This window comes from Alligator mississippiensis, chromosome 13 (genome assembly GCF_030867095.1).
Source record: "Alligator mississippiensis isolate rAllMis1 chromosome 13, rAllMis1, whole genome shotgun sequence".
NCBI lineage: Eukaryota > Metazoa > Chordata > Crocodylia > Alligatoridae > Alligator > Alligator mississippiensis.
This window is the reverse complement of record NC_081836.1, coordinates 11032670-11100216: the sequence shown is the minus strand read 5'-3', so window position 1 is coordinate 11100216 and position 67547 is coordinate 11032670. Positions and strand designations below refer to the sequence as shown.

General features: G+C 43.4%; 2 protein-coding genes across 6 annotated transcripts; one reads left to right on the top strand and one right to left on the bottom strand.

Moving 5' to 3' along the window:
- Positions 1–11183: 11183 nt before the first annotated feature.
- Positions 11184–40136, bottom strand: NMNAT1 (nicotinamide nucleotide adenylyltransferase 1). Of its 3 annotated transcripts, none has more exons than XM_019493963.2 (6): positions 40011–40136; positions 26599–26777; positions 22227–22379; positions 19628–19811; positions 18383–18528; positions 11184–16296 (listed from the first exon to the last, which is right to left on the bottom strand). In XM_019493963.2, the coding sequence occupies exons 3-6, from the start codon at positions 22342–22344 to the stop codon at positions 15899–15901; spliced, it is 846 nt and encodes a 281-aa protein (XP_019349508.1). In that variant the 5' UTR covers positions 22345–22379; positions 26599–26777; positions 40011–40136; the 3' UTR covers positions 11184–15898. The 3 variants fall into 3 exon arrangements, with proteins under 3 accessions (XP_019349508.1, XP_019349509.1, XP_014465869.1); XM_019493964.2 differs by lacking the exon at positions 40011–40136 and adding an exon at positions 39641–39977; XM_014610383.3 differs by lacking the exon at positions 40011–40136 and adding an exon at positions 27012–27296.
- Positions 40137–40172: 36 nt separating this feature from the next.
- LZIC (leucine zipper and CTNNBIP1 domain containing) lies at positions 40173–55776 on the top strand. Of its 3 annotated transcripts, none has more exons than XM_014610415.3 (7): positions 40173–40276; positions 41478–41607; positions 45080–45215; positions 46971–47069; positions 47794–47889; positions 54203–54284; positions 55369–55776. In XM_014610415.3, exons 2-7 carry the CDS (start codon positions 41507–41509, stop codon positions 55425–55427), a joined length of 573 nt encoding a protein of 190 aa, XP_014465901.1. In that variant the 5' UTR covers positions 40173–40276; positions 41478–41506; the 3' UTR covers positions 55428–55776. The 3 variants fall into 3 exon arrangements, with proteins under 3 accessions (XP_014465901.1, XP_006276634.1, XP_019349547.1); XM_006276572.4 differs by lacking the exon at positions 40173–40276 and adding an exon at positions 40285–40392; XM_019494002.2 differs by lacking the exon at positions 40173–40276 and adding an exon at positions 40523–40668.
- The last annotated feature ends 11771 nt before the right edge of the window (positions 55777–67547 follow it).

Sequence of the window (67547 nt, the reverse complement as noted above, 5' to 3'; positions counted from 1 at the left end):
AGTCTATCTATTGTCAGTTTCCAGGTTTTCCATTTGCCTTCAGAACAGACCAAATCGAGGAGTTACACACACTTGGCATCAGTACTATCACTCCCTGACTTAACAAACTATCTATTGTGAGTTATAATCCTACTGCAGCTTCTAATGAATATTTACACTGCCTTTGTGGGGGAGGGTTTGGTCCCTCAGTCAAGACATATGCCTGTATCTTACCACATTTTAACTAATTTTCTGCCAGAATCTTAGGAAATATTGTCATCCACTTATCCTGATTAACCCTATCAATTACAGCAAGAGCCTTAATAGCTGTACACTGAGTTTTCATAAACACTTTTTTTGCCTTAACAAGCTGTTAACACTTTCCTTTCTAGGATAGCCACACTATTCCTGGAGAGAGGGGGAGATAAGCAAAGACATTTCTTACCCCCCATTACCAATGCCAGTGCACACATTTACACTTCCAGCAGCCCCTCTGCTTTGCAACACATGTACATTAGCAATGAACCAAAGCAACCAAAAGAATGAGCAGATGTCTGTTTCACATCCACTGTCCCTGATCTCAGGGTAGGGCTGGATTCTTCCCGCTCTTCCTTTAATTGTGTCCAAGCTCCCTGAAGCTGTGTTGCCTGGATAACATTTTGGCTTGCTATAGCCTGCACCTGTAACTTCCAATTTGCAGTCTCTAGAGCAAACGCACAACACTGTTCCTGACACTGTTTTACACTGTGACGAAGTGGGACTCCCCGACTAGCCATAGTGCTAGTTGCCCCACTTGCCTTTGGGCATGCCCCTCACCTGACTTGCTTGCCACTCCTTGTTCTTAATTAATGAATCGATCTTAATTAGGCGGGAGGCTGCCCATTTACTGCCCTGATGCCAGGGGGCACTACCTGTGGCTCCGTATCTTCCCTGCACTGCAGCCCATGCCTCGCAGATGGCATCCGGATGTTACCGTGCTCCTGGCCTACTGCTGGAGCAAGCTTAGGCCGCGCCATCAGGCCTCAGTCATGTGCACATCCATACCGCCCCCCTCTTACTCAGGCCTCACTCACTCTACCCTCTCTCACAGGGTCTCTTTCATCCGTCGACAACTTATTCTGCCTTGCTCCCTCTTAGGCCATAGGCTTAGCTACTCCATCCGTTGGGTGGCAGACATACTGTCTTTTGGGCCTCTCCTGTGACCCTCACTAGGGTAGTGGCCAGCCAATGACCCGACTGGGTCTAAGTATGCTCGGGCCCCTTCCGCGACAACACTATGTGTATACACACACACACATATATATTTATATATATATGTATGTATGTTCTGGGCCCTCAGTCCTCTGGTTCTTCTCCCCCCTTCACTGGGGCTCCCCATCTCCGCTCCCCTCACTCGGGGCTCCACTCGGGGCCCCCTTCACCTGGGGCTACCCCCTCACTGGGGTCATTACCGCCCCCTTCACCTGGGGCTACCCCCTCACTGGGGTCATTACCGCCCCCTTCACCTGGGGCTACCCCCTCACTGGGGTCATTACCGCCCCTTCACCTGGGGCTACCCCCTCACTGGGGTCATTACCGCCCCCTTCACCTGGGGCTACCCCCTCACTGGGGTCTTAATTTCTGCCCCCCTCACTGGGGCTGTACACCACTTGGGGCCACAGGGCTTCACTCCCCAGTGGGCTCAGGTGGCTGCAGCCATGCCTGGCCCCCACTCTCCCTCCTCAGGGTCTCTTGGGGTCTTGCACCCCACACAGGACTCAGGTGGCCTCAGCCGTGCCTGGCCCTCAACTACCTCTGGTGTTACCTAAACCCACCCGAAGGTGAGGGCTAGGGTTAAGGCGCCCCTATCCGCCTTTCACCAGGGTGATCACTGGCCTGGCATTTCCTGGGGGCTCCCACACCACTGAGAGCCCCACCAGGCCACCCACTCCCAGCAGAGTGCAGTTTTAGGTCATGCTCAGGACCAGGAGCCTCCTGACCATCCCCTACAGCTCCTGCCTTTACCTCCAGATGATACCAGCAGCCTTGCAGCCAGGCGATGTTGCTGCCTGGCCTTCCAGCAGCAAAATGCCCTGTTTATTTGTGCAGCCCTGAATCCAAAATGGCTGCCCTCATCAGGCACCTGCTGGCTGCTGGCTTCAGGCCCTTAAAGTGGCAGGCACAAACAGTGCCCTGCCCCATACACAAACATGTTAACAATCCCTGCAAAGCAGTCGTCTTCTTAGGCTCTGCTCCTACGATAGGCGGTTACCTTACTTAACCCAAACAGAACACAGCACATACCGTTGTCCAAACCATGGACCTCAGACACTTTCCAAGATCAGGTTGCAACTCTGTCTTCCTTGAAGTTGCTGTATCTTTTCCTGCTGTAAAGCAGTCGTTCCTAAAGTTCCATTCTCACTTTCTCCACCTGGTCTATCCTTTCGTATTACATATTTCTCCTGCAACTTTCACTCCCCTATTAACCAATGAGTTCTCTAACTCTCTGTTGTAGGCTTGCAGTTACAAATGATTTAGGGTTCATTATAACTGTCTGGAACCCATCGCTGTTGCAAAAATGCTGAGCAAGGCTCCAGTATTAATCAGCATTAGGGTTTTTTTATATTTCCCTTTTCTCCCACTAAAGCTTGAATGGTTGGGCACCCCTACTAGTAAAAAAGACTTATCCTACTAGCCCCCTGGGTGCTTGGGAGTAAGGCATTCCCCTTCCCTATTGTGAAAGCTGAGTTGACCAATCTTGTAGCCGAATGAGCTCTGTCAATCTCTGCCTTACCTTGCTCTCTAACTTCCTACATTTATTCCTTAACTTATTCCTCTCCTCTGCTCCTGTCTTTTGTATAACAGCTCTAGACTTCCATGGACCAAGCTCCTTACTTCTTACCCACTGAAACAGCAAACTCTCCTGCTCTTTTTTCTTGTCCAGCCATATACTGTGCAAAAGGGTAACCTTCCTTTTTTCTAAAATGAAGCCTCTAGAGATCTGTCCTGCAAAAGGTTGTGATCCTTAACTATAGGAACAAACAATAAATTCCCATTGTCTCACTCTGCAAAAGGTTCCAATCCTTAACTACAGGTGAGACTAAAATCCTGTCTCTCCTCATGAGATTTGAATCAGTGTTTCCTCTTGAGATTGAATATCATATGTATTCCCAACAACAACTCTATGTTCACGAATAGGTTAATAAGTCATGCCTTTGCCCACATTCTTTACCAATCTGGTATGCCTCCTTGGTACTAAGGGATCATTAAAGCATAATTCACCCAGTGTAAACATAGAATATGTCATAAACAGGCACCTAAACTTAACCAAAATCTAGCTGTATTAACACATTAAATGCATTAATAGTTTCTACATAGAGAGAGAGAGAAAACACCCAACTTTTACCCAACTTACCTACTTTCACCCAACCCCAGATGTTATCTTTAGTTCACAGAAAAGATAGCCAATCAGTTCCTGAAGTAGAGGGTGGTCGTCTCTGGGTATTGGCTGTTTTTTCAGTCCAGATGTGGTTGGATGACAACACACACCCAGCTTCCTTGTTGCCCCGCTTTTATACTTTTTCTTTTGATGACTCTTTGCTTCTGGGTACCATTGATTGGTTTCCCTGAAGTCATCACACTGTCTATATTTTATCTTGTCATCCCTCTGTTTTAGCTGGTTAGAGCCAAGTTCAGTTAATCTGAGCTAGTAACAAGGTCTTAATTTCACACACCTATGTTGATAATGTTAAAAGAACATAAACTGCTTCTCACAGTGATAAGAAAAGAAAGAAACAATGTGAAAGCAAGCTCAAGGGATGCTCAGAATACAGAATAAAAGTTCAAAGAATAATAGGGCTATAAAATTATTTAAGCAATTGTTAAATAAGGCTGAATATAAAAGAAAAGATCAAACAATACTATAATTCACCACTCAAGCAGGTGCAACAAAGCTAACTATGACAAGTTACCTTAACAATGGAGATTTGCCAGTATCCTTTTGTCATGTCTGGTGTCATGATATACCATACTTGCTCAATCCTTTCCACTGGTTCTTTGACTTGGGGCATTGGGAAAGCGTTGAACTTCACAACTGCATTGACCTTCCTGAAGTCCATGCAGAATCTTAAAGAACCATGCAGCTTATGAACTATCACCAAAGGGCTCCATCATCGACTCTAGGACTCCCTAATGATTCCATTGGCTAGCATGTGCATAATCTTTTGCTACACTGTTTCTTGGAGCTCCTGTGGAAGATGTCTCCAGTGCTCACAGATCACTACTCTTGGTGGGGTGTACATATTATGTACAACTCCGATTCTTCTTGGAAAAAGTTTCGAAACTTTTCCACCATTTGAGCCATTTGCCCCCTTTGTTCTATAGTCAAGTGCTCTTCCATCTGCAGAATCCCGGTCTTTGGTTCCTTGGGAGTCTCCTCAATTGATGGGCCCGTGAGGTTGGGTTCTGGATCCAACAACCAAATTTCTTATCCCTTCCATTCCTTCAACAGGTTTATGTGGAATATCTGTTTCTCCCAACATTGCCCCGGGTTGAGGACCTCATAGTCTACTGGTTTGACTCTTCAGGAAATCTCATAGGGGCCTTGCAATCTGGCCAACAACTTGGTATTTTGATCCAGTAACAATAGCAATACTTTGTCCCCTACCACGAACTTCCAGGACTTGGACCTCTTATCATAGGCTCCTTTCTTTCTTGCATGTGCTTCCTGTAAATTCTCCCTGTTGTACCACTTGTATAACTGTCTGTTGTACCATTTGTAGTTGGTTCCGCAATTTTTCTAAATGACTGGGGAGCATGGTACTTGAAATATCCTGCTTTTCCCAGCCCTCACAGACTACATATAACAATCCCTGGGGCTGATAACTGTATATGAATTCAAAGGGGAAGAATCAGAATGACACTTATAGAGATTTCTGAATCATGAACAGGAGGAGAAACAGGAGCAGGTTCCAGTCTTTTGGGTTCACTGTATGGCCACCCTCATAATTTTTTTCAGTGTCTTATTGAATTGTTCTACCATCCCATCAGTTTGCGGATGGTAAACCTTAGTTTGTAAGTGTCTAATAAGAAGCATCTTACAAAGGCCTTGCAATACACCAACGTGAAATTTGTCCCTTGGTCAATCACTATGTCTTTGGGTATCCCCACCCTAGCCACCCTTTTCATTAACTTGGTGGCAATCTTGGGTGCCGTAACAGACCGTAGTGGGACAGCTTTTTGCAATCGGGTTACGTAGTCTATAACGACCAAGATGTAGTGATACCCTGAGCCACTGTTAGGGAAAGGCCCTGTCATGTCCATGGCAATTCGATTGAATGGCCATTCAATTATGGGCTTAGGCATTAAGGGGGCTCTTTCAGGGAGGATCTGCAAGAACTTCTGGCACACTGGGCAAGTCCTTCAAAATCTCTCCATTTCCTTATATATACCCAGCCAAAAAAACCTCTTCAATAATTAAGCCTCCATTTTAACCTGACCTAGGTGTCCCCCGTAGGCAAGGCTATCCATAGCAAATCCCCCCCAGTATCCTCTAGAGAATAATAACTGTGTGATTTCTTCACCTTCCCCTGCCCCTTTTATTACCCTATATCATTTTGGGTTTCTGAATCTCATCATTTCAATGGACCACATTGAACACATCACACATTGCCCTTATAGACATGGCAAAAAGCTTCCTTTTTCACTTGATCCTCTCGGAACTGCCCTTGTCCTGTTAGTTGTTCCAAATCTATTTCTTCATCTTCCTCCCCGTCTTCTTTGGAGTGACCAATCATGGCCTCAGTCTTCCCTTTCTCCTCCCTCCAGAAACACAGGTTTCCTGTTCCTCCAAAACCTGTTGGAAGACTGTCTTAAGCTCCAGCCATTCGCACCCTAGGATCATTAGGCATGGCAGTTGGTCAGCCAATCCTATGGCAATCTCAACCAATTTTAATGTCTCTTCTGAGTTCTGGGGCTGGTGCCTCCATACCCATTCTTGGGTCCTCCCCATTAGGTCTCCAATAAATTGCTCTAGCACAATGGTATCTATTACTTCTGCCAATGTCTGGGTCTCTGGTTTAAGGCATCATTGGGCTAACTCTCTCAGACTGCAGCAGAACCCTAGGCTGCTTCTCCTCTTGACTCTTTCTAGCTCAAAACCAGTAGAGACTTCCATCCAGTACAGTATAGCTTCTTTTAGCTTCTTATAGTCCCCAGCCTCTTCACATGTCAGTGCCCTATAAGCTGCCTGGGCTCTACCCATTAACAGAGGTTCTAATTGATAGGCCCAATGCTCAGGGGCCTAACTAGTTGCTAGCGCCAATCTTTCAAAAGTGCCTAAATAGGCCTCTGGATCATCATCACAGTCCATTTTCGGCATTCTAAACCCCTCTACAGGCCCCGTCCTTATGCCTTGTTGCAATTCCAGTTTTTCATTCAGCATCTGTTGATAGATGAACAAGGTGCTGTGGGCTGTAGCTCATAAAGTTCTTCAGCTGTAGCTCATAAGGTTTCCTCTATCTGCCTTTGCTGTCCCTGAAAAAGCTGAATCAGCAGGTCTTGTACACGTGGCATGGCAGCACCTTAAGCCAGAACTGCTTCTTCCTTTTCCATTTTGTTCTAAAGTTTTGGTGGGCCCCTGGGTTCATTGAGAAACCTTCCCAGCCAAAGCACCAAATATGTCACCGAGCTGCTGCGCCAAACTTTGAAAGGTGTAGGCACCTTGGTGTCACAACTAATAGCCACCCAGATAGGGTTAACACTTGTGCAAGTTTCTCCCTGAGGCAAGTGTATCCCTGTCCTCACCCTATCTTTCCTGCCATGACTTAGTTGGAAAGAAAACAACAGGCTAAGAGAAGGCACCATTCTGAGAGATAGCCAACATGGCTTCATTACGGGTAGGTTATAGGCGACCAACCTTATTTCTTTCTATGACTAGGTGACACGTCACCTGGACAGGGGAGGACAAGCTGATGGCATGTACTTGGATTTCAAAAAAGCCTTTGACTTAGTCTCCCATGATGTCCTCATGGTAAAATTGGGGAGCTACAGCCTCGACAACCTTACAGGCTGATGGCTGGAGAACTGGCTCCGTAGTTGGACCCAGAGAGTGACTGTTGATGGAACTGAGTCAACATGGTGCAAGGTGACCAGTGGTGTCCCACAGGGTTCAGTTCTTGGACCAGTACTCTTTAACATATTCAAAAACAATCTGGATTTGGGTGTCAGAAGTGGACTGGCTAAGTTCACAGACGACACCAAATTACAGGGAAATGCAGTCACTCCAGAGGATAGGCTGGGGATTCAGGCCGACCTGGACAGGCTTATAAGGTGGGTGGATCAAAATCTGGTGACATTCAACACAGAGAAATGCAAGGCGCTCCACCTCAGGAGAAAGAACCCACATCATACCTATAGGCTTGGCAGTGCTACACGCACTAGCACCACAACTAAAAGAGACTTGGGGGTCATGACTGATTGCCTGACACATAGCTACATGGCTCTGCACTTTCAACATCCTTGTGCCCCAGCTGGAATAAACTACTGGATTTAAGTCTGTCCCAAAGATTCCCTCTGTTTTATTTATTTTTTAATGTGGAACAGATATTTTTCAATTCCTGTCTTAACTGTTATGTTGCTCTAAGTTACTAGGCAGGTGCCACATTCTACCTTGGTTGAGGCTGGGTCTACACAGGCACTTAACTGTGGAGTTGACTAATTAGCTGCAGAATAAACTGTCACTGTCTACATGTGCGATGCTATTAGGCTGCAGTAAACTAATTAATGCCACTGTAAGATAGTAGTGTTGAGGCCAGTACTATTTTATGGTGGCGTAATTAACTGTGATTAAATGCATGTGTAGATGCTAACTGTGGGCATAAATTGTGTCCAGTGAGCCCAGGGAGCACGGGACCAAACTCCTGCCTGGCACATAGCCACATGGCTCTGTACTTTCAACACCTTTGTGCCCCAGCCAGCCCAATGCCACCACCCAGAGCCTGGGGCTGACCCTGCCATACCCACTGTCAGCCTGGGCTGAGCAGGGCAGGAGCAACCCTGGCATAAACTGCTCTCAAATTGCTGCTGCCCTGGGTGTGACCAGTAGTTTATTCCAGCTCAAACTGCTGCAGAGTTTATTGCTTCAAATTAACTGCATGTGTAGATGCACACTGAGAGTCGGAAACTGTGATGTTTCTTTTGGATTAAATGGATGTTGTCAACATAAAAGAATATAGCTGAGCCCATTGAATAAATAATCTAATGAATATATCTTTTTTTCAGTTGCAGAACATCTGTGAATATAATATAATTTCTGTGAATGTGCTTGTTTTAATTTATTCAGATAACTGATTTTTTTTTGAGAATATGCAATTTTCACTACTTTGGTTTTTCTCCTAAGCCTGGTCTACACTTCAAATATATGCTGAAATAAACAATTTTATTACAGGACAGCCTGAAGTAGCAGGGGACTGGGTTTGTTTTAGGAGGAAGTCCTTATAATCCTATGTTCCTATGATTAGGGCTGTGATTTGTCATATTAATATCAAACCCCTTGTTTGAGGGGAATTATTCCAGTATAGTTATTTTGCCTCCTATGTGGGAATTGCTGTACTGGTATAAAGTACCTTTATGTAGCTATCATGAGATCCATGCAACTGCCTAGTGTAGATGGGGTTACTCTTTTTAAAACTTCCCAAGCATCTTTTAACTTCCATGCAGATAGAAGCCAAAAACAGAACAGCTATCAATTTGGCAACTCTGAAAACAGCTTTTTTAAAGCAAAGGTGTCAATCTCATCCAGTCCCATGTGTCAGATGAGAGGTGTGGAACCAGATGAGGCCCACAGACCACCCTCTGTGCTGAAGCTCTCTCACAGGGCTGGTCAACTGTGGGTGCCACATGTAACGTGCACCCTGGACTAGCTTCATGTGCTGCTTGCACCACACATGCTAGCTCCAGTCCCACACCACATATTGCATGTGCCTGCACTAGCTCTGGGTGCAGCATGTGGTGCTTATGCTGGACCAGCCCAGTGCAGCCCACGGTGCACAGGAACTGTCTGAGGCATGTGCTGTGTGCTAGTTCTGGCATGCAGGGCCAGTCTGTGGGTCTGATCCAGACTGGCCCCAGATCCAACAAGCGGGGCCAATTTAGCATGGGTGCCATATGCAGCCTGTGCCCTAGACCCACCCTGTGTGCTGTGTGGCGGGCCAGTAGGTGCTCCCCTACTGGTGGGCAAATAGGGGGTGCGCTGAGTCACCCACCTCACTGCAGCCAACCACCTTCCAAGCTCTGAGTGCCTCCCTGGGGGCACCTCATGTCCAGCTGACCCCCTCCCTGGAGCACATCTGCGAGCCTGGGACCACTGCTGCCACCACCCAGGGTCTGGACTGTTCTTGGCCCTGTGCCCCCTGGGAAACACAGGCCTAGTAGTCCTAGAGGGGACTTGCAAGAACTTGGGTTGCTTCCGTTAGTCTGAAGCCCAAATAGTGGTCTCTCTTAGTCAGCCAGACCAAGGGGACCCCAAGGCATAATCTGGATCCTCTCCCAATAAGTCTCCCACAGTAGGTACATAGGAGAACTATTGATTACAAGGAGTAGGTTTGGAGTAGGGTACAGAATAGAGCAAGATCAGAGAAATACCTTAGAGCAAACAGGGTGGCTAGGTAGCCTTTGAACATGCATCTGAGTTACTGCAAGCTATATATCTAGTTAGATCTCATGTAGCTTGCTCACAAGTATCATTGAGAGGCTGGTAGAACTTTCCTCTGGAGGCAGGCAGTTCATAGTGTGTCCATGTGTTTCCAGAGAGAGAGAGGGAGAGAGTTGCAGATGTCCAGCTCAGTTCTGTGTCTTCATCATGGCTGCTGCCCCTCCTCCTGGGCAGCCTTTAACTTAGATAGACCTTATGACCTCACTCTGGGGTCCACTGGAGACTAGCTGAAGTTGGCTACAAGCCAATCAATTGGCAATGCATCACTGGTTGCCAGGTAGACTGGCAGGGGCTCCAGCCCCCATCCCAGTTATGAGGTCCTTGCTAAGACAATAGAGGTTTAAGTCCCCTCTCTGATACCTGAGGTCTCACATGTAGGCTAGGGGGTTGCTTATCAACTAGAGTGATAGGTAGGTAAGAGAGCTGGTCATTACCTGGCCAGCAAGAGCGGGAAACTTGAGGCAAAGGGAGCAGGTTCCCTCCCAACTCAGGAATGTCTTCAGTTTAGGTCATGTAGTCAGGTAAAGAGAAAAAAAATGGTGGAGGTACAGGGAGGAGACTGGGATGGAGATCCTCTGCACGCTGCATGAAGCATGTGCTGACTCCTGCCTGCACATTATGTGCAGCACGTGCCAGACAGGCTTCACATGCCACATGCAGCGTGTCACCCCAAGCTCCACAAACGGTATTGTGGGCTGGATGACAGGGATCTGTGGGCTGGACATGTAGCTTTGACACCCCTGTTTTAAAGGTTGGATTTAAGTGTCATTCCATTTTGCCCAGAGGCAAGAATGCTATCTACTGAGCCATGCTAACTAACTTCACACCTGTTATTATGGAGAAGGTAGCAATTCCAAAATAGCTCTAATAGCCAAGAAATTAACTGAGTGACACATCCAAGCCAAGTGCAATTAGATGGGAGTCTTACAAATACATTCTAATGACATGAGCCAACGCTGGGTCAAGATACAAATTGATGAACATTTACCAATCAGCAATCCTGCTACCCCTTCTTGTTTAAACCATTCAGCTATGACAGGGGTGGGCAAAATGCGGCCTGCAGGCCAGATACGGCCCGCCAGGCCATTATATCTGGCCCATGGGGCCCCTAAAAAATTTAGAAAATTAATATTTATCTGCTCCTGACTGCCTGTCATGCAGCCCTTGATGGCTTGCCAAAACTCTGTAAGCAGCCCTCTGCCCAAAATAATTGCCCGCCCCTGAGCTATGACAATGCTTCTGGTGTTATAATGCAAATTTTGGCACTCGAGTATTTTAGGAAAAGGTGTTTTAGCAAAAATAATTTTTCATGAACTCATATTTTTATGAACTCATATCAAGGGAAAACTGTGACTTCAGTCCAGAAAATTGTTATGCATAGGCAGATCTTTATACCAATGATGAATCCCATGATAGGTGTTGGTGGTAAGGGTCCATGCAGAAAATATTGCAGGATTCAGGCCAAAGAATTGATTCATTGTATGATGACCAGTAGACAAATTGACAGACTTGCTTATCACACAAAAGTCACTTTATTAAAAGGCTTGTTACACACAACTGTCTGAAAAGCTAGCAAAACATAACTTGTTTATGTCCTAATATTATAGGTTATCCTGTTTGGTACATTTTTCTCTACGGTTACACAAAATGCAGCAAAATACACCAGCACCGTGATTTGCAAGGGTAAAGCTGAGATTTCCAGTGCCGTTGTACTCCGAAAAGTGGCTAACCAAACATGGTATTCTTTTACTGAAAAGAGTCATACAGTCATAGAGAAGTAGGGCTGGAAGGGACCTCCAGAGGTTAGCTAGTCCAACCCCCTGCCTGAGGCAGGATCATCCCTATCCAAACCATCCCATACAGGGTGGATAACAATCAATCAATTATTTTAAAACTATATTTTTTATTCAATTCCAATTTTTTTGTTTTAATCGTATTTTTATTTTTATTTAGATGCTTTTAAAAAAATAAACCTATATATAGTTTTAATTTAGGATACGTTAGAGCTCAAAGATATCACCATGGGATAGGGATTATAACTTCTAATTATATACTATTTCAGACAATATATTCATGTAAACTTTTTAGAAAAGTTTTATAAATAGGTCATGACGTACCATGGAATATATTAGGGGCCCAAACTTATAGTTCCCAGAGGCTCCTCTATAGATTAGTAAAGATTAAAGAAAATTACTCTACTCAATGGGACTCAGTGCTCAGTCTAGAAGATCCCATTAAGCATCTCTGTGATGTTTAGTTTCAGTTCTCAAACTGTGCATTGTTGTCGCCAGAGATAACATCCTTGGTAACAGCAGTATATGGAGATGAGAGATAACAGACCTGATTACCTACTCATCAGCCCTATTCTCTCTTTGCAAGTTTGTGTAAACAGAGTCGAGCCCTTACCTCTTGGTAAAAGCACAGTTTCAAGAAGTTAAATAGAGGATTGTTGGGAGTAGAATAGATCTGGGCAAGGAGGAAGAGTCTGGAGACAAATGCAAGTGGGGGAGGGACAATATAAACAAAAAAGAAACATTTGGTGCAGAATATTCAGAAGTTTTGAGGGATAAGTTTCTGAGATCTAGCGAGGGAATAATATGTTAGAAGGGAAAACCTATCATGGTAGCAGGCTTGCCAGGTTGTAAAAGAGAGACCTGTGTGGGAATATTTTAATGAAGGTTATATCAAACTACAAGAATGCACTTTTTGTAGAAAACAATGATTAAATCAGAGCTTCCTGACCAGTGATTTAAATCACGGTTTGAATCTATTTGATTTAAATCAAATCCACCCTGATCCTATACAACCATAATCTAAACTCTACATAAGATTACCATCAACCCTGACACAACATAGACCTAGCACCCTAACTTTCCACAGGTAAAGCAGGGAAACCAAGACAGCCAATATTCTATTTCTATAAAATGTTGTCAATATACACTCAAGAGGTCCTGGGTAGAAAGCCATGCTCCCCCCGCCCCTCTACAGAAGAAGGCAACCCCCACCCCGCCTCCACCATAGCCCATACCAATTTGACCATGGGATAAAATTCCTGACCCCAAATATGGTGATCAGCCTGACCCTGAATGAAGGGGCAAAACCCTCTAGCCAGGAACCTCTGGTTTTGCTCCCAGCAGAATCATCAGCACACCCCAGCTGATGTAGCCAACACCCAATGCCTCTGAGAAGGCTTAGAAACAACCTAACACATATAATAGAAAAAGGGGAGGGGAGGGGAGGGGAGGGGCAACCAGCAAAGCCCAGAAGCATGGGAAAAACCCATGGTAGAAAATAGGAATAGCTACACCTAGATCACCCCGACCAACCTCTTCTTGAACAGCGCCAGTGATGGAGAGTCCACAGTTTTCCTAGGCAGTCTTTTCCACTACTTCACTGTTCTAACAGTGGAGAAGTTTCTCCAGATATTTAATTTAAATTTGCTTTGCTGCAACTTCAAGTTCATGTCCTCCTCTCTGCAGCAAGAGAGAAACGGTGCTTTCCCTGTTGCCTGTCTCTGGACCTTCTCTAACTTCTCCACATCCTTTTTAAAATGTGGAGCCCAGAACTTCACACAGTACTCCAAATGAGGGCTAACCAGTTCCAAGTAGAGAGGCACTATTACCTCCTGTGTCTTACACCTGCTTCTGTTGATGCAGACTCGTATAGAGTGTATGATCTACCAAGACTCCCAGTTTGTTTTCCACAGAACTGCCGTCCAGCCAGCTGTCACACATATTGTATTTGTATTTTTGATTATTCCTCCCAAGGTGTAGCACCTTGCATTTGTCTGCATTGAACTTCATCTTGTTAGCTCTAGCCCAACTTTCCAATCTCTTGAGATGCTTCTGAATTGCGCTTGCATCCTCCAATGTCTTTATAATCTTTCCCAGTTTTGTTGTCTGTGAACTTGCTTAAGAGGTCTACTCGTCTGTGTATTCACAGGTACATTAGCTAACTTTATTTATTTATTAGAACTAAATCTTGACTCCTTTTTGTCAATTTGGCAAAATCAATGTACCAGGGGGCAGGGAGAAGGAAGAGAAAGAGAGAGAGCTTTAAAGTAGAAGATGGATTTTTTTTCCCTTCCTATGCAACATCAATAAAACTGTTTACCAAGGTCCAAACAGTTAAAGATATGGGATTGCTGAGTCAACACTGAAGCATAACTTGGCCTACGATAGCTGATGATGCACAAGCTGTTGTCTTTCAAAACCCAGTAGGGATTTGCATAGCTGTACCTGTTGTGAACTGAATACATTTGATCTGAAAATCACCGAGAACAAATACCTGACACCATTTTTGCCACTTTGCAGAATTAGAAATGCACTTAGAGTTAGTTTAATCTCATCTTGCCATATTAAAAAAAACAATCTTACAGATGCTCCTAGGTTAGCGATGGGCAGGAACCAAAAGAGGTTTTAAAACACAAAAGAATTCCACCATGTGTATGTCCATTTGGAGAGGCCATTCACTGTTCACCTTAGAGCACTGTTGGAGAGAAAACAGGTCAACAGCATCCTTATTCTATTAACATAGTAGTTCAGTAAGTCCCAGAACTCTTGGTAAGGCACTTAATTCACCCAGACAGTGGAGAGTGATGGAAAAGAGGAAACAGAATTCACTAGTATTTTCAAGCTTTACAGTGCGTTCTAGCTCTCACTAAAATAGTCACCTAGATTACTTTGTTTTGCTTTTTGGTGACTTCAGAAACCAATTTTTAGTAAATAAAAACTTACATATTTAGTTAACATTGAAATCCTGTTCTTTCCTCCTCATTTCCACTTACAAAAAGCAATTCCGGCTGGGTACAGAAATCAAATCTTATTCATCCTTTGAAAAAAAGCAGTCATTTACAGTACATCAGTGCAATACCGCCATTCTTAACCTTTACTCATTAAAGCAGTGGCTGGACTGAGATTCTTTAATAGGTCTGTCTCTTCATGAGAAACAGTGTTGAGCTTAAAGTAAGGCAATTATGATACCATTTCCTGCTCCTGATTAGCACTAAACGTATCTCAAATACTAAGGCCTCTAGGGGGAAACAAAGGAATGAAGTTATTCACTGCTTTTGTATATAGCTGGAGGCCCATCTCATGCTACCCCTTCTTGTTGAAACCATTCAGCTGTGACAGTGCTGCTGGTGCTACAATGTACATTTTTTTTTAGCAAGTGGCTTTCAATCCTTCTCATTGTTCTTTGTTTTATGACATAATACTGTAGGAACAATAAAGTATTTGAAATGAGTAAGATTTTATGCTCCGGATTTTGGTGTATGCGAATTACTCTATATCACTGATAAGAAAGGAAATGTAACAGTTTTTTTAAAACATTCCCAAGCTTTCAAATAAAGCACAAGACAGCTGGAGGGTAACTGCCTTGAAATGATTTTGCTTTCGTTGGGCTCTAACGCTACTCCCATAGCCACTCCAAGACAGAGACCCTCAAGCCAAAAGCTTGGAGGTAACTTCTTCAGAGCAGGTAGATGCAAACCAACAGCTGTCCTGAGAAGAAACTAACTTGCCCCAGGATGTTACCCCAGGTTGGAGCCAGGCTAAAACTTCCTGGGTTACAGCAGGTTTATCTTGGATCCAAGGGGTTACAGTCTGCAGCTGCAACTTTTATTTTTCTCAGGCAACTGCGGTTTTCTCCGGAAATCATGTTTCATGATGTTTTGACAATACTGTAAATTATTTAAGTTGTTATTACTCTCTCTGAACTGGGAAAATAAACAGATTGGTTTAATCCATTTCCAGGCAATTTCACTTCCAGGTTCTCATGCACCAGAGCTTATTGTCATGCTTTATTCACATCCCTTTGTGAAAATATTTAAATGTGTGTGCGCGCATACATGTAAACATTTTTTTGCTGAATTTAGAAAAAAAATCCATAAAGATATGTAACAGTAGATTTTACTAAACTTAAATGTAAAAGTGTAAGCTTTGCTGTGATTTTCCACTGCCTTGCCTCTTTTGTTGCCATTTGTAGGTTGGCAAAGTGCACCCAATTTATTCTCACTCTGAACAACGGTAAATGACAACAATAAGGTGGAAGACATTGAAGGAAATCAAGCTCCTAAATGGTGGAGGCCCAAACCTTGTGCACTTTTGAATCCTTGTGAACCCAAAACTCCAGCTAAATTCCATGGCAGTTGCATGCAGATTCACTAGAAAAGTTCAAACATCTTTCCATTTTTACAGCATAAAGAAAGAAGGACTGATTACAAGTCTGCTACTGCTTTGAACTTGCATGTTTCTGTAAAGGAGCCAGAATTTCCTCAGCATTCTTGTCTTCGCTCCCTGGACTATATAGATCATGCTTTTCAATGTAAGCCTGAACTGCATCAGGTACCAAATACCTGATACTCAGGTGTCTCCGTAGTGCTCTGCGGATCTTGGTAGAGGAGATATCATTGGTGATCCACTCGTCCACCAAGTGAATGTTATTCCTGTGTTCCCACAGTATGTCCGACTCATAGATAAATTTCTGGATGTTGTATCCAGGTCTGTTGATGCACACAAGGCCATAGTCTGCCACAATTTCAGTGATGTCTTCCGATTTCCATAGGTTGGGCACTCCAAAGGATTCTACTATGTCACTGCCACAGAGTAGCTTAATCTGCGGGACACCTAGAGAAGGGGCATGAACAAGGACTTGGCTTTAGTCACTGTGTTATTTTCTTACTCAACAAGAACATTTAATTTTTAAGCTACCTCTCCATATCCTGGCAAAAGTTGAGATAAAAGAGGTGGAATTAAGAAAAGGAACTTTCAGGTTGAGCATTAAAAAAAGGGGAAAAAAGAAAAAAAAGTATTCTAACAATGATTACTATTAGCCCCTGAACAGGATATTCTTCCACAGGAAATAGTACACCCCTGTTACTTGGCCAAAAGTACTGGAAAATATACTCTAAGGAACAGTCCTCTACTGGCCTTATGAAAAAGCAGGCTGTCACTCTGCAGATTAAAAAAGTGACAGAGAGCTCTACAGAAGAGTAAAATCCAGAAGGGTTTCTAATGCATACCTTATCTGACTCTCCTCTGGGGTTAGAGGAAGAAAAACCAATTAGAAACCGAGTTTCTTCCCTTTTCCTGATTTTATATTCCAAAAATGACTGTGGGCTCACCTCAGGGTGTATATATATTAAAAAAGCCCGCAGTTCCTACCAGTAGAAACTGTCCTAATGGAAGTGAGCTTGGGAATGACACTGATTTACAACTTCACACGGTGCCACCTGGTGGCAGGAATGCAGTAATGCACCCTTCCTTTTTACAGGGTGGGAAATCCTGCACAAGAAGGCTGTGCGAAGCTTTGGGTACTGATTCGATTCGGAAGAGATTCGGGCCGATTTGGCTGAATCTCCAAATCCGAATCGAATCAGGGGACCAATAAAAAGGTCCAAATCAATTCAAAGCTCTCTGAATCTCCGGAGAGCTTCAATGATTTGGACAGTCCCCAGTGGCTGTAGCAGGGAGCTGCAGCTGGACTTGGAGCTAGTAAGTAGGGGGCAAAGAAGCGGGGGCAGGGGAAGCAGACCATGGGGGGAACCCTGCCAGGTCCCATCCCCTGCCTACTCCCCCACCCCCTGCCTGCTCCCCCAGCCCCCCATGGCTGTCCCGCCCGCCCCAGCTCCTGGTGACTCACTGGGTGCTGCTGGGCGGGGAGGCAATCCCTGCTGCCTCCCGCTCTTCCACGCTGCATAAGGCGCTCTGCACGAGTCCCCCGACTCCCCCATCCCCTCCGCTGTCCCAGCCCCCTCATGGCTGCCCTGCCTGCCCCAGCTCCAGTCCTTTAAGAAAAAAAAAAATTCTGAGAAAAGCCCCAGGCTCACTGCTTCTGCAGTGGCCTTGAGGCTTCAGGGGGGCTCATGGAAGAGCCCCCCATGCAGCGGGGGGCAGTGGGGATCGCCCCCCACCAGCAGAAACTGTGAGTTGGGGGGGTTTCTTGGTTTGGGGTTTTTTTTTTTTAAAGGGCCAGAGCTGGGGCGGATGGAGTAGCCAAAGAGGGGCACTGGGGAAGCAGGGAAGGGTCAGGAGACTTGTGCAGAGCCCATCATGCAGCATGGGGTAGTGGGGGGCAGCAGGGATTGCCCCCCCGCCCAGCAACACCTGCTGAGTTTGGGTTTTTTCTTCCGAGTGCCAGGAGCTGGGGTGGGCAGGGCAGCCATTGCTGGGCTGGGAGAGCGGGCGGGGGATGGGCCTCGCCTGGCTGATTCGGGACAGCAATTTGAATCACTGAATCAAATCACTGTCCCCCGAATCTGCTGAATCCGAAGCGAATACTAGCCACTTCGCACAGGCCTACTGCAAAATGTTAGTTCATTTTGTTTGTTATTTGTTTGTCTTTTGCGTGTGGCTGACACTAGTAGCTTCTAGCCAGGGGAGACTAATGTGAAAAACTGATAGAAAACTGATTTAAAAAATGCAAAAAACAACACACAGACAAAACATGGGGAAAAATACAGTGTGGAAGAGTAAAAGGGGCTCACTGGCAGAAATCAAGAAGTGTGAATGAAGGGTCTCCAGGACTTAAGCGAGTCAGTTCACTTTAGCTCTTTAACCACACAGATGTGCAGGTTAAGCTAACGTTCTGTAATAACATAAGGTGCTTTTGAAAGATAACAGTAAGAGGAAAAGGCTTCCTAGAACAGAGTCCTGTGGCCTGGAAATGAAAAAAAGAATTCTTATAGGGATTGCTTTTACAAATGCACTTAACTCTTTGTTCCTGGGTTTTGTTGATTCTTTTTAATGGGAACATGACTATTTCCTTCCCTTTTTCTCTTTCGTCCTGGCTTTGTAAGAGGGGCAGTCCTCTGTGGGCTGTTAGTAGGATTAGAAGACATACATTTCTGATGATGGTACCTACAAAAAAAATTAATTGCAGAGAGTATTAGAAGTGTGTGATAGAGCAGGAAGAATACCACCTACTGTATAACTTTTCATTGCTTCCTCTTGCAGTACCCAGTACTTTCCCTGTATGCCTCTTAACCAAGAACTGGTCTGCTCTGACCATGGACTGCAAGATCTGAGTCCTATGAAGGCCAACATGCTGGGGACAGGTAGAGGATCAACAAAGTAAGTTTAATTTAAAAAAGGAAGAAACTGAATGCAGTCAGAGTGTCAGAAACCACCTAAAGTAGGAAGGCAGGGACAGGAGCACTACTAGGGAAACAGCTTAAGCCTTATAGACAAGAATATAAAAAAAAAGACATTCCTTTAGGAGATTCTCATAGTACCTTTTAAAAGTACCTTAGAGCAGCACTGGGCATCAGCAGAGTTGAATGGGGGAAGCCTGCGGAGCATGTTGCCACTCTACTCCTGGCTTGAGCCACTGTTGAGTCCCCCACTTTTTTCAGCACTAAAACTTACCAAAAAGTATGTAAATAAATGACATGGAAATGTTCATCTGTTCAGAGGCTCATCATACAGCTGCATGGGTGGCTGGAACCCAGCTGCAGAGGATTAAGGGGAATAGCCTACCTGCTTAAGACCACTGGCTCAGCTGACAGAGATGATGTGCTGGGCTCAGAGGAAGTTAAGAGCTCCCAGGAAGGAAAGCTGGGGGAGGAGAGGAGACTGGTGCTTAGGGAGAAGCACAAGGATTATGTTGCTCCTCCAGGTCTGAAGGAACACCAGAGGTTTGATTTTCTTTGTACCTGTAGTAAGAAGCTTTCCATATGGATAATAAAAGGACTAGAACTAAGAACTCACTACTTTTATGAGGAAACTGGCTCCTGAGTCTGCCTAAGGGAGCATCAACCTGCTACAGGGCTTAGTACTACAACCCTGACTTATGTGGAAAAAATTCTTACTCACACAGACACTCCCTTTGACTTCAATGGGACTAGTCATGTCATAAGGGTTGCAGAATTGCTCCCTAACCATATAGCCTTTTAAATTATACCCTTCCTGTTTCTCTTCCAGGTATAAATGTGTTTTTCAGTGTGTGGCTGTGTGATACCTTAAGACTTTGAGTGTCTCCGACCACTCATTCTGGCAGCTTTCCCAGTCATCAACTTCTACCCAGTCTGAGCTTTGCGTAGCTAGTTTTGCCATGGTTACCCGGTGACTGGCACTGATCAGACCTTTCTTTCGATATGCATCACTGACTGGTGAAATGATTCCTTTGATTACCTTGTATTTTCCTGTGGGGAAAAAAATGCATCACCCAACACTGAATAGATGTAACTTCATGGTATATGTAAGGTGCTTCATATGCATTATGGTATTTCAGAGAACATGAATTCCAGTTTTTAAACAGAACCCTTATAACACAGCCCACTGAAGTTGGGAAAGTGCTGTGTGCTCTTGCCAATGCATGGGGTAAAACCATGAAAAAGAATTTGAATCGTACTGCTAAAGATGGGAAACAGAAACTACAGAGAGAAATGGGTGAGAGGTGGCTGTAACAGATGAGGTATGTCTGTGTCAAACTGCCAGTTTAATTGTTATTTGTGGACCCCACTTTTTGCTCTGGGGACTTCATCTCCTATTATGACTTTAATCTGGGGATAGTACCTCCTTCATATTGTTCTGCAGGCCAATGTGTCATTGAAGTTGTCCAAAGACTGAGCCATACCAAGATCTCAGTCATAGTTAATAGATCTGAAAAGCTGTAGTACAGCAAACAAGAGCCATCGATATTGAATGACTCCTCATTACTGGAACTGTTTTCTACCAGTAGGACTACTGACCCTGAATTAATCTGACATGAGAACGCTGTAAATTGGAACTCCCTCACCTAGAGTTTATGGACAAAATCTGGAAAAAGACTCTTTTGAAAAAGAGCTGCTTTTCTGAGCAAGGGAATATGCTACAAGTACATGGAAGAATACCAAGCTAAGAACAGCAAGAAGAACTGTCCAACTGAAGGACACTGGCAGAGCTTACAAAGAGGGGCTAGATCAGATCTAGGCGCTGAGTTCAGGCTGCTGCTGTTTTCCCAAAACTGGAACCCTCCAGTCCTGTTAAAAGTGAAATGTGTGTAGTTAAAGAGAGTCTTTTACAAGCCACATGTCCCTAGCCTTATTGATCTGTTGTACCTGAAAAGTGTAACTAGAAACCAGAATTTCAACAGCCAGGGTTATGGGAAAATGTGTCTAAGCAACTGAAGGCCTGAAGGGTGGGGCACTTATTCTGAGGTCTCAGGCAACTGGACCATGGGGAGGGAAGTGAGGGAGTTCCAAGTTACAGCTCTCTCTCACTGCCTTAGAAGGTTGTTAAATAGAGTCTGTGCCTGAGAGACTCAGAATGGCTTTGAAACACATGGACCCAGGAGCTGAGTCCATTTGCAATACATAGGGCCTTTTTAGAGGCTGTAGCAGAGGCCAGAGCTGAAGATATGAACTGCTGCTGTACACTACTGTACCATTTTCGTAGAAGGCCTTTTCCTTAATGGCTGGAATAAAGTGCATAATCTGGGGATATGAAGGATAAAATGATGAAAATGAGTCCAAAATGAGCAGCTAACTATGCACCAGGGTCACAGCCTTCATCATACTTCTGGTCATCCTTTAAGAACATAAGAATTGACATTTACTGGGTCAGACCATAGGTCCATCTTATCCAGCATCCTGTGTCGCAGTGGTGGAGACTGGATGCTGAAAGGGAGAGTGAACTGGATATGACATTGGGCTTTTTTTCTACTGTTCCTCTCTCACTTGCAGCCTCCAGCATTAAAGGTCTAGGAGGTTCTAACTCACAGCCCGTATCCCTACCCCACCATGCTCAGTGGCTATTGATGCTGCTTTCCTCTGATAATTTGTCTAATCCCTTTTTGAATCTGGCTAAACTATCAGCTTCCACAACATCTGGTGGTAATGATTTCCACACTTGAAATTACCTGCTGTGTAAAAAATAACTTCCTTTTGTTAGTTTTAAACATACTCCCTACTAGTTTGATTTTGTGACCCCTAGTTCTTGTATTGAGAGACAGTAAATAATAAATCCCTATTTACTTTCTCTTTGCCATTCAGTGTTTTGTAAACCCATATCGTGTCCCCCCTCTCAAGTGTCTCTCTCCTACACTGAACAGGCCTAGTTTATTTAGTTTCTCCTTATATGCAAGCCCTTCTATACCACTAATCATTTTTGTTACCCTTCTCTATACCTCTTTGAGAGTGAGAAAAGGAAGAGACAGGCTGAGAGAAATTACTCCAATATCATATACCTTGTTTCTCAGCACAAAATATGTGCAAGTAGCAGAGCAGTTCCCCAGTATTTTTAAATATGCAGCAGAAGGTCTAACCACTCATTTGAAAGATAGCAATAAGTAAGTTTTTCTGACATTTTGTGATTCAAAAGGAAAAATAATAAAACTAATTTTTTGGCTTCCACCCGACATGAGCCACAAACAACAAATATGGAGGACACTACTAATTTACTTTGCCTGGCTTAATTAGTATTGCACATACAGTCATATCTATCTCTGCATCTCGTGAGCGTATATCCAAAGCAAACGCAAACTGCTGCAAACAACTACACATACGGATGGGGCTGGAAACACAATCACACCCATCTCAGACTTCTTCATTTTGAGTTAGCTAAGTCATTATCCCTACCTGTTTCCTGCAAATAGTCTTTAGCCAGTTCAAATAACCTTAGGTGCATGTTGGTGATTGGATTGAAGGAACCACAGGCTACCAGCACAATCTCAGTCCTGTTGTCTGGATTCTCCATACCCAAGCGAATAACTTCAGAGTCCCTGCCAAAAGCTACAGAAAGGGGAGAGGAGATTAAAAAGTTATTTCTGTTCCTAACTGAAGGACAAATAAAGCAGACGATGGCCAGGTTATAAATGATTAGCCTATCTATCTAACATCAACACTGGCTCTACAATTTCTTACGTGATCTTACATTTCTGGAGTTAGGAAGTTAACATCACTGAATCTAATTGTTCCACTGTGGGCGCATCTACACAAGACATTTACAGTGTAGATGACTAATTAACTGCGTGGTAAATGTCTCAGCAGCTACATGTACGCCTCTATTAGGGTGCACAAAACTAATGAGCTCCACAGCAGTGTAGGACTTGTAAATACAAGGGGCATGATTATCTGCTGATTAGCCCTGCACTGAAGCATCCTTATGCCCCAGCCAGCCCCTCCACAGCACACTGAGACCAGTTGGAGCAGCCCCAAGCTGGCAGGCTGACTTCTCAGGCTGACCCCCTGGACCCTCTGCTAGCCGGGGCTGCTGCAATCCAGCTCAATGTGCTGCGGTCCAGGTGCACGTGTAAACCGCACACCGAGGAGCTTCCTGGGCGCAATATGCTCCACAGTTTATTGCTGAGTGTTAATGGCTCATGTAGATGCACCCTGTGTCCAGAAGGTGCCGTGTAGATGGCAAACTGGTATCTTTTTGCCCCAGACAGGACTGTGACTCCTCTGCAGACCCTAAGAATGGGAAATGTAAGGTAGGGATCTTCAGAGTTTTGTGAAGGATGCAGAAGGAAGAGCGTAAGGAGAAGACTGCATGAGATTTGGCATGATATATGGCTAGACAACTGTACTAAACAACAATTGAGAGCCTAGGTAGTAAGCATAGCATATAAAGTGGAGAACAGCACTGCTGCCACCCTAAGTATACAAACAGCATGAGTAGGGACCTATTTAAATTGCGGTTTTGTGATCTTTGTATTTGCCATAATTTTGTGCAGGATCACCTGAAAAAAAAAAGCTTACTGGAATACAAAGAAAGCGTGGCAATCCTTGAAACCACAAAGCATGCGGTTTGAGAGTGACGTAGACTTGGTGAAAGTGCCAGTCAGAAAAGTGAAAGGGTTTCGGTGCCATCTTTTAAGAAGCCAGAAAGAATGTTACAGCAATGCTGAAGCCTGAAGATGAACAAAAAGAAATCCAAAAAAAGCAAAATACATTTCAGCTCAAGATCATGTAAGGTAGTTCCCTGTAGGAACCTTACATGCAGATACACAGTGGTAAATTGTTTTGTTCATTGTGCAACATGACTGAATGTGTTGAGGAAAAACAGCACTGATAAGCATTTAGAGTCCGAATCATATGCTGCAGAGGCTGAAGGTCAGAGCAGGAAACAAGTGACTATGTCCTTGATCTTTAAAAGAACCACTGAAAGCAGTCTGACAAGAAGAGAGGCTACATTCATGCTAGTGGAGGCATTCACGGCCGTCAACATTCCTCTGGAGAAAATTGATAACCCTAAATTAATGAACTACTTGAACTAATATGTGCCAAATGCTGGCAGCTTCCCACGTGCAGACAAGCTTTGCCAAGATGATCTACCAGGAGTAATTACTTTGTATGTTCAGTCTACAAAATCTGCATTGGCAGAATATGAATCAATCTTGATTGTAACAGATGAAGCAACAGCTGTCTAAGATAACTATGTTCTGCACATTTTATTTGTACCTGGGAGCTGTACAGACCACAACTTGCCTGTTTTTTAAAGTAGTTCACCTTGCATCTGTCAATTTTTCTATCGTAGCACAAGCTGTAGTGAAGGCAGTTATAAACTATGGCTTAGAATTTAACAAGATCTCAGCATTTGTGTCTGATAATGCAATGTATGTGTGCAAAGCTGTCTGTGATGTGCTCCATGAAGTGATGCCCCATGCAAGTCACGTCACCTGCAATGAATAAAACCTTTCTTTAGTAAGTGACATCTGGTGCACATGTTTTCCCGATGTGGATAGTCAGGTTTCCTCTTTTAAAAAAAGTGTTCAAACATTGTCCACGCCATAAGCTTTGTTGCAGGGAGTCCATCACCAATCAAAGTGGGATTTACATATGACTGTGTCACTTCCACCCGAGCTAGTGTTTAAAAGGTGGAATTCATGGTTTAAGGCAGCTTGTTACCACACAAAGAATATAAGATACTACCAGCAGTGTGTGTGTGAGGAGCCTGAAATCAAATCTGGCGCACAGTGCATGCTTAAACTACGGGATCTCTTACGACAGGATGACATTGAAGATCAAGTTAAGTTTGGAGCTGAAAATGTGATTTGGTTTATGGAGTGTCTAACATGGTTTGAGAGTTGGCAGGCTTTGATCCATCAAGCATACAACAAGCTAATGAATTCAGTAAGTTGGGTCAAAGACGTGGCATCACAACAACTTTCAAACTGGCAACGTGAAAACCAGTGGAGACAAGAACTGCAAAGTTAAATCAGTACTACAAGTACGATCAATCATTACCACCGCAGTTTAAACAACTGTCTGTCTCCTTTTTAGAGCTGTTTGCATTTTTTACCTCAATCAGGTGCCTTTTCTGAGGTTTGACCCTCAGCTACTGAAATGAATTCCTGGATGGCAGAAAGAGCATGACAAGGAACGTGCTGCTTACATGAATTTTGTTAAAGTGCCAGATGCCTTTGACTGTGACTGTTTTGGGAGTCTGTTTCTGATTGGTTACCACATCTCTACAACTTGGCAAAATGCTGCCTTAAGATTCCAACCAATTCAGTGGATACAGAATGTGCAACCTCAGTGTAGGGACAAGTGTTCGCACAGCGGAGACACAGGATGTCAGCTGCAATTGCTGGTAGATGCTTCATGACAGCATTTAACAACTAACATGAATTGTTTCTATCCAGGTTAGCATTATTTAGTATTACTAAACTTTTTGTAGAACACTAATAATAAATTACGATGATATTAGTTACAATTCATACTGTATATAAATGTATAGCCATAATATTTCAATTTAGATATAAATGTAATACTGAGATTTATAATAATGCAGCAATTTATTTGCTATTTCAGTGAACTTCCCTATTTAATTATGCTGCAGTTTTTGCCTCTCAGCCAATTAGCAGCAAGCTGTGGGGCTGCCAGGACCACTTGGCCAATTAGCAGAGGAGGAAGGGGGGTTTGCCACAAAAAGACCATGAAAACAGCTCCGTGAGCCATTAGTGGCCCATGAAAATCCCTGTTTCATTGAGATTTAGGTAGGTCCCTAATCATGAGTCAGCCCAGTCCCATTAACATGCAATTATTAAAGTACACCCCCCTACTCCACACCTTTTTTTGTTCTTTTTAGCTATTTTATTTAACATTAATTCCAAGCCGTTAGAATGCTCTGCATTTCTGTTTTCAAGCCCTTCTATATGAGACTTAGAAACGTACTTAAAAAGAAAGAACTCATTCTTGTGGATTCCAATAGTTGGGGGTTTAATAAAAAAACTGTAAGACTCTAAATAAAATCATAAGAGCTGGCATCACTGTAGTAGACCTCTGATGTGCTTATCAAAAAGCCTATACCCTTTCAACTTCCTCTATGAAAACATCATAAAGTGTAAGTTGCTGTCACCATCTGTCCACCAGTCTACGTTTAGTTACAGGGGACCCAGTAGGGTCTTGATTTCCCTCGGCATTAATGTGCATCAATCACTGTGCAGATAAAATGGCACAAAAGATGTTCAGCGGGTGGCCAAGGTTCAAAGAATAGTGACACATGGTGTCATTAAAGTTTAAAGGTCCTAGAGTTTGTGTGTTTGGCAGCTTGCTACTAGTAAATAGTTTTAGTCAACAAAACAAAAGCACCAGGTGTTTCAAACACATTTAACTTGTGGCTGTCCTCAGTTAGCAGCCCGTAATATTTTAAGCAGAACTTTTGCAGGAGTTGGACCTAGACTCATTCCTGCAAACTAGCAGAATTGCTGCTTTCAGCAAAATAATTTCTTTAACTCTGCTTTTCCCCTAATAAATTCTTCACAGAGAAGGAGAGAGAGACAAAAAAGCACAGCTCACACCCACAAATGATAACATTATTTCTGGTGCCGATTGGGAAGGAAGAGAGAGACTGTTATTTTTAAACAGCTAGGAAGCATTCAGCACCCGTGATGGGGGCCATGTTAGGAGGAAGCTGCCAAACTACTGCTTGCCTGAAACAGAAGCAGCGTTGTTAGTGCCACATTTGACCACAACAAACACAGCATTCATCCGTTGTACGGTTTACCTGAACCGGGTAAAAACAGTCGCCGTTAGTTGTCTCAGGAGGACTTTCTCGGATCAGCCGTGTAGTTGGCATAAACCCTTGCCTCTCACGTAATTTCTGGACCATCACGGCTACATCACTCTTACACGACTGAGGATTTTATCCGGTCGTTAGAGAAGGGTCTGCTCTTCCTGCAGGAGCTGCACACAGAAAAAATATCTCAGCTGGCACTTTTGAAATGCGACCACACGAAACAGAAAAGTTGCTCTAAAGGCCAAGTGATCGCCACTTTACTGTTATGCGCTGTTAACTTAGCATACAGGACCTTTGCATTACCATTCACCCCCCCATCCCCCCTTTGAGTTATTTAGGAAATTCTTGGTTTGCCATTTAAAAAAAACAACAAAAAACCAGAGAGGGAAAGTAAAACCAACCCCCTTTCTGCACAATCCACTTTCCCTGGAGCCTGAGAGCTAGATCAAGCCCACAGGGATGTTCACCATTCGACACCAAATCAGAAAAGCGAACCGTGCCCAAATCAAGTGACTAAATGTCGCTCCGCTACAAGGCAGGGGCTAAAAATAAGTCATCCGAGGCTCTGCAAGTGTTTGCTCCTGCAACACGGCTTGTTCTCTGTCAGAGGATAGTTTGGCAGCTCCCCCCCCTTGCTTCTGCAATGGGCTCACGAACTTCCCACCCAGTTTGGCACGAGCAAGCATCGCAGCGCCCGGCCTGGGCGGAGGGGTTGGCTGTTCCTGCGTCCCCCGCCCCGGCCAAAGCAACTTTGCTTCGGGCCAAAGGAAATCAGCTCGCTGCCCGGTCGCGTCCCGGGGAGGAGGCCGGGCCGGGCCGGGCCGGGCCGGGCCGGGCGGACATGCTGGTGCTGGCGCCGCTGCGGCTGCTGGCTCAGTCGCTGGCCATCGCGCTGCTGGTCTCGCTCGTGGTGACGAACTGGCTGGTGGTGACGGGCTCGCGGGCGCTGCACGGGGCGCTCCGCAAGCTGTGCCGGTAGCGGCGCGGGGTGAGCGGCGCAGGGGCCGGGCCCGTCTCTGCCAGGGCTCTGCAGGGGGTGCAGAGAAAGTAGCTCGGGGGCTGGGGCGGAGAGGTGGGGCAACGGGGTTTATTTCGCCTGCAGAAGCAAAACCCGAGCGGCGATGTAACAAACCCCGCCAGGAGGATGGAGCCGGGCTGGTGGCGGAGCAAGGGGCGATGGCTCCAGTTGCAGCGAGGGACGTTTAGGTTGGATGTTAAGGAACACTTCCCCCCGAGGAGGGTAGGAAGAGCCTCCCTCCGACCCCCAATCCATTTGGAGACAAAGCCTCGGCTGCGGTGGTGCAGCTGGGGCCGGACTCGCCGGGACCGCCTCATTTTCTGATTCTGTGGAAGTGGTGGTGTTGGGGGGAGGTTCAGGAGAAAGACCACCGTCCCCCGCAGGAGGGAGAAAGAAATGGGATGGAAAGCCAAGCCCGCGGCAAAGTTTGGCTCCTCTGAGCCGGGGTGAAGTTTCATAGTTCCTAGTTTCATCGTTCATAGTTCCTGCCCTGGGCAGGAAGAGTGCTGGGATCATAATACCCCAGGCAGATATCTATCCAACCTCCTCTTAGATAAACTCTGAATATTTTAATAACTATTATCCAACACCGGAAAGTTTGTGCTAAGAAATCTGGCATAATTTTTCTCCCCTTGGGTAAAACCTTATACCAGAAATGGAAATTACAGGGACAAAGCCTGAAACAACTATTACACGCTACCTAAACTTAAGTGGTGGGCAATTTTTTTTCCTCTTCTGCACATTTGGAACTGGTTTTGAGTGGAAGTTGTTTTCTACGTGTCCGTGTGCAAGGTGAACCTGCCCAGGTTGTCCACAAGATACAGTTGTAGTAAGAAAGCAGGAGGAAAGATCTGGTTTGTGCACAAGTTCTTCCTGTCCTTGAACTTCTTCCCCCCACAATCTCTCTAGTACCTTCATCAGCAAGAGAAGCACTGTAACAACAGATATCCTTGGGAATGATTACTTGTTTTTAAGGCAAACTTTTTTTTTAAACTCTTGTTCAAAGAGGAGTGGAGATGCAAACGTTCCTACAACTCCCCCGACAGCTCCCTGTTCTGTACTAATTTTGTCCGTTTCATTACAGTCGATGCACTCAGTGTTTGTCATGACCAAGTAGGCAGCAGTGGTTCTCAATTGTTTTAGACTCAAGGCACCCCTTGAAAATGCCAGCTCTTTGCTTTCGCTAATTTTTTTGAGTCTAAAAAAACAAAACATTTCTGCTGCAAAGTACTCAGAGAGGCCACAGTGGGCCAGAATGGTTTTAACACTGCAGAGTCCTATTTGAAATCTCTGGGTTTATCTGATGAATCACATTTGCACACCTAGCAGTGCTGACTTAGCATGGCATCCTGCAGCACCATTGAAAGAATCTCAAGGCGCTACAAGGTGCTCCAGCACCCTGAGCATCACTGAAGCAGAGGTACCGTCCATACATGTGAATACTTCTGGAGCCCACGGGTCAGTCCTAGGAGATGGTAAACAAATTATCACCACCCCAATATTAATGGACTTAAAGCCTTTCTCCTCCTTCCAGGTTCTTGAGGATTTGAGGCAGCCCAACTATGATTTTCTCCCTGGTTCTCACAGCCTACCACCTGAGCGGATGGCTGTCCAAACATCATCGATTCAGAGTGTAAGTACAGTTCTGTTTCAGGACTGTTTATGAGAGGGTGTGAGGGGGTGTTTATAGCAAAATACAGTAAATGATTTAGAATATCCTTAATCAGACAAAGCTTTCAGAGAAAATGGCAAAAATACCTGCAGGCTGAATCAGTATAAGCAGTGGTGTGTTAGGGAAGACTGAATGTAAGCAAAAAAAAGCAGCTTGTGACAAGAGAAATCAAAATATAAAAATGGTCCAAATCAGGATGAGAGTAAGTTGGGAAGCCTAAATTACTAAAATGATTTGAAGGAGATATGTTCAGAGAAAGGCACCTCATAGGACTGGACCACACAATGTTAGATGAACGGAAAATGGAACTAAATGGCTGCTACTGTTATTGTATGTGATCAAGAAATTTAGGCCTTGTCTGTGCTGAGAGGGTCTAGGTAACACAGTGGTAAAAATGCCTGCAGATATGCCCTTGTTTTCATAATCACTTTTAGAAGTAGAGCTGCATGGCTGATAGTGGGAGAATTCTGAATCTTTCACAGTTCAATTGATAAAACTTCATGCTAAAAACAGTGCTAACTCCAGCTTCGTTTCATTTAAGCATGATCTAGCAGTACCAGTTCTTATCCTAGGGGAAAGCTTTGAATTTTTTTAGACCAGTGGTGTCAAGCTCATCCGGCCCCATGGGCCAGATGAGGATCACTGGGCCTGTCTGTAGGCCATATCAGAACTAACCCCCTGTACCCATGCAACACTCATGGTGCCAGGATCAGTCTACACACTGCCCATAGCTTGCACCAGCCCCATCTCAGGGCTTGAACTGTGTGCAGCCCACGGGCTGGACTTGGTGCTGCACACTGCACAGGATCTGGGGAGCAGGCTGCATGTGGCACCCTGCTGGACGAGCCCGTGCACTGGCTCCAGGGCTGGTCTGGATATGGCCCCAACCTAGTTGTGCACACTGGAGTTGGCATACAGGGTTGGTCCGATGCAGGTGCCACTTGCAGGACGTGCCCGTCTCCCTGTGTGCATGCAGCACCGGGTCCATTCTGTGCATGACATGCAGTGCAGGGAACCAAGAGCAGTGCACACCTCATATGGTGCAAGGGGTCAGTCCAGAGATCTACAGGCCAGCTCATGTGGCTCCGCAGGCCACATCTGGCCTGCGAGCCATGTGTTTGACACCCGTTTTAGACTTACAAATTATTTCCAACCCATTTTGGGAGTAGTTGAGTGCTCATCACCTTTGAAATGCAGCTGTAAGTTCTTTGCTATCTTTAAACATGGGACTAAGGAGTTTAATGTTACATGTAATCCCTTATAAGAGCTGTGGGTTAGGTGGATTATTTTACTGCATAGCAGGCAACCAAGTTACAATGTCATTCAGTTTACTTTCTTCTCTATCAAGTTGTAGTGTGTGTTTTTGGAATTAACAATCTTCAACTTCAATGTTGTCTTATAAAGAGTTTAACCAGCAAGACTTGAGACGTTTGATGCGTGCACTATGACTTCTGAGAGCAGTGGAGAAAAAAACGTAGCAGCTATCTTACCTGAGAAACCAATTTGAGTATTCTGAGACATTACAGTGAAATTATAGCCTGTTCCAGTTTTTGTTCTCGCCTGACAAGGGGGCTAGCAGCTGTTATTGTTCCCCTTAAGATCTGACTGAAAACTCCATTAAAGGAAGGGACATGACTGGAAAATCTTCTTGCAGTTGTAACTAAGTGGTTATCTACTATTTCCTTCAAGTAGCCTTCTGTTAGGGAACTTCTAGTGTTACAGGAGGTTGTGTGTGGTCATTTGCTGTAAAAGACATCTCTACACAACTGAGGGGCATAACTTCATATAGTCCAGTGCCCACTAAGGTCCTGCCTGTGAGAGAACTCTTTAAGTAATCCAAATATCCCAGATGTCTTCAGTATGGTATTCTACTTTTTGTTAAAGAATAACCTCTAGTGGACTGTCTGTTTTAGCGGTGTCCTGGCAGCCCTCATTGTATGTTTTAAATAGAAGTTGGTAGATAAAGCAGGAGCTTTGCTTTGGCAGGGAAAACTAATGCCAATCCAGCTTGAGTCAGATGCTATTACTTTAATAGTTCTCAGACCCAGGTTTAAGGTTGTTGATTTTCTCTGATTTGTATCAACATAGTACCGCTATCTCAAAACAGTGCTCTCTAACAGATTCATATGTGCCTCTGAAATGCATAAATGGAGATAGCTGAAAATGCTGATAGCTTTGTCTCGTAATATGAGAGACAATTAACGAAAATGGTACAACAAGAAGTATTTTGTTTAATCAAAAATGTAACTGTTCTCTCTAGGTTGCTTTTCAGACCAAACTTCTCCCAATGCATCAGCCAGACACTTCTGAGCAGCTTGGTTGGTGGTATCATCTTTGTTTTCTTCACCTTTGGTGAGTTTATGATCATCAGAATTTCACAGGGAGCTACATGGGACAACAAGGAAACAGGTCTTGATTTAGATCTCACAAGTTTGTAAGAAGCTCCAGGGGCCAGAACTGGGTGGCAGTGTCTCAGATACTTTTCTAGATCTTTTACAGCCAATTCAGTTAAATGTTTAATTCTCGTGTCCTGATGCAGCCTGCTGCCAGGATTGAGATGGAAGATGAAAAAATATATACATCCATTGTCTAAGAGAGAATATCGATACACATCTACCACTTTTGTCATTTGGCCACTTTCACAGGCATGAATTATCACAGACATTTTGCTAACAGACCTAGCAGGAACACAAGTGAAAAAGATATAATAGTGTTATTATACCAAGGCAGGAAGAGAAAATAAGGGTGAGCTATTTCAGGTTACAGACTGAAGTGGGCGGTTAACTTTCAACGTTTTTATGCTGGTAGACAAATACTCTAGCTATATTTTTAGAAGATAAATGGAATACTGACCAGTTCTACAAAAGGGCAAGCAAAATAAAGACATCCCAAAAGAGGAAGGATTGTTGTCTTGAACTCTTTCATCTGGATGAACTTTAAAGCAAGTGTTATCTTGATTATTCTCATCCTATCTTTTTAGGGCTGCCATCAGTGCTTACTTTTACAAAGCCTACTTCCTGGGAGCTGAAAGTGATCTTCTGCATATTTAGTAGTGGATCACTCCCTCAAGGAGTCTGTACTATTGTTTTGGCTACACAGTGTGTATGTATTCAAACCTTCATTCCACTTATTTTATGTTCTTTTAAGTAAAATATATTTCTACTTCCTCTAAAGGGAACCTTTGATTATTGAAGGCTCTTAAATAGAGAGACTTTTGAATATTTTAGGAAGCAAATTTTTGGTTTCAGAAGAGCCATAAAATGCAATTAACTACAGTAACAGTTCTTATACATAGTTTATACTTTTGTTCAACTACTTAATTATCTTTTCACTGTAATTTAGGGAATAATGTCTGGATTTTTCTGTGAATGGATGAAAATTTCAATTTCTTGGCAAATAGAATGGAGCAGTAATACATTAAACTAGCATTACATTGACCTACCTGTAATTAATTTGATTAGAACTAGAAGAATTTAGTATATTTTCTTCACTTTCATATCTTGACTTATAATGTTAAAATAGTTGCCACTGTTTTCACTGATCAACTAAAAACTCTAACAAGCATGTAAACTATTCTGATAACAAGAAATCTTTTTGACAGTTGCTTTCTTACGCAGGTCAAAATCATCCCTGAACTTTACTGTGTTTCTATGATGTTGTCAATGAGCAGCATGACTTCAGCAGGTACTTGTGCACATTTTTAAAACCTTTTACTCTGTGTAGAATTAGTTTTGCACATTTTCCCTTTATATTGATCTACCTGTATTTAAAAATATGAGTTGATAACTTGAAATAAGGGATGCTATGAATTAGGCCAAATATTTGAGTTTGAAGTAAAACCTATGAAGGCTTCTATTAAATTCCTTTTAAAAAATGTTAAGTAAAAGTATTTAAATGTTCTACTGAAGCATTAGAAACAGCACTATGGTGTTAGCTTGTTAGAGATTAACTCAGGGGTACTTGAGAAGGCCCTACAGGGTACACGCGGGCAGGCAGGGAGGGAGAGAGCACTGCTTTGCACCATCCCATGTGCCTGCTTGGCCAGATGTAGTGGAAGATTGCATGCAGTGGCTGCCACCTCTCCACATTTGGCCACGTGCCACTTCCCCGTGCTTGGCATCCAGCTCCCAGGGATACACTGCTCTGTGTCTGGCCGCCTGGGGTACACCGACACAAAAAGTTTGAAAACCCCTGAATTTATGTAAAAAAGTGAGATTGACCTGTCCAATTTGGTTGTGGAAATTGAAGAGAGTGAAAATAGTAAGCCAACAGCATGCATGATGACCAGTTAATTAGTTGGGTGTTTTATTTGTTTTAATGTTCAGTGTATATGCAAGGTGTGATAGTATCCTTTTCAACTAGAACTATGATCACTCTAGATGTTAAATTTTGAGAGTAGCTTCTGTGAAAGTATTTTAACAGGGTAGATGAAACTAAAGAAACTCTGATCATCTATATATGGGTATAGCACACCCCTTTCTGTTCACTTCATTCTTTTACCATCTTCCCACAACCCTAAATGTATCTTAGTGTACTTCTTCATGGAAATATTCTGGCTTCCCAGTATGGCTTCTCCCAATTGATCTTAAATAGACACACTGAAACTAGAAAATGCTATGAGTCAGCCTCCTGCTGTAGTTGTCTGTAGCATGTTTGAAACCTCCATGCTGAGCACTGAATAGTCTTCCATTGTTTCCACAGCAACATCGCTGCCTGGCAAGTTCCCACAAGGTTGCTCTCGCTTTCCCACCCCTTTCATAATGAAGAAACTCACTGAACCTTGCAGCAGCCACAGTGGGAAGAGTTTGAAGAGATATTCACAGCTAAATTTTTAACTCCTAATGCATACTAAAATCAGGTGGCACATGAATGGAAATGGAACAGCTCTGGTGTCTTTGAGGTTCACTCTGGAAGTGTCAGTACTTTTTAGGACTTTCAAGAGGGTTTTTTTTCCGCAGAATTTTTCTAATACTCTTCTTCATTAGCACAAAGTAGTTAGCAGTCCAGGACTTGAAGGGTTGGTACTGCTGGGAGTGCAGACCTTACACTGGCATCAGCTGGAAGAGTTGCTATGGGAACAGGAGAAGGAAGGAGCTGGACTTGCCTTTGTAATGCACAAAGCTCCAGTTTCAAAAGAAGTAAGTGTCTCAGATTGCACAGCTGAATAGGGCTGATTTTCTGCTTCTAAAAAAAGGGGGGGGAAATAATAAGAAATCTTAGGATAGAAATATATGGTGCCTTTTTCTGCAGTAGGGATCAAATGGTCTTTTACATCATGGCAGCTAATTTTACAGTCTAGAAAAACAGGCAGCAATTAAACTGCATCATAAACTTGCTTCTAACTCGCTCTGTGTCTGTTTACAAATTGAGAGGTATTTATAGAAAGATCTGATTATTCACGCGTACTTTCATCTTCCTAATGCCTTCTGACAGCTGTGGTCCAGCACCATTTTCTCAGGAAACACAGCTGTGTATAGCTGGCAAGGGCAGCAGAAGGGATGAGATCAGATACAGTCATCCTTCTGCCTTGAGTGACAACTTTGCAACTGGGGTACACTTAGGGTGAGGTGACACATATTCAGTCTGGAAACACCTTGATGTACTAAGGCAAAAAGAGGAATGCGTTAGCACCTCCTAGAAGAGACTAGTAAGGCTTAGGGCCCATCTATTGTCGGACTGTCAAGTTCACTTCACTGGCATCAGGGTTTAATTTGCCTGAAATACTTCTGTAGTTACAAAACTATTCTTGTACACAAAATTAAAAATGTTGAAAAGCTTCTATCAGACTAATTTAAAATATTGCATTGCAGGCAATTTGGAATACATCAGATTTATGGTACTTGTGAATCAGGTGTGCATTTACTGTCATTATGAAAAAACTGCTCACCGAGTCAACTTCAGCCTTGTTGCAGCAACATCAGTGTTCTACAAAACAGTTTCTTGGCCCATACTACTATTTTTAGCTTTTATTCTTTTACTTCAAAAAGCCCTACTACACAACAGTGGGCTAAATTAATCTACCTGATTTAGACTGCGTGTGGGAAATCAAGATAAGCTTTAAAATGGAACTTGGAACTGTTCCGTTTTTCTCTCTCTCACCACTGGCCCTTGCCAAAGACTTGTTAAAAAGAAGCCAACTATTGCCTAGATCAGTGATTTTTAACCTTTTTGGACTTGAGGCACCCCCTTCATAACTTTTGTGAATTGAGTGGCACCCAATTTCAAAAACTACTTGATATATTTTATACATTACAGTGCTCACCTCCTTGCAGAGGAGCTGGGCATTGGGGGTAGGGGATTGGCCAGGCAGGGACAAGCCTGAACTTATGCTTTTCTCCTCACCTCTCCTGGCACCCTTCAAAGGATCAGGTGGCACCCTAGGGTGCCATGGCACTCTGGTTGAGAATCACCGGCCTCGATCTTTGTTGCAACTCTTTAAAGACCTGTGCTGGATGCAGACCTAGCTTGTATAAAATAACCATTTTTATGGACTAGAAACAATTTTTAAAACAATCTGTTGAACTAAAACCATGAACCAGGTTCACCTGATGTAAAGTGTAGCTGTGTTCTTACTTTGGATGCCTTAGGGACATTTGCACGAGCCTCTCTATTGTATTCTTAGGGACAGATATGAAAAATAAATAAGTACATTGTACAACTCTGTTCCAGAACAAGCTAAACCATAGCTTCACCATTTACTGGTAAAATAGCTTGGATTTAGGTAATGTTCTTGTCTCTACCATTAAATTCTGTTCTGAGAAAACTCTGTTTAATAACTTACATATGGCTCTAGAGATATTATTTCTAAATAAGAAAGAGTCAGTGTTTGACACAGCTAGATTAGGGGCCTTGTCTAGGGCAGGACCAGGACATCAGATTCACTTAGTCCTTTTTGCCCCATTTTTCTCTGTTTCATGTTATTAAAATGGAGTCTCTCTCAACTGTCTGATAGAGCTGGGTTACACAGAAGAAGAGTCTAATACTGTAATAAATTTTTATTGCCAGTTCTGACAATACTGTAGAGTAATCTCTTAAATCAAGAAATTGCCCGTTAAACTTCACAGTGATGCTTCATGGCCCAGGAAGGTAGTTTCTTCTTCCGGAGGACCTCTTGAATATTTCTTTTTCTATGTGGAAAAGGAAATGGTCACTGAAGAGCGTAGGTGTTTTCCTAAACAATAAATGATTTTTCAACCACACCATGATGGCACAGAGCTTGAATGAGCTTCCTTCATGGATGAGCAGCCATTCAGTAAAGCTTGTTCTGAGTAAGATGGAGCAGAAGAAAGGATTTTGAAAATTTGGCAGTGATAATGCATCTCCTTTGTTTAAAATTAGGCAAGTACCACTGGAAAATTTAATTCAGAACTGAGAGGACTGTGTGCGTTCTGTCTCACTCTTAAGCTCTCCTGTTGAAGTGTCTATAAGTAATGCTTTCTCTCACTTCTGGCTGGCTGGAAGTCTCCACTTTCGCCTGACATAAAGTGACCAGGTTTAAGTTATACAGGTTTCTGTCATCTTCAAAATCAGGCATGCAGCCACCAGTCTTTAGGAAGCTCTAACTAATTCAGAACATGGCAGCATGTCTCCTTAGTAACACAGGCTACTGGGAGCGTGCCAATCCGCCCTTTACTCTCTATGCTGCATTTCCACAGAATACCAAGTCAAGTTCAAGACTATTAAAAAATAATTTAATAAGCCAAGATGGCGACTAAAGTAAAAATGTCCATTTCTGAGGCATAATGAAACTATCGACCACTAGGAGCTGTTGCAGGAGACACCTGTTGTTTGCCTCTGATGCCAGACTGTGCAACGCACTTGCCTGGAAAGTAAAAGCTACCATAAACCTCCATGTCCTCCACTGAAAACGCAAAGGCGCACTTCTTCCTCTCTAAGTTAAACAGAGCAATGCACATGTATTTGTGCAAAAGGAACCTCTCCCTCCTCCCCTTTTCTCCCCCCACAAAAACAAAACCAACTCTATCCACTCATTACACTGCAATCACAATTTCTTCCAGGGAGAGAAGATTTAAGAATGAACCAGGCAGGAGGGGTGAATGAACCCATATAAAAGAGAATATCCACTCAAGTAATTTATTCTGTGTAATTTTGTTGATTTTGTATTATCTGGCACTATTGTGTACTGAATCACCCCAGCATGGCCACAACCTCTAAATACTTGTAACAGTAACAACAGTTCTTTGTTCTTTATCCTCTCAGACCCCCAAAAGCCAAGTCCTTGGTATGCACAGCTAAAAAAAGCTTCTTACATGGATGTAAAGCTTAGAGCAGTTTCATAAACATCCAACTCTATCTTCACACCAGCTATGAAATAAAACACAGAAAATAAATCTCCCTAATGATACCTGAGATAAGGAATCAAAATGAACGTATAAAGAAAATTAATTCTCAGAGAGATTCTCTATAGAATTAACATAAGGCTACAGAGTCACATTTGTCCTGGGATTAGTCATTTTATCTCAGGACAGAGTGCAGTTGTTCAGATGTCCACATCCACTGTCCTGGGACAAAACCTTAAAAGGTTCACAAAGTGCTAAGATGTGATAACGGTTTGGCCCAGGATATCACAAAGTATGTTTGAATGCTTGTCCTGGGATCGCACCATGGGATCAATGGCAGAAAAGCAGCAAATCATTCAGCCGCTACCAAATCCCTGACTGGAAGGATGATGTGTAGGCACACCAATCCTGGAACATTTCTGTTCCAGGACAAACACATGCACAGTTTGTCCTGCAATGTCTGTTTGTAGCCTAAGCGACATAATAAATTGCTTGGAACTAATAATACATTTTGTTATGAATTAGTACACCCGTTACATATTTTAATGGGTATTAACAAAACCTCCATTTGTTAATACCCATAAAAACTCCTTTTCACTGCCACATTCTTTTAACCAAACATTTAGCTTTACTTTCCAGTAGGAAAATTGACAGTGACAACAGATGGAGGCACATATATGTTTTACGTATCCAACATTTTCAGTAAGCCCATCCCATATTGTTCTGAAATTGTCATGTGCATCTGCACAAGAAAATGCTGAAAATGTCTGCCAAACTGTTACACATGCACTTTTTGTGGCATCTTCCCTTTCGGGATAAAGCAAACCTGGGAAATATTGCAATAGCTTTGAATGTTATGAGGATGCATTCCTTGTCCTCCTCTTCCCCTTCTTTTGTGTTTTGTTCTGTTTTTCACTCCCCCTCTTTCTCCTTCCCAATCATGCATCTTCCAAACAAAAATAAATGATCACTTTTTCATCCTTGCCATAGGTTAGTGCACTCACCCTTGTGTTCACTCGTGCCTACCCACTCACCGTATTTCTCAGATCTCCCATTAAAAGGGCAGTGGCTCCCAGGCCACACGTTCAGCTCATCTTCATTTTGAAGAAAGAGCAATGGTAAAGATAATTTTCTTTCCTTTTTTCCCCCCTGAAAAAAGCAGCAGCAGCCAATGTGCCATTCATTCTTTCTGGCAATCCTCCTAACATTCAAATTCATCAGGACTAGGCATACAGAATGGTATATAGGCCCTAGAACGGTATTTCTCAACCTGTGGGTCATGACCCAAAAGTGGGACACAAGAATATGTGAAAAGGTTGCAAACAAACTTTAAAAATGGATCAAACAACTTTAAAAATGGATTCTCCTTTAAAGGAGAAAAACATGGGAAACTGTGGCTTTTTCCTGTAGGGTGGCAGAGCTCCAGTGTGCAAAGGGCTGCTTGGGGGCCCCTCCCATGCCCCACACACCCACCCCCTGCCCCACACACTGGGGGCAGCGGGCCAGGAGTGAGGGGCACTGGGTCGGGACTGGCCACTGACGTTTACAAATGGGTCCTGGTACAAAATAAGACATTGCGAACCACAGCTCTAGAAGGTCGTGATTTTATACTGTAGGACCAAGATCTGGGTTTGTTCTTTGGAAAACGACCAGCTACCAGTACGTTTTCAGTCTGTTTTACTTACCTCAGTGTCTCTCAACAAGAGCAGCGTCAGGTATATACTGTTTTGTTGAGGGCGTTTACAAACAGATCTACGACTGTCAAATCTGCTCCTGCAACCCTCATGCCAACGCCAGTGGGACGTCCCAAGAGAGAAAGAACTACGTACAGGTGACGGGCGTACAGGACGGGGTCCCGATTTAGGACCCGGCCATCCTCCCGAGTCAGGGGAGGCATATGCCGTGCACCCTCTACACGTCGCCGCCGGGCCCGGCGCTTCTCAGAAGAGCCCCGCACACCCCAGAAACAATCCCACCTCCATGGACCCCCTGGGCCTTCACCGACCATGTCTCATCGAGGCAGCGGTTCCCCTGCTTTACCTGTGTTAGGTCTCTGTCATGCCCAGGTTGATGGCCATCTTAGGAAGAGTTTAGGTGACAGTTTGTAGGGGAGAGCTGGGAGAGGAGTGACCCTGCCTCAGGCAGGGGGCCTGTGGAGGTCCCTTCCAGCCCTGCTGCTCTACGACGGGAGCTGGGCACTGCCAGGCAGGCTGAGGGTCTGGGAACAGCCGCCCTCCCCCCGCTGCCGCAGGACGGCATTTCCAGCCGGACCCCGTTGGATATCTGGGGGCTGCTCCATCAGCGCCGGGCCCATCGGGCTCCGGGAGCCCCCGGGAGAAGCCCAACCCCGAGGAGCGAGACCGCCCCACGAGCCGCCTGCACGTGCCCCCGCACCCCGCGCGCCGCTTACCACGCGCTGGTGGACCTCCCGGGGCCGCACGCACCTGGCCGGAAGTGAGCGCGGGTCCGGCGCTAAAAACGGTCCCCCGGCCAGAACTGCACGAGGGTCCGGCGCTGGAAAATGTCCCCCAGCCGGAAGTGCGCGCGGTCCGTTGCTGGAAAGTGTCCCCCCGACCGGAAGTGGGCGTGGGTTCGGGCGGGTTTCCCCTGCGCGCCGCGAAGCCGAGCAGGGTCTGAGGCGGCCGCCGCGCCCCGCCCCGCCCCGCCCCGCTCGAGGTGAGCGGTGCCGCGGCCGGCGGGCTGGGACTTCCGTGGGTGCCTGGGTCCGGTGGGGGGGAGGACGGAGCCAGGCTACCCGGAGGCAAGGAAGAGAGAAGAGCCGAGATTTCTCCGTGAGGAATCAGGGCGATCCGAGGGGCAGGGGGAGAATCGGAGGCCCGCGGGCCGCATCGGGAGCGTTGCTGAGGTGTCGCAGGCTGGGGCAGCGACCGCTCCCCGCATCCCCACGTGGGAGGGAGCCGTGGGCGGGCGAGGCCGGGGTCACGGGGGCGGGAGCAGAGCTGCCCGCAGGCCCCTGCTCTCAGGCCGTCTGGTACCAAGGGTGGGGAGACCACCTTGGCGAATCGGTGAACTCTTCAGCGAGTTAAAAGTCAAAAAGGAGCCTTACAGTGAGTGAAAAATTGGCCGCTTGGATGAGTATAATAAGTATTGCACGAGCATACCGTGAGAAAATCGGGAAGGCTAAAGCACAAACTGAGATGCAACTGGCAAGGGATGTCCACGCAGGGTAGACTGATGTGTGTCTGAAATGGTTTAGACAGGGATGATCCTGCCGAAAGCACAGGCCTAGACCAGACGACTTCCTGAGGTCCCTGTCAGCCCTACTTTGCTATGATTCTGGGTTGATCGTGGACACGGGAGCGGTGACTCTTGTAGCCTTGGGTACCTTGTTCTCAATTATTTTAAAAAGTGAAAATTTGGTAGGAACATAGAAAGTTTTTAGGTTTTGTTTTATGAATGTCATCCAGACTCAAGCCTAGGGTTTTCCCTTTCTCATAATTTTCAAATAGATGATTAAAGGTTGTCTTCAGTTTCCTGAGATATAAATGATGCTTTCAGTGCTCTAAGGCATAGATTGACTTGAGTCATTTCTTTTTGCTTTCTGATGTTGTTCTATTTTGTCTGTACTGTGCCTGCTGAACTCTTCCACTTGGACCGCTCTGCAAAGAGAAGAATATTCTCATCGTGCCACCTGTTCCTTCCTAGTCTACTTTTACAGTTTCAAGATATTTTATTTTGGATATTCCTAGGCAGGAGGCTTCAGGCTGCTAGCGGTCTATGGATCATCTTTTAAGCATAGTCTTAGTGTATGCTGACATTTATTCTGGTATAGAAGCCATGCTTGTCAACACTACCTTTCAATTTCCACTGAGAAAAAATGTCTTCATATCAATAAAATGTGCCCTCTGTTTTATAGGTGAGCTCTTCCCATGCAAAGATTTTAAAATGGCTTCAAGAGGAACAACAGAGACTAGTAAGTTAAAACAGAACTTGGAAGAGCAGTTGGACAGATTAATGCAGCAGCTGCAAGACCTGGAGGAATGCAGGTAATAAAAGGCAGTGTCTCCCTTTTAAGTGCAAATATGTTTTCTGGTAGAATCCTCGCTGGAGCCTTGTGTATAAAGCAGCCCAGGAAGCCCAGAAGAAACAATGCAGGACAAATTCAAGCGAATGTTTCGCTTCCCTTATGCAAATAAAAGAAAAAGTGGAGGAGGCTAGGAATGTTCTTTACTATCATCTTGGAGATTTCAAACTCATGAATAAAATATGGACTTAAGATGTTGCATCTTTTTCCAGTTAATGCAAACTCTTAGTGTTTGCTGTCTTTCAAAAATTATGTAGTTCTTTATACCTATCCTTAGTTTTAATCAGATGTTTGGTTGTGTGCATACTTTGGCATACATTCAAATAGACTTTGTGATGTCCTTGTGTATTAACTCTTAATGAATTTATAAAGATTAGATGGAGAAAGTCTGTTGGGTCCATGCCAGTTCAGGAATGTTTTCTGCAGTGTGTTTCTGATGTTTTCTCTCTCAGTAGTTCTCAATAGCCGTAACAATATGGCTTTACTGTTTCCTTTCAGGAGCCGTTCAATAGACCAATATGTTACTGTCATTCAGACTAACACAGATAACTGAGTCTTTGTGCCTTGATATAGCCAATGAAATACTAGAGAACCACCTGGAACATGCTTTCCCAGGTGACAGGTACACCTGTGTATATTTAGGAGCTAGTGACTTGCCAAGCCACTTGAAATGTTTGTGTTCTCCTCCATGGTCTACTTAGCCAACTCAAGGCATGTCACTGATAGGCCCTAGAGCAGAGTTGGGCAAAAATAAGGCCTGTCAACTGATTGGATTGAACCCATGGGTGGTTGCCCATCAATTGACTGTATCAAGCTCTTGGCTACCCCTGTGGCACTCTGCATGGGGCTGAGCCCCACCCACTCCCTCTCGGCAGCCCCAGGCCCTGCCAGCGTGCACAGCTTCGCAGTGGGGCTGCTCTTGGTGTGGCTGCAGCTGCCAGGGTACTGCTCAGCTCCCCCTGCCTCCAGCTGCTCTTCCTTTTCCTGTTCCTGCTGTACTGTGCTCTGAGCAGCAGATAGTGTGGGAAGGTAATGACAGCTGAGAGGATGTGTTCTGGGCACCAAATGCCAGGCCAGGTCAGGGAGAAGCTGCAGTTGGGAGACTCCTGCCCCAGGGCATGGGGCTCCAGCTCCAGCTCCTGGCTGTTTGCCACCCACTCCACCCCCCCAGGCACGTTGAGCAGCCACAAGTGGGTGGAAGGTGGCCTGGAGCTGGAGCCTTGCACATTGGGGCAGGAGCTGCCCTGCTGCAGCTTTCCCCCTACCTGGCTGGGTGCATGTTGCCTGACATGCATCCCCACAGCTGCTACATTTCCCTGCACTACCTGCTGTCTGGAGTGGTGCAGTGGGAGGAGGGGGGGAGGTGACCAGTACCTGAATGGCTGCAGCCACACCATGGGTAGCCCTACTGGGAAGCTGTGCATGTTGATCAGGGCTGTTGACAGTCATGGACTGCCCCAAGCAAGAGTGAGTAGGTCTTGGCTCCATGTGGAACACTGCAGGGCAGCCATGGGCTGGAGGGGAGGAGGTGGATGGCTTTGCCCAAGCAAACTCTACATGTGTCCCATCTCCCCCACTCCCTTTCCTCACCCCCACCTGGCTCCTGGGACTTGGCCAGTGGGTAGCCCCCCACAAGCATTTTCCCCCTCCCATCCTGCCTCACACACAATATAAAGAGTGTGACTTTGTTTTGAGCTATTATGCAATTACCTCCTTATACACGACTCAAAATCACATAAATCAGGACACAAAAAATATTTGAAATAAAATTTAAATATGTTATAGTAGATGTTTGATTTTTAGTATATGATTTGTTTTTTATCTATAATTTGTTAAAATGTCTTCTGAAAGATTTTGTGTCTGGCCCTCAACAGCTCACCAGAGCTTTGTTAAGTGTCCCTCTAGCCAAAATAATTGCCCTTCCCTGCTCTGAAGGAAGTAGTGTTCATCTTTTCTGAGCCAGAGAAAAGATTGCTGTGATAAGAGACAAGTGAAGAGCAAGCAAGAAAGCAGAAATTGCGCTCATACCTTGGGATTGAAAGTACAGTTCTTTAAGGAAGTGAGAGAAGTAATAATTTATATTATATTACCATAAGCTTAAGGCCCCAACTGAGATTGGAGTCCATTGTTAGGCACTATACTTGTAGTAAGAGTCTTCGTTTCAAGCGGCACATGACCTAATTAGGCAAAGTATGGGAGAGAAGGAAGTAGTATTTATTAAAGAGAGAGTATGATTGCAACTAAACTTCTGGAGAGAAGGACTGAGGGGTTATGGTGGATCAAAGACTAAATCAATAGGGTTGTGCTCTTGCAGAAAAAGCCAACAACAGGTTGGGATGTAGAAATAGAAGTAATATACCTAAGACCAGCAGATCTTGAAGCTTCTTGGAGGTGATCTGAGGCTGGGGTGGGGGGCTGAGTGCCTGCATGCGTGTGCCCCAGCTCAGCAGGTCAGTCCATGGGGGAGGGAAGGGGCGAGGGCTAGATTGAGGCCCCTGTAGTGAGGGACAGTGCCACAGAGGCAGGAGCAGGGGTAAATTGAGTGGGGCCCTGGCCAGGTGGGACTTAACTGCTGGGGAGGTGTGCCCCCAAATAATTTTTTCTCCCTCTGCCTTAATTTGCCCCCCGCCTTCCCTCCCCACAGACTTACCTGCTGGGGGGGGAGGAGGGGGAGGGGGTGGCAGCAGCACCGCACAGTAGATCTTGGGTTACTTTTAAATGCCAAAGGTGATCTACTTAAAAAGGTTGGAGACCACTGCCTAAGATGCTTCTCGGCACTTTTTGGGGTGTAATATTATGTTCAGATGTGGGTACTGTACTCTTCTTGGAGGTGGCCACTTCATAATCATTCTTGAAATGAGCCCTTGGTACTACTGAGCTTCAGCCGTATCAAAGTCCTGCACCTCATTTCCTTCCTTTTTGTGACTAGCTTTAAGTTTGGAAACCTTCACCCTGTGTCTGAAGATGGGCTGAAAACCATCTTGTTTGTTTAATTAATTATTTTATTTTAACTTGTTTTAACTTATTTAGAACTATATTACGGTTAAAATAACTTGATGGAAAGAGAAGAAATGTTAGTTTTTCTAAAGTAAAATGTTGAGGGTCCCTTCTAAAAGGCTGGAACTTAAAAGCCTAAAAGAGCGATATGTTGCATTATATAAAAGTGCAAGATTCCCTACTCTGGTGCTTGATTTATAAAATACCCTTTTTCCCTTATGCATAGTGTCCAAAATACAGTTTTGCTGTATTTTTCATTCTTGGCCCAACTAATGGGCAAAGAGCCAGATCAGTGGCTTAGTGCAAGTACTATAGATGAGAAGGGTGTTACATATGCTCTAAGTATGCAGTCAGTAATTGATAACTAGATTACTAGTAATTTTTGGGATGGGGGGGTCATTCTGTGAGTTGATTCAGCTTTTCGACTCTCCTTTCAGAGAGGAACTGGATGCAGATGAGTATGAAGAAACCAAAAAAGAAACCCTAGAACAGCTGAGTGAGTTCAATGAATCACTGAAGAAGATCATGTCTGGAAATATGACTTTGGTAGATGAACTCAGCGGGATGCAGCTGGTAAGGTTGATTCATAAATCACTTTGATAACTTCCTAAAGGACTTCTGATTTATAAAATAGGGTGCAAGTATGTGCTAGTTTTTCTGACACCTAGATACTGGTATTTGTCTGTTTAATACATACATGCGTACACATCTGTGTATGCAAAATATATATTCCACTGAGTATCTATCAGTTGTATCCAGTTTTAAATTATAAGCTCACCCATTAAAGATTCAGGAGCATAAAATATATAGGAAGAGAGCTGTGTAACTTGATTGCAGACAACCATTTACTGGAGTATGGTAGGAACAATGTTGGGGGAGACCCTGCTATTTATGATCAGGACAACACACTCAGTCCTACCTTATCTGCTGGGAGAAGGAAAGGTGCTGTCTCTCTAGATCTTGCCCAGCTACTCCCTAACAGGAGCAGAACCCTATGTGGAAGGAAGGAAAGTCGGTCACTTACCCAGCTTATATTTCTGGGTCCTGTCATGAGTGAGTACGTCTAGGCCCTTCTTCTGAAGATACTTGGGAAACTGTTGATCATCAGGATAATGGTTATATAATTGTTATCAACATTGATACTCCACAGAAAGGTCTGAATAACAAAAATGAAACTGATCTATAGTTCACAAATTTCACCTGGCTTATGTTTAAGGGCATTATAACCAGGGATCCTGGTTTTCCCTGATAAAACATTGCAAATTCTGTGATTAAAACCCCCAAAATCTCTGATTAAAATCCTCCAGTCCTGCTCGTGTCCCTTGCCTCCCACTGATAACCCCCTGCCATCTCCAACCTTGCTGGAGGGGACCTCCAGCTGCCAGGGCTGTGGGGCCAGGGATCCAGGTCCACAGCCACTTGCCCCAAGCAGGAGGCGGTGCCTGCTGCAGTGGAGCAGAGCATGGAGCCTGGCTCCCCCCTGTTGCCTGCCTACTGCGGTTTCAGGTGGGGGGGGCAGCTCCTCCTGCTGCATGCACTCCTGGGAGCCAGGAGGGACCTGTGCCCCCCAGATCTGTATATGGGGTGGGTGCAGGGTTCCAGTTGCGGGCTTAGGCTTCCCACCCTGCTGCCCTCCCCTGGGGCTTTCACAGCCGGGTGGGTATGACCCGGCAGAGCGGGGCCATGCGGCAAATCTGTTTGTCACTGCGAGCCCCACGCTGCCCTGGCAATGCATCCCCTGTGTGCATGGCAGCAGTGAGGGGCACAACCCCGTGCCACCAGCTCCACTGCTGCCATGCAGGCAGGGGATGAGTCAAGCTGAGAGACTTCACCAGTTAAAAACTGCCTGCCCAGAGGAGCTTTCCATCTACTCTCTCCTCTGTGAAATCCTGTGACATGTGAACTTTCATTTCTACCCAGGAGAACTTTTAGTCTTTTCTCCAGTGCCTGATGAAGGGTGTTTGTGCCCAAAAGCTTGCAATTAAAGAATTTTTCTTGCAAAAATCTTGTTGGTCTAATAAAAGATATCATCTCTACCACGAGCCCTGATCATAAGAACTTGACATTTTAATTTCTGCTACTGAGGAACTCAGAAGTGTTTTCTATTTCAATTAGCCAGTGAATTTTAAAAGTCCTGCTTTTTGGGTTATGTTTTTCCCTCAATCTTGTGCATGGATATGCAAACAAAAAGCTGAATGTCTCTTGTCAGCTGCAGCAGAGGATAGTGAGGATGCTCTCTAGCCCTTGTAAAACCAGTGTAATGTGATTGTGGTTCATAGCATTTGCTCTAGCTGTGCTCATTCTTTTGCTTGTTTCCTTTTTTTCCAGGCTATACAAGCTGCCATCAGCCAGGCTTTTAAAACTCCAGAAGTCATTAGAATGTTTGCAAAGAAACAGCCAAGGCAATTACGGACAAGGCTGGCTGAGGTAGGTTTATTTGTTCCAGTAGGTTTATTTGTTGCAGTTGGTTAGATTATTGCCTTTCCAATCTGCACAAATTAACATTGCCTCTGAATTTTATATTGACACCAGAAAGTGACAGAGTATTGTCTGTTATCTTTCAGAATCTGGTCATACTCAAACTGTTACTTCATTCTTAGGGGCAGAAACTAAAATTTTAGGTAGCATTTTCTACCTCCCTCCCCTACACAAAAATTTGGCAACCAGTAGTGAATTGGGATGCAGAAACATTGACAGTTTCTCAGATAAAAAAAACCGGAAGACCACCATGACACTGGAACCTGACCGGGGTGCTGGATGGTGCACTAATCTTACTTCTTCAGAAATCTGTATTCAAATTCTAAGTATGGCACAAGTATAAGATGAAGTGTAACATTCTTATCCTAGGTTTTAGTGGATGTTGGTTTTCAGAACATGGCCCTACATTTTAACAGTAATGGCTGTCACTTTCCAGAAAAGCTCTAAGATGGGGACAGCCATGCGTGCTAAGGTTAGGTTTGAAAAGTATTTTCAGAGCCGTATGAGGAAGAGTTAGCAAATTTTATACTGCCCAGATTTTAGTTCCTTAATTTCACAAGTATTTTGTATAATATATTATTTCACAGAATTTTATTTTATTTTTTTAAAGAATCCATTTGTTGGCTCTTTAGTCTCTTTCAATGTTTTATACAGTTGGATTTACTTTGTATAGATGGACCGAGACCTTATGGTTGGGAAACTGGGACGAGACCTCTACACGCAACAGAAGGTGGAAATCCTAACTGCCCTCAGGAAGCTCGGAGAGAAGGTACCAGTACTGGGATTGGTAGCTGTCATTCGTTGAACTATGAAGCAACAATAAACCAGATAATTATTTTAGCTGAAATTTACATGTCTGCATGAAATATAATGCAATTATAGCATGGAAATCAAAAACAAGCCTCATGGTACAAAATATATGTTATGTTTCAATACTACCACCCCTTCCAAAGAGTATACATTAGTGAGCACAGCAAATAATACTGTGTGCATATATAGACCCTTTAATTTGTGGTTAATTACTACCTTGCTCTTTGCTGTGTCTCCTGAGTGCATCATGTATAAGTACCATCAATTTGTACCTGTTTATAACAAGCTACAAGACTAGTCTCCTCCTTATTAACTGCCTATTCATCCATCTGGAAGTAAATATTAAAGGTCAAACCCACATTAAGTCTTGCCCCACTTCTGAAAGGTAGGCATTATCCCCATTAGACAAGTGAGCAAAGTTAATTGAGAGGTGAAGTTACCTGCTCAGGCTTGCCTTCTTGAGTCATGGAAATTTTGGAGCTCTGGCTAATCCCTTGCTTTAACCACTAGAGGGAGGAAGGGAAGCAAATAATTCTTTTTGTTGCCAGCCTGTGAAGTAAATGGTCCCTCTATAGCTATATAGTTTGTTCTGTTTAATAACCTGTATATCAGCTTTCCAGAAGGAGTGGTTTCCCCTGAGAGTGCCATCCAGTCTCATAGTATCACATACACAAAAGCTTTTAAGTGACTCAGTATATTTTTTGCTGCTCTGTTACTTGAATAATAATTCATTTGTTGTTTTCCTTTAATAGCACTCTGGTTTTAGAAATCTCATATGAATTCTAGTATCTTAGGCAGCCTTATTTACAGTTATTACAGCTACTTTCCTCCAATATAATTCTATTGCTGAAGTTTCCCAGAATATTTTAATGCTTAGAAAGGTTTTGAAGAAAGACGTGGAAGAGTTACTTTAAGCCTCTAATATGTTAAGGCAGTGCAAGGTAGCCTAAATTACATGCATTTGAAATAATAAACTTTTTTAACATCCTGAGGCATGTTTATCATTATTTTTCCTGCAAGAGTCAGTAACACCACTTTCTAATAAAACAAAATGAGCTTCTCTCCTTACAGTTTTTTTTAGATATTAAGTCCCACATTCTCTAGAAATACAAATACATCGCATTTTTATCTGCCATCAGCAATCCCTTGCAGTCAAGGATGATTGTCTTCTGCAATTGTCCTATCTGTGGGTCCAAAGATGGCTAGCGAGGCCTATCTGGGATCGATAGATGTAGCTTGGGCACATGTTTCTGTGCGGGTTGGGTGCTTCTGAGTTCCTGAATCAGTCTGTGACACACTGTTACTGCTGCTTCCACTTTTCCGTCTCCTGTTGTCGTCATAAGGTTTCATAGTACTGAGATCCTTGCAGCAGACTTTTCCTTAATTTGGGGTGGTCCTGGGCGATCTCCCACGAGTTGATGTCCATGCTGTGTTTTTTCAAGTTGGTCTTGAAGATATCTTTTGAAGCACTTTCTCTGCCCTCGTCTTGAGCGTTCGCCTTGACTGAGCCAGGAGAATAGAACTTGCTTCAGGAATCTGGCCTCGGACATTCGGATGATGTGACCAGCTCAGCAAAGTTGACGTTGCATGATCATCGCCTTAATGCTCATGGTGTTTGCTTGTGAGAGGACATTAACCATGGCGTGTCTGTCTTCCCACTGGATTCGAAGGATCCTCTGCAGGCAGCATTGATGGTAGTATTTAAGCAGCTTGAGATATCTCCTGTACATTGTCCAGGTCTCAGCTCCATACAGTAAGGTGGGGATCCTGACTGCTTGATAAACCATGAGCTTGGTTTCAGATTTGATATTGTAATCTTTGAACACCCATTTCTGAAGGCATCTGAAGGCTGCACTTCTATTTTTGAGACAACGTTGGAGTTCTTCATCAGTGTCAGCCTTCTGTAAGGCTTCTGAAGTACAAGAAATATTCAGTGTTTTCCAGAGTATGACTATGAATCTGAATTACTGGAGATGGGGACTGCTCATTGAAAGCTTGTTGATGGAGGACTTTAGTTTTCTGAATGTTAAGCATCAGTCCCATTTTTTTGGGATGCCTCGGTAAAGATTTTCACAATTGCTTGAAGGTCAGCAAGCACACACTACAGCATTATCAGCATATTGGAGCTTGATGATTGACTGAGGTCAGGGTCGTTTTGGTTTTGTCTCAGAATCATCTGAGAGAAAACAGCTTACCATCCATTCAGTAGTTTAGTTCCACTCTGACTGGAAGCTTGTTAGTGGCCAGATATAGCATCATGGTAAGCAATATTGAGAAGTGTTGGAGCGATGCAGCCTTCCTTAAATCATAGAAATTAAGGGCTGGAAGGAATTTCGAAAGATCATAGAGTCCAACCCCCTGCTCTGGGCAGGAATACTGCTGAGATCAAATGATTTCATCAAGGTGTCTGTCCAGTCTCCTCTTGAAGACTTCCAAGGTTGGGGACTGCACCCCCTCTTTGGGAAGTCTATTCCAGATTCTAATCACCCTGACCGTAAAGAGTTCTTCCTTGCAACCTGAAACCATCCTTTAACAGTTTACGGCCATTGCTCCTTGTTCTCCCCTGGGGTGCCCTAGTGAACAGCTTTTTTTTTTTCTCAGCTCCTGATATTTACCCCTTACATACTTATAGACAGCTACCAAGTCCCCCTTCAGTCTTCTCTTCCCCAGGCTGAACAACCCCAGATCTCTTAGTCTTTCCTTATAAGATTTGTCCTCCAGGGCCTTAATCATTCTTGTGGCCCTTCTCTGGACCCTTTGAAGATTCTCCATGTCTTTTTTGATGTGCGGCTCCCAGAACTGGACACAGTACTCCAGCTGGGGTCTCACCAACACCAGGTAGAGAGAAAGTATTGCTTCTTTAGCTCTGCTTGTGACGCGTTGGCTAATGCATCCCAGTTTGCTGTCAGCTCTGACTACAGCACTGCACTGGTGGCTCATGTTCATCCTGTGATCAGTCATAACCCTGAGGTCTCCCTTTCAGTCTTCATGCTGGCCAGATAATCTCCTCCTAACCTATATTCATGTCACTAGTTACTTCTCCCCAGGTGAAGTACTCTGCATTTATTCTTATTAAACTGCATCCGGTTCCACTCCATCCACCTTTCCAGCTTGTCCAGGTCCTCTTGGCACATACTATTCTCTAGCATGATTGCTTTTTCCAATAACTTAGTATCATCTGCAAACTTGGCCAGCCTGCTGTCATCTGTGGACATCCTTATCTAAATCGTTGATAAAGATGTTGAACGGCAGAGGGCCAAGAACCAAACCCTGCAGGACACTTCCCACCAAGACGATACAGACCAGTCTACTAACACTCTCTGGGTTCAACCCCTCAACCAATTCCCAACCCACCTGACTCTACTTTGTCAACCCATAATTCCCCAGTTTTTTTGTATAAGAGCATCATGGAAGACTATATCAAAGGCCTTTTTAAAATCCAAGTATATGACATCAACCACGTCTCCTACATCTAAGTGGTTCATTACTTGATCATAGAAGGAGACTAGGTTGGTCAGACATGACCTGCTCACAATGAAAACATGTTGGCTATCCTTCAGCATCATGCCTTCTGGCAGTCTCTCACAAATGGACTTCTTGATGATTTTTTCCAAAATTCTACCCAGTATCGAGGTAAAACTGACTGGCCTATAGTTTCCCAGATCCTCCCTCCTCCCTTTCTTAAAGATTGACACCATATTGGCCCTTTTCCAGCTTTCCGGGACCTTTCCCAAGCACCACAAATCTTCAAATACCTTTGTCAACAGTCCCACAATGAATCTGGCCAATTCCCTCAGCACTCTTGGGTGTAGTCTGTCCGATCCTGCTGACTTTAAGACATTTGGCTGCTCTAGGTGCTCCCTCACCAATTCAGCACTGACCATTGGTTGTCAATCGCCGCCCCCCAGTGTCCGACCGGGGAGGCAACCACCATTTGCATGCAGGAACACCTATGCAAAGTAGAATTCATTAGAGAATTCACCTTACTCCTGACTGTCTGTTATCAGCTGTCTTGTCCCATTCTGCAAGGGCCCAGCTTAACTCCCATTTTAACCTCGAAGGGATCTGTAATAGATCTGTTACTGAGAATGGTTATTGAGAGAGATGATTTTTTTTTTTTTTTTGGCGAGTATACAGGAAAAAGGGCTGAACATCTGTGAGCACAATGGACTGAACTTAAGGATCCAGGAGGCTCCTTTGTTTCGTATGGATTCAAATCATGTTTAGAACCATCCAAGATGCCAGTTGGCTACAGCAGCGATTAACAAAAGTATAGGTGGAACCTTAGTGATTTAATCAAGTCTTATAGGAAATAAACAGAAATCTGAAGTGCGTTTTTGGGTGGCTGAGGAATGCTAGAGGAGGAAATGATTTCCAGCCCTGAGCTTTAAAAGACATTTTGTAGTTTAAGTCCTCCATTTGGTATGATTTTAGGTGTTGTGTTGAAATGCTCTGAAAGTGTACAGGAATTTCCAGGGTGTGGAAGACTGGACAGAATAGTAATGCTCAGTGTCTTTGCAGTTCTAACCTCAGATAGCGGTGATCAACCGTGAAGCATTGGCTAAATCACTTGATCTCTTTTTCTTAGTATCTTTAAAATAATGATGAACCTACATCACAGAGGGGCTATGAGGATTAGTTAAATGTTTGCACATTGCTTTGAAATGAAGTGCAGCGTAAGGGCTAAGCATGTTTCAGTGCTATGGTTGGTCAATGTTGGGGTTGAAATGGAACTAAAAACTTAATTGTGCAGCAGGGCTAAGTTATGTAATTGTTTCACTTGAACTTAACAGGGTGTGCTTCTAGTTAGTCACCAGTGTTGACTTCGTTTACCCAGTACCATAGCAAGGAAGTTTGCCCAGGGCAAGCCCACAGCAGCAGCTTGTCCTTGCCCCATGCACAGACCCAGGGGGCACATGCCTCCCCCCACGCTTGCCCGGGAGTGCACACAGCAACGGGAGCCCCCCCCCCCCCCCCCCCCCCCCCGAACTGCTCACAGCTCCGTCCTGCACCCTGCCCAGCTGGGCAGCACCTATTGACGCCCCTTCACTTCAATGCATGGGCAGTTGCCCCACTCCCCCTCCCTTCACCCCCTCCGCCTTGCTAAGGTACTGTGTTTACCCAATATTTTGTATATATTTTCAAGAATTAAAGTCTGGAAAGAAGCCTGAAATGTTTCAAAGGGAATCTTGCTCTCCCCCATTACTTTCCTGACTTGTATCCAATGTTTCTCTTCTTCAGCTAATTAAGTATTTCATGAACACTCGATTTTTGCCATTGGCATAAATCAGCCTTGTCAGTTTATTAAAAATTGCTGTGCTCATTGTGCCTCGTGTATTGTCTTGGAAGTTTTCTCTGTATAAACTGTCACTTGGAAAGTGTTTTTTTCCCCCCCTTTTTAAATCAAAATATAGAGCCTTTCCAGACTTATCTGATTACAAGTACTGTTTCTGGGTCAATTTTCTAGGCCCAGTCTTCTATTCCATAAGTACCAAGGTGCTGTGAATTCTTCAGAGGGCAAGGAAAATCCTGGAGAAAGCATTGCCTCTGGTTGATTTAACAGTAACATAATATAGAGAGGACTCTGAAAGGAACTCTGAACAGTCATCCTCTTCCAGGAGAATTGTGGCTCTATATATGTTGGTCCTTGAGGCTGGTAGATGAATAGGGATGAAAACAGAGAGCATCTTAAGTGTTCCAAAATAAAGGCATCATACTTCATTTTTGGGACAAATTGATATATGATGATAGTTAACAGTTTGAGAGGTTGGTATCTAGAGCATCTGTTTGTGTTTTGTTATTTTAAAAATATATTGCTTTAGAGGGTTACTAAATGGGAAGCAAGTCTCAACTGAATTTTCTGGCTTTCCCAACTTCATGTTATTACTTCATTATCATAGGCGCTTAATATCACATCTCTAGCACTATCATCAGAGTGCCTTGCATATGAGCCAAAATACATATACGTAGAACTAGAAGGTTTTCAGGATTATTATGAGGACAGCTCTAGGACATATGGGGTCTTTTTAGGTGGACAGAAAATGTTCACAGCTATGAAAATTAATTTGGAACCTTTCACTAGCACTTTAATCTGCATTCACATCAGACAGATAATGCTATCATTTTCAAAGCAGAGCAGATTTGCAAGTCGTACATCCCGAAATCTTTCATATAAGCACAGGGATGGATGGATGGACTATATCCTTAAAAAGCAAAAAAAATAGGTGCAGTTAAGGTATCCAGTTCACAACTGCATCTCTCTCTTGATTTAGCTGACTGCAGATGATGAGACTTTCCTGTCAAGCAATGCAGGTGCGGCCCTCAGCCAGTTTGAAAGAGTCTCTAGTGATCTTGGTAAGTCTTTTCGTAGTCTTGACATGCAGATATCTTAACATCCTCACACACTAGTGAAAAAATGTCTGTGAGAGTCCTGATACAAAAGGGAAAATGTGAACCAAATATTCATGCCATTAAAAAAAAAAAAAGTATGATGTACACTTCCTACTAGAGTATAAGTAGAGGTAGTTAAATACTATACCAAAATTAAAGCAAAGTGGAGAAATTTTTACATGGACTAAACCATTGAGTGTCCCACTTACGGTGGAGGCCTTGGAGAACTACAGTATATCTAATAAAAAGGCAGAATTTTTAGCGTTAAAGTTGTTTGGGGTTTCTAGTTCTCCAGAACTCCTGAAAGGAGCTGCTTTCCCTGGGCCTAGAGATTATGTGGGCAATACTAACAATAGTAAAAGGCTTTTTCTGCCACCATTCTCATAATCTAGCAGCAAAACTGATAGTACATTTAAGATGCAGCAAATGGTGCATATCTATGTTCTTGTCTAGTATTTCATCTAGACCTGTATTGGAGAGGAAAAAAGGAACCCTACTGAACAAATTTTTGATATACATTTTTCCTCAAACTAAAAAAAAGAAGCATTTACCATAAACCTCTCTTCTCATTTCCCTCTTTTGTCATACACTTGCTTCCAGTGGAGCAGGAGCAATCACTGTGGGGCAGGTGCATGAGGGCCCAGGTCAGGCCAATGCATGAGCATGAATTTGAATCCTGAGTCCTAGCCTTCGAATGATTATTTGTGGCTGTAGTATAAAAGTCCTGGGAAAGTTGGACAGTTGTACTCCAGGTATATTTGTCCCTGAAGCTCTTCTCATGGCCACATTTTTTTCAGGTCCTTGTATAATTAATTAGTCCAAGCCAGAATAATGCCTCTCTAACCGGTTCCATGCAAAATGCTTTTTGTTTTCAATGTACAAGCTTAATTCCTTGCTCCCAGCCTACTCTTGTGCTATTTTGTCTTACATAAAATACCACAAAATAACCGCTCAGAAACACATTCCCTGCTAATGTTGTATGTTTTTTCTCTATCTCCTCGTCTCCATTCCAGTTTAAAAACAATCTGTTTTCTGTTTGCTTCCCTAGGATCTGGGGACAAAGTCTTTGCTCTGGCAAGTGTTGAAGTAGAAAAAGCAAAACAGTGAAGAGGTGTGTGGGACTAGAGTTTCTCCTGTTGGACTTTTACTGTGTTGTTCTTTTCTTTTTTTTTTCTCATGAGACTCTTGTAAATTGTTGCGCAAAAAAAGACCCTGAAACCTCATGATCTTAACTACGAGATAACATGAAGTGACCCGACATAAAGTGCACTTTGGAGACCTCAGTGTCTGCCCTCCTCCGCAGTATACGTACTGAGGCTAAACACTAAGTGGTACTTTAAAAACTAAACAAGAAAAAGTGATCTTACTCTGATTGTTGTCTTTGAAAAAAATAGATTGTTTTCCACTTTTTTTTCAGCGTGTATTTCTCTAACTATTAAAGTACCATCTTTTTGCATATGATGGCAGTGAGCAGCTTTTTCCGAAACACAGGATCTCAACAAATGGATCAGTCTGCAAATAGCTCTTGGGCTTGTTTGTAAAGTCCTGTTTTGTTTTTAATTTGTTTGGAATCTGAGCAGTGTAGTCACAAACCCATTGTATCGGTTTAAAAATGACAGTGTTTGTTTGTTTGGAACCCCGTCTTCCTACAAGCTGTCTCCAAAACTCCAGAGTGAGACTCTACACAAAACATCAGTGCCTTCCTGGTCTGAACATGAATGAATGCCATTGTATCTTGGTCTTGATTGGCAAACAATAGAAGCCCTGTTGGAAATCTTCTGGAGTAATTTAACCTCATGTATTGAAATGACAGGGGAGCATTAGGAAATGGCAAAGAGAGGCCCGTTGTGTGACCTCTTCCTGTACCCCAGGCTGTATACTCGACAAGGTACCATTATGTTCCCAGATTTCTAGGGCAGCGTGAAATATAGTGCAAGCTGAAACAAACAAATAAAAAGACCCCATCATCAGCCTGATCTACATTATAACTGAGCCAGAGGTCTCTGTTGCAACCCTGTTGTCTCCTGACCTGGATATGAGATTAGTTAAGTTCTTTTGTATATGGGGCCTCTCTCTTCCTAAGAAGAAACCTTGCACTGTCCAGGTTTTTTGCTTGGGTCTGGAAGTACAATTAGGTTTTTGAGACACTACAACTCTTGTTGTATGGCAACTAGGTTACTGACTAATAGGTAGTAATGCCACCAGGACCTTAGATTTGCTTTTTATGGATTGGAGGTGGTTGTTTTGTGGCTCAAATGGAAGAGAATGTGCATAGTACTTTAGACTTGCATTTAATTAATCGTTCTGGTAATGTATCTTCACGCACAGGGATATCATTCCAACTTGTACAGTACAGGCAGCATTACTCTCTAGCTCAGTGTTTATGAAAGCCTTGTGCCAAAAGGCTATTTTTTTTACTGGGGAAGCTTGCTCAGCTGCTTATTGGAGGTCAAATTTCTGCTTTGCTCAGTTCTGCGTGCTAGTCTGATTGTACCAAGGGCTGTGAATGCTTCCCTAACAGCCATTCATGCTGGTAAATGTTACCCTCTCTTTTTAGCATTGTTTATATCTGTACCTTTTCTCTAGCCATAAGGGACATTTCTCAGATGTATACTTCAGGGTTCTGCATCAGTTAGGAAAATCAGTTCTTTCCCTGCACAGAAGAAAGTAAGCTTGTCAGTCCATTGCCTGTGTTGGGGGGAGAGAGTCTGTCATCTTGTCTTCAACCTGGAAGCAAGAATTACAGGGTTCCAAAGCAAGAATTGCAGAGTACTGCAGTATGTCTGTTTGGGAATGTGTGTATTAACATCTGTGTGGGCCAGAAGTGGTAATATGATAAATTTGCCTCTTTTCCTCTGCACAAAGTGTATCCAGACAGTTGATGTTTTCATTGTTGTTTTCATCTTCACTAGATGTTTTAGATATGATTTATCCCTTCCTTTTTTGAAAGCTTTCAATGTGGAGGAAGCATTATGAAGTATCTTTGGCAAATGGAACAGTTGGCTAAGGGTGGCGTGACATGTACTATTATTATACAGTACCCCACAGAGAATGCGTGACTTTAGAAATCTAATGTGTTCATGAGTCACGGATGCAGTCAGTCTTCATGTTAACAAGCTGCCTAACAGAGGCAGAAATTTGGTAAAAAAGTTCCTCTTGATTACTTAGAAAATTTATATATACCAAAATGATCTTTCCAAAAGATAAAGTAAATTTCTTCCTTGATTTGGTAAAGTTGTATATAAAACAGAATAATGGAATGCTGCAGTGACTGCTGCTTATGCTTACACTATAGCAGATTAAAATTATCAGGAAGGAAGAAATAAAGATCAACCATTGTATAGGTGAGGTGACTTTCTCCAAGATCTAGGAGAATGAGATGTTAAAGCAGTGTTTTGACTAGTGGCTTTACAGAGGTGTGTGGCTATTCAGATAGGGTGTGTTATTGCAGAAGGAGTATTCTTTATTTGTTCCAAAGTTTTGTTGGGCAGTAGGGAAGTAAAGGCGATTTTTCTGAAATCCCCTTAACTCTTTAACTAGAGCTAGTTGCTGTGGCCTTGATAGTTTATACAGGTCTGTCTGAATGTTGTTTCATTACATTTATCTATTTGCTTTTTGCACATAAAATATAAGTATTTCTGTAGGAACCAGTTTTCCTGGGAAGAGGAAAATGGTAATATAAGATGAGCAAAAATCATGTTTTCTCAGTAAACTAGATCCTTATTTTGTATAAATACCATTTATTTGTAATAACAATAAGGAAAGACATATGTTGACAAAAAGTACATAGAACTGTTTCTAAAATAGTACAGGTTCTGGAACACCAGCTGTCTTTATGCCAGAGAGTGTGGGGCTTTTTGTTTTTGTTTTTGGGTTTTTTTTTAATTCACCATTATGATCAAGGTACTAGAAGGGTAAACTGGCACAATTCCATTTACAGAAATGAATTTGCACCTGCATTCACAAACATTGAATTTGACCCAGTGGCGCTCTCTCTGATTAATTTTGTAGAGCAGTAGTTGTACTTAAAATATGTTTTATTACTTTATGTCCAGATTAAAGGCTTGGGAGAAAGTGTTATATGGGTTGTATTTGTGTTGTTTTGGTTTGTTTTGTCTTTAAAAATGTACATATACCATCCAATACAGTGTTGAAAACCTGAATGCTACATAATAGAGCCCTGTTATGGGACTAAATAGTGACATCGCTTATACTGTAATTAGAAAACAAAAAGTGGACCAGTCTAGCTGCAAGTTAGATAGTGGAAGAAGGGTAAAATAAATGAAGTTTTATCTAATTCTTCTCATTGTAAACTAAGGTTTCAGTACAAAACCAGGAAGAAATTTTAAAAATATTTGATAGTTTTCCTCTTTATAAGCCACTGCTCAGCTGGGAAAAAATAAAAATATAGATGCAAAGGAGTCCTTCTCTTTCATCAGAGAGTCATTCTGGACTTAAGAATTTTAGAGAAGCTTTTATTTAGGTGGGATCCTTTGTCTATTATCACAATTGACTCTGTTTTTGCTTTCTGGGGCAGTATTATCTTCACTTAGACAAAGACTGGCTACAGCTTCATAGCTGAGAGGACAGCTTATTAAAGGTCATTATAGCCAGTCTAAAATGATTGAAAACAAAACAGCCCATGGGGACTTTAACCTCCTCCTCCTTTTTTTTCTCTTTTACTCTGCTCATTACTGGCGCTAAGTAACATTTCTCCTCTGCCTGAAATGCTTGTAGCATTAATATGTAAATGAAATCTTTTAGCATTCCCACAGATCCCAGTGAGCTTACTGTACAGCAGTATGGAAATTACTTTTCTTTCTCTGCAGTTCTAGAAAGGTGGTGTTAACTGTTAGAAGAACTGCTTTTTATAGTTTAATTGATTTGTGGGTTTCTCAGAGTCACCATACTGCAAGATGTTGCAAAATTGCTGTAAAAATTATCCCCCTTTCTGTATAGTGCATTTTTGTGTCAAGTATATGAGAACACAAGTGGTTCTTTATTTTTAATTAATACTGTTCATAGATTGTCTGCTACTAGAGGGATTCGTAACTTAAGAGATCAGCCATATTCTGGAAAACTTAGTGAAATCTTGACATTCCTGCAAATATGATTAGGAGGGTTGTGATTGTCACTGAACTTGCTCAGCAGAAACATTGTGTTTTTATTCTAAAGCATTTTGATGCATGTGTCTGGATATAAGTCCTCCCAGTTAAAAAATAATATGGCAGAAATTGCAGCAACAAAATGATTTATCATTGTCATTCATTATATTATTTTCATAATATTTATTTATCGCACCATTTACACTACATTATAACAAATACATAATGTAGCAATATTATAAGTATACAATGATCATTGTAATAATTAATAATTATACAGTTATTCTGGTGGGTGATAAGGGCAAAGAGGTTTTCATGGGGACGAACGAGGCATATGGGCTTGCTCTTTGTTTTCCTTTCAGGAAGTTCCCTCTTGGGATTTAGGAAGGTGAAGTTGGGGTGGATGCCAAAAATGACTAATCTCAACTGCCAAAGTAGTTTGGAGATTCTGCACAGAAGGCAGACATGTCTAGTCATATTTTGGGAGGGGTCAAAGTACGTACCTTAACCGTGACATTAGGTCCTAGCTTCAAAATGCCTTGGCCATGGATGTGTCGTCTTTTATAAAATCACTAGCAGTATGGAGCTATTAATATATGTTACAATAAATGCTTCTTTAAGGTAACCTAATTTTCAGTGGTTCCGTGGTTAGTCACGTCTGAGAGCTGGCAAGCTAATCCATGTTGCATGTTAAGAGTGTGCCATTATACCTAGCCATCCTGCTGTTGTGCCTCCACTGGTAGCTTATGCCCAATGAGTCTGCACATTGTGAAAAACAAACTGACCCATATTTTATTATTGTGGCAGTCATTTGCTCAGGAGAAAAAATCTTAACAATAAATCAGTTTCCAGAGAAAGACATGATTTTTGTGGTTAATACACAGGATTAAGACTCAGGAGATCTGCTGTCAAGTCAACTCAGACAGATCACTGGGTGTCGCTTCCCCTCCCCCCCCTTCCATAAAATGAGGATTGTGGTACTTCTTTGTCTAATGTCAGGAGGCTAAGTCACTGTAAACTGCTTTGGGATGAAAGGTATGTTACATACATTTGATTTACCATTTTAATTATAGAATGCAAGTCACTACAAGCATGTTAATGCAGTTGCCTACAGTACACTTAGGCAATGTATCATTTTCACTTTTGAATCGTATTCCTCTGCAGTGGTATGATTTGCTGGTTGTAAGATCAAAAAGAAAAAGTAACAGAAAAAACGAAAGCTGCGAATACTTCATATGCATCTCCTATTTCTATCTCCCCATATTTTTCCCCCTCTTGTTCTTTGATCTTGAATGGGAAAATAACATGTTGTCATTTGTGTTATCACTAAAGGAAAAATACAACAGGTTATTTGAAGGGATCTCTAATAGGCTATCAAGGTAATTCAGCTGCAGAAATTTAGCTCAATTTGGTAGAGAATTTTGTGTTAATGTTGCCACCTTCTTAGCTGCTTTGAATAGGGGGTTGGACTCAATGACCTTTGAAATCCCTTCCAACACTATAATTCTGTGGTTAGTGGCAGCAATGACAGGCAAATTAAACTTAGCCATGTATCTTTTTCAGTCACTGTAAACACTTTAACATGCTGAATCTTTGTTTCTTCACATGCTTACAGAGAAAAGCAAAGTAAATTTCCTTTTACAAAAAAAAAATAAAATTCTAAGCTACCAGTGTCACAGAGATGACTTGTCCCACTTCCCTGCACTCTTTCGCCCCCATCCAGCTCTATAACCTGGATAAAGGCTCTCTGCCTACTGAGGAAGTACATTTCTTTTTCTCTTGTAGTTCTATTTAGTCTCCAATTAGTAAGATAAATAGGAATGCTCCCTAACTTATCCCTGAGCCCTTAGCTAGGAGCCATGGAAGTAGCTGACATTTGAGTATCTTGTACCAAGAAAAAAGCTTTGGCCTGTCCTAGGAGGAGTTCTCCATAGGTTTTGTGTGGTGTGTGAGGTCTGCCACGCTGTCTAGTATTTCATTAAATGACTCAGCTACACCATTTCTTTTTTGGTTAGAGGAATGAAAAATCTTTTCTTACAAATTCAACTAGGCCCTTATCTTCTGCTTCACTCCCTTTTCCTACCATTTACTTGGCAGTCTTTGCCCCTCTATAAACATGATTAAAGTAAGAGGTCACAGCGCCTTATTAACTTGTTCAGATGATTTCTTGATGGTGACTTTTGATTCTTTGGATTACCATATTTATGATTTTTAGACAGTAGGCTATAAGGGACTCCATTCTCTTGGCATGGCTGTGGGGGGAAAGGAAAAAAAAAAGACTTAACCTCCAGACATCTTTTGGGAATCTAGACTTCATCTCAGAATATCCATAAAGTGGTATGCTGCCTTGCCTACCCTAGACTTTCAAAATGGGTTGGAATAAGTTAGCTAATGTGTTCAACACACTTTTCAATCCAAGTCTCAACAAAACATTTGCTGATTTTCATTTTTACCTTTCAAGAAAATGTTCTTTGCCATTAAAACGCAACTTTACCTAAATCAGACCAAGTCTTTTTTTTTTTTTTTTTTTCCAAAAGCAGCCCAGAATTTGGGTTCCTGAGCTTGAGCTGTCAAATGCTTGGGACTTCCTTCTTCAAAAGTGTCAAGCACCCAGCATTCTATCCTCAGTCAGAAGGAACAACTTGTGTTTCGAATTCCTGAGAGCTGGCCCAAGCTGTCTAATTTTGGAGATCCAGAATTCTAAGCATATACATTTTTTCCCAATTTGCCCAAAAAAATGCTTTGGCTATCGGAGGCTAAGGCAAGATATTTAGGATTCGGTTTTCAACAGACCTTCAAAACTGGGTCTCTGACACGAGTGTTATTTCACCTGAAGGTTTTCCCTGTGCATAGGTGGAGGATACAGCTATCAGCACTGGAGGGAAAATGCCTCTTCTGCTGATTTAATAGACTGCTAGTTGCAAACAAAATAAAGGCTGAGGGCAGTACCTTGATAGACCTCTCTGATGTTGGTAGGTCAGTATCTTTCAAGACTGCTTTGTGGTCTTGGAAATACTGTGTTTCATATAGATGTAGCAGTTTTATTTTTTTAAATAATATTTACAGATGAGGCCAAGGAGAAAAGAGATTTCTCAGCATGTGACCTCTAAGAAGTCTGAAATGAGTAAAATGGGCTTTTAAAGCCCTACCCTTACTTTAAAAGGTCATTGCTGCACGTCTGTCTTTTTCATCTACATCTTAATCTATCATTTTTTTGAACATCTATCTCTGTGGCATCTAAGCCCTAAACAATACACTAAAGGCAGCTGAATTATTTTTTTTCAAAGCTTTGTGTCACTGATCTGATATATTGTCCCAGTCCTATGTCAGAGATCTGGTAGCTGTTAGTCAAGATGAGTTGAAAGGTCCATCTTGATACCTTCTCATTTTGAGACACTGGTAACAGAGCACAGGAATATTTTTAATGAAGTCTGCTTAGTTTCTCAGAAAGCACTGGACTGTGCTTTGCACCAGAAACTTAGTTTTGAGGATTTTGAATTTTCAGACTAATTCTGAGATGGAAACATTGATCAAATTGAAAGTAAGCCTCTACCAGAGTTCCACAGACATCTTTTGAGAGGAATTCAGTTTGCATTATTCTTGTATGTGACTTATTTGAATTAATAATGAAAGCAGGATTTGTGTGTGTACAAATGCTGCTAGAGCCCTTAATGAGAAGAAATGCCAAGAAATACAGAAGGACTGGGAATGTGGAAGCAGCTGTACCATGAAAGCATCCTAAATGAATTTCAGAGTGGATTAAGGTAAAACTGAAAGTCTGAAAAGAGTGGATTGAAGCAGAGACTATTTGTTATATATCAAGCAAGGACTCAGAAGGGCTAAGCAATTGGGAGATGCTGTAGCTCACTAGCAGCAGTTGCATTAAGCTAAACAGTAAAGAGAAGAGACTTGGAACTATTCTGAAAAATCCATGAAATCTGCAACTCAGTGCCTTGTAATAATACTTGGCACTTCTAGAGCACCTGTCAACAAATCTCAGAGTGATTGATAACACATAAAGAAGTAAGCCTCCGAGCATCCCTTTGCTGTTGATATTACCACCATTTTGTGGATGGGGAAATTGAGGCAGTGATAGGTTAAGGGAACCATTTGCTCAGGCAAAGAGTGCTTGCATGTAGCTCTGGCAGAGTTGTATGTGCTTAGCATCTCCATAGATTAAGACCTAAATGACTTGTCCAAATCAGTGGCAGAGCTGGGAATAAAAACGAAGTCTCTTGAATGTGTGTCTTTTGCTGAAAGAAAAATAGGATATTAAGATGGCAGCGTATTTCGTTGCAAAAGGGGTGTAAAATATATCTAATCTGTAATACTTGGTAAGCCCAAAAATTTAGCATTCTGGTTGGAGGTGGTAGGTAGTGGAGAAGATGCAATTAAGCGGAGAAAACAGTCCCTAAAATTCCTAAAGGATCCTGAAGACCATGCAGCATCCCTCTACTAAGAAGCTTGCTAAAGAAATGCACTCCAGCTATGGGTTTAACTAATGCTATAGGAAATTGTGTGTTATACAAGCAGTTAGTCAAATGAGGGCAGGCAATCTAGAGAGCATACAGTATTTAATTTTTAAATGACATTTTGCCCATGCTTCCCTCAGAAGTAAACGGAGCATTATTACAAAGAAGGAAGTAATGGTTTAATGGGAGGCTTCTACCTCCACACTATCATGGACTGCTTTGGATCTTTCCCTCAGACTCATGTACTGTGCTAATTAACATTAATCCAACTGGAGGATCCCAGAGAGATGCTTCCGCTTTTTTTATGCCAGTCTGTGCTGGCGCTCTCATGTTCTTTTCTTAAATAATTAATAATCATTACTGCCTGCTGTGCAGTGTGTATGTGATAGTAATAATCTCAGATCCCAGCATATTTGCACCATTCCTGTTCCTGTCAGCAGCTTGGGTTTGCTCTTTGCTTGGGCTTTCATGTTAAGACCTTCATTAGCTGGCAGTGGGGTATGGATTTCAGTGGCATGATGCTTTGATGTCATTAAGTAACAAACTGTCAAAGGAAGTGCCACCCATTTCATCCCTTTGTCTGCTTTTTACTTAAGATGATAAAATACAAAATAGAATAAAGATATGTTTCCTAAGTAACACTTGGCACTTAACCCTTTTCGCTATCTGGCGTTTAATTGGCTTAATGCGTTTACCCCACAGCTCTGGTGGAAGGTAAGTAAGTATTCTTCTCTCTTTGCAAATGGGGGGAGTTGAAGCAGAAATCTGTGTTAATTTTTTTTTTTTTTTTAATTAAAACTTCTCATTTTGTGTTTGGTTCTTACATTGTTCAAAATCTCTGCCTCCTTTCCCAAAATCTCTTAAAAACTTTCATTACAATAACCATCCCAGAGATTGCCACCTTTCTGGTTCTGCAGGACTTGGTCATTCCAACTGCATAAATAGTTGCAGATTAACTCCTAATATAGCCTGTTTGGAGTTCATGCTTTTGCCATTACTTCCTCAAGGCTTTAGGTTTGACTCCTGGCTTTTTGATGAAGTAGTTATTGATTTATTATTTGAATCGCTGGATTTTAATTCACCCTAAAGCTGTAGGAGTTAAAAATGTATTGGAAGTTCTTGGAAAAATAATTTTTCCTGTGTTCACAGGCAGACCCATTTCTTGGGGCTTTCTTCATCTTTCAGTTTCTTGAAGCAGTTAGAAGATAACTGATTCTCATACCCATATTTGAGCATTAGTGGGATTTGTTTTAATACTGCATTACAGCTTCACTGCAGAAGGGTACTGCGGTCATTTCACCTAGCGGCCTGTTGGCTAAGATCAAGGGAGACGGGAGGCATTTGAATCCAAAGGTTTCTGGGCCTGAGGCTTACAGGTAGGATGCCAGCCTGGATTTGGGGAGTATCCAAAGCCCCAAACCGATGACTATGGGAGGGAGGATACTTGCCCAGTGGTAGAGCCACAGAGACTTGACAGTTGAGCCTTGCTCAGTCAAAATTTGGACCGTGACTATTGAGCTTGACTTGCCTAAATGAATTGGGAACTGATTTGGCCCTGAAAAATAAAAAAATACAATTTTGTTCCTTTCCAATCTGCTTACCCTGAACCTTGCAGATTTGACTGCTTGCAGTGTCCTCTCCCCACAGTGCTGTCTGAGCTCAGTTGGATTTAGCCTGTTAGGCTGAACAGCCCACGCAAGTTTTTCTGCCAGACTCTTGAGGATGGAAGGCGGTAGCCAAGGCCCTGGACAGGGCAGGAATGACCAGGTGCAGCTACCTCTGAACATCATTCTTTGTAATCCGGCTCTCGCTGTGGCCTAGCCCCGCAAGCTGGTAAGTGGCCCCTCGCCAGCTTCTTTGTCTCTTGCTTCTCCCCACTGGCTGCCTGTGCCCCCCTGGCCTGTCCCTGTCCCTTCCCCAGCCCCTGCCTCTCCTGTCCTTCCCCCAGTGACAGCTCCATGGCCTTTTCAGCTTCACCCTGCTGCTGGATCTGACCCCCGCTAGCCCTCAGCTGGCCGGGCATTGCTGTATCCTGCCTCAGTCCGTGTTCCCCTTCACTTTCTGAGCCTCCCTGGGCTGCAGGAGCCTGGGGCCAACCCACTCAGCACCACCTCCGTCTCTGCACACCAGTGCCTCAGAGCCACTGCCTGAAGGGGCTTGGCGGCTCGGCCCTTGGCGGAGAGGCACATAGCTTGGGTTGCCCAGTGGGTAGAGGGATGGGACCTGTGAGGAAGCCCCTCCAAAGGCTCTAGGAAATACTTTCCAGTGGAGTTGTCTGGCAACTTTTGTCTGGACAGCCTGGACTGAAAACATACAGCAGGCCAAAGAATTGCGTCCTGTGCCATGGTGTACATGCAGGGCCATGACAGCTCTAGGCCCTCTGTTCCCAAGTGTCTGTTCTTGTACCATGGCTGGGCTTTGATCTCTGAGGTATTGTCTTATAGCATCTTCTGACTTCAGGCCCTACTGGAGATTCTGTTCCCTACTTCCCACTCCCCTCTTATATATTGAGGGTGAAGTTGGATGTTGATTGACTTGAGATTCATATTTTGCCTCAAACTTTGGCAGGCGGCTGCTGGCAAAAGGGCTGATACAGGCCGTGAAGGCAAATTATTGTCAAAAGGCAAGAAAAATATTATAAATCAGTAGCTGAAATAGGGTGAGAGGTGAGCTCAGGGCTCTGTTTAGCATCCAGGATCCAGGTCTTGTTTAGCCTTGTAATGATGCTTCTGGTCCACTCTGAGGAAAGACAAACGTTAGTGATTTTGAAGAATAGAGTAGTTTGCTCTGTTATCTAGCACATTTTTGGGTTATTTTAAGAATTTCCAAGTTCTTGATAAAGTAATGGAACAAACTTGTGCAAGCTGAGTCGTACCGAAGTTGGATAACATGGTCTTTTGAATTCATGAGGTTAAAAATCTGCAGGATTACTGGTTTTTAATCCAGTTAAACAACTACCAACCAACCATCTAGACTCCTTCCTGATTTAAATAATGAGATTATCTTAGTCTTTTCCCACTAAAGTGAGACAGAAAGGTCCACCGTATAGAACAGAGGTACTCAACCTCCAACCTGTGGGCCAGATGTGACCTGCGAAGCTCCCTACATATTGGGAAGTCTGGTGCCAGGGGGGCATTGGCAATACTGCCACCCCTGCCCACTGCCAGGCCCCTGGGGCGGTTGGAGTTGGTCATAACCCTCCCCCCGCACAACCAGATCAGAGCCAGGCCATTCCCCCTTTCTCCACCCAACCAAGTTGGGGTCGGGCCATGACCCCTCTCCTCCATAGCTGGGTCACGGCTCGGCCATGAAGCTGGTCTAGGCTGGGTCACAGCCCCTTTCCCCCCCCTCGCTGAGGCATTAGGCAGTTACCAGCAGCTTTAATCTGTTGCTTTCTGGCAGAAGCCAGAGCCATCAAGGCACTGAATGTCTGAACTTGGTCTGGCTTTTAGATGGTGTCTCAATGGTCAAAAGAGGGGGGTGGTAGGTCTAGGGTGTCCTCCACTCCTCCATACTTATGCCAAGGAGTATGTGCTACAGGTCTTGCTGTGTAGACCTCTTATATGTATGCCATAACCCAGAGGATCAACAATTGCCTATTATTTATTTGAATTAAAGAATACCCTGATTATAAGACCTCCCCCCCCAGT

Coding starts and splice junctions, on each gene's coding strand:
- NMNAT1 (XM_019493963.2), bottom strand. CDS start 22,344: ATGGAGAATCCAGACAACAGGACTGAGATTGTGCTGGTAGCCTGTGGT. Junction 18,529..19,627: donor GAGACACTCAAAGTCTTAAG/GTATCACACAGC, acceptor TTTTTTTTGTAG/GTACCATCATCAGAAATGTA. Junction 16,297..18,382: donor ACAAAACCCAGGAACAAAGA/GTTAAGTGCATT, acceptor CCCCTTCTCTAG/GTGTCCCGCAGATTAAGCTA.
- LZIC (XM_014610415.3), top strand. CDS start 41,507: ATGGCTTCAAGAGGAACAACAGAGACTAGTAAGTTAAAACAGAACTTG. Junction 45,216..46,970: donor AACTCAGCGGGATGCAGCTG/GTAAGGTTGATT, acceptor CTTTTTTTCCAG/GCTATACAAGCTGCCATCAG. Junction 54,285..55,368: donor AAGAGTCTCTAGTGATCTTG/GTAAGTCTTTTC, acceptor TTGCTTCCCTAG/GATCTGGGGACAAAGTCTTT.